Source organism: Pongo abelii, chromosome Y (assembly GCF_028885655.2).
Source record: "Pongo abelii isolate AG06213 chromosome Y, NHGRI_mPonAbe1-v2.0_pri, whole genome shotgun sequence".
Lineage (NCBI taxonomy): Eukaryota > Metazoa > Chordata > Mammalia > Primates > Hominidae > Pongo > Pongo abelii.
In genome coordinates, this window is record NC_072009.2 from 56757779 (window position 1) to 56818726 (window position 60948).

The 60948-nt window shown below is 36.6% G+C and overlaps 1 pseudogene; it reads right to left on the reverse strand.

Moving 5' to 3' along the window:
* Nucleotides 1-607: 607 nt before the first annotated feature.
* LOC129053337 (deleted in azoospermia protein 1-like) lies at nt 608-53094 on the reverse strand (annotated as a pseudogene).
* Between the last annotated feature and the right edge of the window lie 7854 nt (nt 53095-60948).

Genomic DNA, 60948 nt, shown 5'->3' on the forward strand with positions numbered 1-60948 from the left:
TCTCTAGTAAACCCTTTCAATTACAAATTTCTGCTGCAGGGTTCTTCCCTAAATTCGACTACATATATATATCAAGGTTTGGCAGCAGAAAATATACTGCCAAGTAAAACCCACACTGGTTTACTGGGTTACAGTCAAATGCCAACAGTTCAATTAAATGCTCTAGGCCGAGCGCGGTGGCTCACGCCTGTAATCCCAGCACTTTGGGAGGCTGAGGCGGGCAGATCACGAGGTCAGGAGATAGAGAACATCCTGGCTAACACGGTGAAACCCCGTCTCTACTAAAAATAGAAAAAAATTAGCTGGGCGTGGTGGTGGGCGCCTGTAGCCCCAGCTACTTGGAAGGCTGAGGCAGGAGAATGGCATTAAGTAAACCCACGAGGTTGAGCTTGCAGCTTGCAGTGAGCCTAGATGGTGCCACCGCACTCCAGCCTGGGTGACAGAACGAGACTCCGTCTCAAAAAAAAAAAAATTCCTCTAAGAAATCTCAAAATACATGTACCACAAGGAAAACAGCTAACTTGAGAGGGAACAAGTGGGCTTTTTAATTATGCATACCATTCCTTTCATACCTTGAAGTAGTCATCTTGAGTAACAACAGAATTTATCAGTCTGCTCTCTGGATTAAACAGACAAGATACCACCATCTGTATGCTTCGGTCCACAGATTTCTGAAACACACAAGTTTTCAGTAATGTAAAGACAACTCGTTCTTTCACTCGCTCTTAATAAGGGTGTGTGTTTCTTTTATTTTGATGGTTTACTGAACATATTAGTTTATTTCTAAAGAAACGCAAAAAATGCTAAAAGAGGCTGGCAACAGTGGCTCACACCTGTAATGCCAGCATTTTGGGAGGCCGAGGCAGACAGATCACCTGAGATCAGGAGTTCAAGACCATCCTGGCCAACACGGCGAAACCCCTTCTCCACTAAAAAATACAAAAATTAGCTGGGTGGCGGGCGCCTGTAATTCCACCTATTCAGGAGGCTGAGGTAGGGAGAATTACTGGAACCTAGGAGACGGAAGTTGCAGTGAGCCGAGATCACACCACTGCACTCCCAGCCTGGGTGACACCGGAAGACCCTGTCTCAAAAAAAAAAAAAAAAAAAAAAATTTTCATAAAAATGTGATTTGTAATTCCTACCACATATCCTCAGTATGTAAGTTTTCTGACAAATCAAAGAATTATTTTAGAACCTTAGTGATACAATACTGGTTTAAAAAGCTCAGTTTGTTAAATCCCTAAGTGAACTCCAATGTTTCAAGAAAAAAAAAAAAAAAAAAACTCAGGACAAAACCTGCCAATTACACTGTAAGAGTATGTTTTAATATTTATTCACTATTTAAAATCCAATATCAAATCAAGGAATTTACACTCCAATGGGATTTCTTGGGTATTATACCTATTACCAGTACATCAACTACTTCCACACTCCCACCTATTTAACAGAACATATGTGATGCAAGAGTGACAGTATTGTTATTACAGAAATTTGCAGCAATGATAAAAAACAGAAACAACGCTGTCTATTTCAGTATTTGAATAATTACTCCTGACTTCACCACTGTTGGAAACTTCTGCCACATATAATGTTATGGAGAGAATGCTTACTTAAATAATATTTTTCACTGCTTAAGATCAAAACTGTGGTAAAAGAAAAGGGACATATAATTCATAGGAATTCTTCTTTTGAGTAGAATTCTAGAGGAAACCCTCCCATAGCATTCTTCCAAATCATATTAATACAGTATTTATTAAAGAATGGCTTTTTAAAATTAGTGGAACTGAAATACAGGAAACGACTGCTGAATCAGAAACTTTATGTATATACTGAATATTTGGGGTATCTGAAATTTCAACAACCTTCACATTAACTTCTGAGTATCGGTCCATTATTTAAGCTCCATGATTTATGGCTAACATCTTAAAATTTGGGCAAAAATGTTTGCTTCTCAAAAAAAGTTATTAAAACTAGAAAAAAACACAAAATACATATTTAAAAAAAATTCAAAGTTAGATGTTTGCCTTCTGTGGGCCATTTCCAGAGGGTGTGGTAGCTTCATGAATTGAGCATTCATTTGGCACAACATCACCTCCTGTATCAACTTCTCCACAGTGATAGTTAAGCGCTGAATAAGGCCTATATTTAAAATAATGAAAGTGTAATTAAACAGATACACAGATACGTTTAAAAGCTACTTATTTATTCCTCAAAAAGGTGAGCTGGTATCAAAAGTTTCAACGTAGGTTGTGTTGAAATTCAATTGGGCTACTTCAGAAACCTTGTTTTAAACGAAAAGTCGAAATACATTAAGGCAGCCTTTGGTTTTAAAATCTCTTCCAGGCATCAACATAATCAGAGGTAGAAGGATTCTAAGAAACAAAGGTAGTACGGGAGTGTTTGAGAATTTTAACACTTATTATATCCTTCAAATATCCGGTCGTGATGTAAGACAGCAGCTCTGGTGTATTCGAGGTAATACTCTAATTCCTCTTTAAGAGGAATTAATAGCAAAACATTTTATTCCGATTCCTCTTTAAGAGAAATTAATAGCAAAACATTTCGGTTTCTCTTCAACAAATTTTTTATGGCTAGTAAAGCCAGAGGCATATTCTAGGCAGATACATGCTAATTCTAAAGCCAAGTTAATACTACCATTCCTGGATTATATGGTCTATCAACAAGTAACAGAACACTTATCATTATGTGGACCAGCTACTGTTTCAGCACACAAAAACCTGAGAGACAAAAAGGCACTGTTGCTCCCATGGGAGTTTACAATTGGGTTAAAGTAACAAAACATAAAACATTAATATAAAGAACCATTTAAAAATATCTATAGGCATATATGGCATAGAAAAAAAAGTCAGGAAAGATGAGGAAGTGTATGTTTCATTAATTTCACTTTACTCCATAACCCCTTTTGCTCCCCAACAGGCCATTGTGGTGGCATCTTAAAAAAAAAAAAAAAAAAGAAGGAAACCAAAACTATTAAAATATTCTTACACATTTTAAAACACTCATGAGATACACAATATTGAAGCACTTATCATGCTGGCTCCTTTGTTACTAAAATGAAAGAAACAGAGTAGAAAAAAGAAGTACTTTATGTTTCTAACCCCTGACGTTCTTGTTACTTTTATATGTAAAACCTCGCCATTTTCCCAATTTTCTGGAGTTGGCATTGTGGAAATCTCAAGGATACGAGTTCTTTCAATTTATTACTTATCACCATAGATATGATTATGGGTCACAGATATAGTCACATCTATGAAAAGAGGCCCAGAGAACTACTATCATGAAGCAGCAAGCTAAAATAGAAATATAATTGGAATTCTGTGCTCTAAGAATGGGATGATAATTTTATTTCACTCTATCTCCCTAAACAATTGATGAAAGTCAGTCTGGATGTTTCAGCTATTTGACAGTGAAGATGAAAAACTACATGCTGAAATACAGAAGGGGACAATGAATCTCAGAAAACTGTTTCACAGAGAATCTCAGAAAACTGTTTTACAGAAAAGTTATCGCTAACTATATTCCTGTCACAATGTTAATCCATTACTTCTAAATAATACAGAGGGCTTCATTCTAGACCAATTGCAAGTGTTTTCCTAAATTTTAGGTACACTTCACTAGTTTAAAATGACACACTATTCAGGAAACTTGTATAAACAACTTAAAGGGCTCAACAGTATCTGAAAATAAATCATTTTACTCCCTCTTCAGTTACCTGATAATTATATACAGGCAACTGATACCCAGTGGTGACCTGACCTGGTGAATCTGGGTAAGATATGTCTGAAAGTAAGTTTACAGAAAGAATGAATACGGTAAAACATCTTTTTAAATTAGAAAGAAATATTATTCCCAAAATTTAAAAAAAAAATGAAAAACTTTAAAATATTTGTTACTTTTCTAAATACAACAATGCGGAATTCTAAATGAATGAATCACTTTAGGAAGAAAGAAATATTCTCTATCAAGTGCTAAGCCCCTTTGGGTGGGGCAGGGGAACACACAAATGACAAAAGTAGTGACTATTTCACCAGGCAAAGTTTACCTAACTTACACTGTGTACTTACGCCCACCCAGAAGTTATTTCTTACACTGCTGATAAGGCTCCATTAAGACAGATGTCAATGTAAGTTAAGTTAATACATTTGCTATTTCTTTGTCAATATACTTCCAGATAGTTTTGTTGTTTGACAATACTACACGGTAATATGTAGTTCTCCTACAGATGTTATGTTTTTTTCTGTACTTCATTTCGAAAAACTAAGGGCAGTATACAATCCAAAACTGGAGAAGGACAGTACAATGTCTTATATGTTTCAATAAATACTTATTGTATGAAAACATATAGGAAGCAGCATACATGAATACACCCAGATTCAGTAACGGCTCACTGTAAATGTTAGAAACAAGTAGGGCTTTTTCTCTAGCCATTGTTCAGAGAAGAAAAAAGAAGAAGAGGTATAATCCTACACATTTCAAGTACATGCAGAATGTCAATAAATGAGAGACACTGAAGAACTATTTCACTACTATTTTGTTACTTTATTTTCCATCAAAGAAAATGTCTTTTCAACTAACACATAAAGAGAATGGACTAAGAAGAAAATAAACGTTATTTATCACCAATAAGTGATAGAGTATGTCAAATCCTACTTTAAATATCAAAGTAATCAGGATCGGAGAAATTACATGCCAGAAATTCACAGGATTTATAGGTATAGTAAACGACATCAGAAATCTATACATTCCAGAACCAGAATATACCCAGAAGTCAGCAGTTTATATGAGGTGGCATCTGGAAATCATTGCAAGTAAAGAAGAGCTAGATTAATCGCTATCCTTAAAGAATAAACTAGGCAGAAACATCAGAACAGCTGCTTTCTAATATTTTCGGAACTAGGTATAAGGGGGGAAAGAAGCTCAGGTGTTTTAGAGGTAATACTCTTTTTTATTCCTACTCTTATTTAAGAGTAATTAACAGCAAAACATTTCTGTTTCTCTTCAACAAGTTTTTTGTGGCTGGTAAAGCCAGAGGCAGACCCTAGGCAGATACATGCTAATTCTAAAGTAACATTAATACTATCTTTCTTAGATTACACAGTCTATCAACAAGTAACTGAACACTTATTATGTGGACCAGCCACTGCTTAAGCACACAAAAACCTGAGAGAGAAAAAGGCACTGTTGTGCCCATGGGAGACTGCAACTGGGTTAAAAAGAAAGTAACAAAATGTAACACATTAATATAAAGAACCATTTAAAAATACTTATAGGCATATATGATATGGAAAATAATCCAGAAAGAACAGGAAGTGCATGGTAGGCTAATTCACTTTACCCGAGGTACAACCTACCTCCTTTGCTCCGCAACAGGCCACTGCAGTGGCATCTTAAAAAAAAACAAAACAAAAAAAACAAAACAAAAGAAAAAACAGGAAATCAAAATTACTCAAATATTCCTAAACATTTTCAAAAACACATGATATATATAATATTGAAGTACTTATACTGGCTCCTTTGTTATTATAATAAAAGAAACGGAATGGAAAAAAGAAGTGCTTTATGGTTCTAATCCCTGATATTCTTGTTACTTCCACATATAAATATAAAACCTCACCTTTTCCCCAATTTTTTGGATTTGGCATTGTGGAAATCTCAAAGATGTTACTACTTTCAATTTATTATGACAGATATGATTATTGGTCATAGATAGAGTCCTATCTACTATGAAAAGAGAACCAGACAACAACTGTGGTGAAGCAGCCTGCTAAAATGAAACTATAATTTGAATTACGTGCTCTAAGAATTGGGTAATAATTTTATTCACTCTATATCCCTAAAAAATTCATGAAAGTCATTCTGGATGTTTCATTCAGCTATTTGACAGCAAAGATGAAAACTATATCCTGAAATATAGAAGGGCCAAATCTCAGAAAACTCTTCTACAGAAAAGTTATTGCCAAGTATAGTCCTGTCAAAATATTATTCCATTACTTCTAAGTAATACATAGGTCTTCATTCTAGACTTATTCTAAGTGTTTTCTTAAATTTTACCTATACTTCACTAGTTTAAAATGACAAACTATTCAGGAAATTTGTATCAACAACTTTAAGGCCTCGATAATATCTGAAAGCAAATATTTTACTCCTTACATTACCTGATAATTATATACAGGCAACTGATATCCAGTGGTGACCTGAATTGGTGAATTTGGATAAGCAGGAAATGCCTGAAAATAAAGGTTACAGAAAAAAATGAATACGGTAAACCGTTTTTTAAAATTAGAAAGAAATACAATTCCCAATATAACAAAAATATGAAAAACTTTGAAACAGTAATTGTTTTTCTATGTACAGCAATGCAGATTTCTAAATGACTGACTTTATGAAGAAATAAAAATTCTCTTGTCAAGTGCTACCCTTTGGGTGGGGAGGGGGAAGAGACAAATGACAAAAGAAGTGACTATTTCACCAGCCAAAGTTTACCTTATATATACCGGGTACTTATGCCCACCCAGAAGTTATTTCTTACACTGGTGATAAGGCTCCACTTAGACAGATTGCAATGTAAGTTAAATTAACACATTTGCTATCTCCCTGTAAAAATATTGCTAGACTGTTTTGTATTAGACAATATTATAGGGTAACATGTAGTTCTATAGATGTTATGGCTTTTATTGTACTTCATTCCGAAAAACTAAGTGCAGTCTATAATCCAATAGTGCAGAAGAGACAGTATGTCTTGTATGTTTCAATAAATTCTTATTGTTTGAAAACATACAGGCAGCAGCATACATGAATACACCCAGATTCAGTAATGGCTCACAGTCAATGACACAAACAAGTAGGGCTTTTTTTCTAGCCACTGTTCAGAGAAGGAAAAAGAAGAGGTATACCATACATGTTTCAAGCACGTGGAAAATGTCAACAAATTAGAGACACTGCACAACTGGTTCACTATTATTTTGTTACTTTATTTTCCATCAAAGAATATGTCTTTTAAACTAACGCATAAATAAAATAGACTAAGAAGAATACAAACGCTATTTATCAACAGTAAGTGATAGAGTATGTCAAATCCTACTTTAAATATCAATGTAAGCAGGATCAGAGAAATCAGATGCCAGAAGCTCACGCGATTTATATATATATATCAAACCACATCGGAAATCTACCCATTCCAGAACCAGAATATATCCAGAAGTCAGCAATTTACATGAGGAGGCATCTGGAAATCATTTCAAATAAAGAGTAGCTAGATGAACTGCTAAACTTACGGAAGAATAAAGTGGGCAGACACGTAAGGAGAGCTGCTTTCATGCACTTTAGGAACTGGTTATAAGGGGGGAAAGCAGCTCAGGTGGTTTAGAGGTAATACTCTTGTTTATTCCTATTCTTATTTAAGAGTAATTAACAGCAAAGCATTTCTGTTTCTCTTCTACAAATGTTCTATTGCTGGTAAAGCCAGAGGCAGATTCTACGCAGATACATACTAATTCTAAAGCCACGTGAATACTACCTTTCTTTGATTATATAGTCTATCACTATGTGGACCTGCCATTGCTTAAGCACATAAAAACCTGAGAGCAAAAAAGGCACTGTTGCTCCCATTGGAGTTTATAATCGGGTTAACAAGAAAGTAAAAAAACAAATAAATAAAACATTAATATAAAGAATCATTTAAAAATATTTATAGGCACACATGACATGGAAAAAAATCAAGAATGAACAGGAAGTGTACGTTTGGCTAATTCACTTAATGTCAAGTACAACACAATCCCTTTGCTCTCCAACAGGCCACTATGGTGGCATCTTTAAAAACAAACAAACAAACAAACAAACAAAAAAAACGGACACCAAAACTATTAAAATATTCCTACACATTTTCAAAAACACATGAGAAACACAATATTGAAGTACTTATCCTGCTGTCTCCTTTTTCATTATAATAAAAGTAACACAATGGAAAACATAAGTACTTTATGTTTTTAGTCCATGACATTCTTGTTACTTTTATATATGAAACTTCACCTTTCTCCAAATTTTCTGGAGTTGGCAATGTGGAAACTTCTAAGATAGTAGCTCTTTCAGTTTATCACCATAGATATAATTATGGGTCATAGACATAGTCCTATCTATGAAAAGAGATCCAGAGAATTACCACCGTGAAACAGCCAGCTAAAATGAAAATATAATTGGAATTCTGTGCTCTAAAAAGTGGATCATAATTTTACTTCACTCTATCTCCCTAACAAAATTCAGCAAAGTCAACTTTGGATGTTTCATTCAGTTATTTGACAGCAAAGATGAAAACTACAATCCAGAAATGAAGAAGGGGACACCAAATCTCAGAAATCTGTTCTACAGAAAAGTTACTGCCAAGTATATTCCTGTCAAAATATTACTTCATTACTTCTAAATAAGACAGAGGTCTTCATTCTACACTAATTCTAAGTGTTGCCTTAAATTTTAGGTACACTTCACTAGTTTAAAATGACAAATTATTCAGGAAATTTGTATAAACAAGTTAAAGGCCTCTATAATATCGGAAAGCAAATCATTTTACTTCCTCTTACATTACCTGATAATTATATACAGGCGACTGATATCTAGTGATGACCTGAACTGGTGCATTTGGATAAGTACGATATGCCTGAAAATAAATTATACAGAAAGAATGAATTAATAAGGTAAAACTTTTTTTTTAATTAGAAAGAAATATTCCCAGCAGAACAAAACTATGAACAACATTGAAATACTAATTATTTTTCTATATACAACAATGCAGAATTGTAAATGACTGACTGATTTATGAAGAACGTATTATTCTCGGTCAAGTCCTACAGTTGGGCGTGGAGGGGGAACAGACAAATGACAAAAGAATTGGCTATTTCACCAGGCAAAGTTAACCTTACTTACATTGTGTACTTATGCCCACCCAGAAGTTATTTCTTACACTGGTGATAAGGCTGCATTAAGACAGAGTTCAATGTAAGTTAAATTCATACATTTGCTATTTCCCTGTAAAAATGCTTCCGGACTGATTTGTGTTTGACAATACTATAAGGTAATATGTAGTTCTACAGAATTTATGGCGTTTTCCGTACTTTACGTTGAAAAACTAAGTGCAGTATATAATCCAATACTGGAAAAGAGACAGTATAAAGTCTCATATGTTTCAATAAATACTAATTGTTTGAACACATATAGGTACGCAGCAGGCATGAATACACCCAGATTCGGTAATGGCTCACAGTAAATGTTAGAAGTAGGGCTTTTATTCTAGCCATTGATGAGGTATACCGTACATGTTTCAAGCACAGGGAAAACGTCAACAAATGAGAAACACTGAATAACTATTTCACTACTATTCTGTTACTTTATTTTCCATCAAAGAAAATGTCTTTTCAACTAAGATATAAATAAAATGAACTAAGAAGGAAATAAACATTATTTATCACCAATACGCGACAGAATATGTCAAATCTACTTTAAATAGCAAAGTAACAAGGATCAGAGACACTACCCGCTAGAAACTGATGGGATTTACAGATATCTAAAACTATCAGAAATCTACCCATTCCAGAATCAGAATATATCCAGAAGTCAGCAATTTATATGCAGAGACATCTGGAAATCATTTCAAATAAAGAATAGCTGGATTAATTGCTAAACTTAGAGAAGAATAAAGTAGGCAGACACATGAGAAGAACTGCTTTCAAATATTTTAGTTACATGGGGGAAAGCAGCTCAGGTGTTATAGAGGTAATGCTCTTTTTAATCCTATTCTTCTTTAAGGGTAATTAACAGAAAAACATTTCTGTTTCTCTTTATCAAATTTTTTATGCTTGGTAAATCCAGACGCAGATTCTAATCAGATACATGCTCTTCTAAAGCCAAATTAATACTACCGTTCTTAGGTAAAGCCACATTAGGACTACCTTTCTTACATTAAATAATCTACCAACAAGTAACTGAACACTTGTCATTACGTGGATAAGCCATTGCTTAAGCATACAAAATCTGAGAGAGAAAAAGGCACTGTTGCTGCCATGGCAGGTTAAAAAGAAAGTAACAAAACGTAACACATTAATATAAAGGATGATTTAAAATATTTATAGGCACATATGACACACAAAAATCAAGAAAGAAGAGGAAGTATATGTTTCACTAATTCGCTTTACCAGAGGAACAACATAACTCCTTTGCGCCCCAACAGGCCAGTGCAGTGGAATCTTTTTTTTAAAAAAAAAAAAAGTAACCAAAATTATGTAAATACTCCTACACATTTTCAAAAACCCGTGAGTTACATAATATTGAAGTATTTATCATGATGGCTCCTTTGTTATAACGAAAGAAACAGAATAGAAAAAAAGAAGTACTTTAGGTTTCTAATCCCTGAAGTTCTTGTTGTTACTTCTACATGGAAAACCTCAATCTTCCCAATTTTCTGGAAATAGAATTGTAGCATCCTCAAAGATATTAATTCTTTGAATTTGTTACCACACATATGATTACGGGTCATAGATAAGAGTTGTATCGTTGAAAACAGACCCAGACAACTACTACCATGAAACAGCAAGCTAAAATAAAAATACAATTGGAATTCTGTGCTCTAAGAATTGGGTAAAGCTTTTATTTCACTTTATATCTCTGCAAGATTCATGAAAGTCAGCCTGGATGTTTCAGCTCTTTGACAGCAAAGATAAAATACATGCTGAAACAAAGACGGAAACACAAATCTCAGAAATTGTTCTACAGAAAAGTTATTGCTGAGTACACTCCTGTCAAAATCTTATTTCATCACTTCTAAGTAACACAGAGGTCCTCATTACACGAATTCTAAGTGATTTCTTAAATTTTAGGTACATTTCACTACTTTAAAATGACAAATTATTCAAGCAAGTTGTATAAACAAGTTGGAAGGCCTCAGTAGTAGCTGAAAGTAAAACATTTTACTCCCTCTTCAATTACCTGATAATTATATACAGGCAACTGATATCCAGGGATGACAGAATTTATAGATGTAAATTGACCTGGTGAATCTGGATAAGTAGAATAAGCCTGAAAATAAAGTTGACAGAAAGAATGAATTAATACGGTAAAACGTTTTTTTAAATAGAAAGAAATACAATTCCTAATATAACAAAAATATGAAAAACCTTGAAACAGTAATTGTTTTTCTACGTACAGCAATGCAGATTTCTAAATGACTGACTTTATGAAGAAATAAAAATTCTCTTGTCAAGTGCTACCCTTTGGGTGGGGAGGGGGAAGAGACAAATGACAAAAGAAGTGACTATTTCACCAGCCAAAGTTTACCTTATATATACCGGGTACTTATGCCCACCCAGAAGTTATTTCTTACACTGGTGATAAGGCTCCACTTAGACAGATTGCAATGTAAGTTAAATTAACACATTTGCTATCTCCCTGTAAAAATATTGCTAGACTGTTTTGTATTAGACAATATTATAGGGTAACATGTAGTTCTATAGATGTTATGGCTTTTATTGTACTTCATTCCGAAAAACTAAGTGCAGTCTATAATCCAATAGTGCAGAAGAGAAAGTATGTCTTGTATGTTTCAATAAATTCTTATTGTTTGAAAACATACAGGCAGCAGCATACATGAATACACCCAGATTCAGTAATGGCTCACAGTCAATGACACAAACAAGTAGGGCTTTTTTTCTAGCCACTGTTCAGAGAAGGAAAAAGAAGAGGTATACAATACATGTTTCAAGCACGTGGAAAATGTCAACAAATTAGAGACACTGCACAACTGGTTCACTATTATTTTGTTACTTTATTTTCCATCAAAGAATATGTCTTTTAAACTAACACATAAATAAAATAGACTAAGAAGAATACAAACGCTATTTATCAACAGTAAGTGATAGAGTATGTCAAATCCTACTTTAAATATCAATGTAAGCAGGATCAGAGAAATCAGATGCCAGAAGCTCACGCGATTTATATATATATATCAAACCACATCGGAAATCTACCCATTCCAGAACCAGAATATATCCAGAAGTCAGCAATTTACATGAGGAGGCATCTGGAAATCATTTCAAATAAAGAGTAGCTAGATGAACTGCTAAACTTACAGAAGAATAAAGTGGGCAGACACATAAGGAGAGCTGCTTTCATGCACTTTAGGAACTGGTTATAAGGGGGGAAAGCAGCTCAGGTGGTTTAGAGGTAATACTCTTGTTTATTCCTATTCTTATTTAAGAGTAATTAACAGCAAAGCATTTCTGTTTCTCTTCTACAAATGTTCTATTGCTGGTAAAGCCAGAGGCAGATTCTACGCAGATACATACTAATTCTAAAGCCACGTGAATACTACCTTTCTTTGATTATATAGTCTATCACTATGTGGACCTGCCATTGCTTAAGCACATAAAAACCTGAGAGCAAAAAAGGCACTGTTGCTCCCATTGGAGTTTATAATCGGGTTAACAAGAAAGTAAAAAAACAAATAAATAAAACATTAATATAAAGAATCATTTAAACATATTTATAGGCACATATGACATGGCAAAAATCAAGAATGAACAGGAAGTGTACGTTTGGCTAATTCACTTAACGTCAAGTACAATATAATCCCTTTGCTCTCCAACAGGCCACTATGGTGGCATCTTTAAAAAAACAAAAAACAAAACAAAAAAAAAAACGGACACCAAAACTATTAAAATATTCCTACACATTTTCAAAAACACATGAGAAACACAATATTGAAGTACTTATCCTGCTGTCTCCTTTTTCATTATAATAAAAGTAACAGAATGGAAAACTTAAGTACTTTATGTTTTTAGTCCATGATATTCTTGTTACTTTTATATATGAAACTTCACCTTTCTCCAAATTTTCTGGAGTTGGCAATGTGGAAACTTCAAAGATAGTAGCTCTTTCAGTTTATCACCATAGATATAATTATGGGTCATAGACATAGTCCTATCTATGAAAAGAGATCCAGAGAATTACCACCGTGAAACAGCCAGCTAAAATGAAAATATAATTGGAATTCTGTGCTCTAAAAAGTGGATCATAATTTTACTTCACTCTATCTCCCTAACAAAATTCAGCAAAGTCAACTTTGGATGTTTCATTCAGTTATTTGACAGCAAAGATGAAAACTACAATCCAGAAATGAAGAAGGGGACACCAAATCTCAGAAATCTGTTCTACAGAAAAGTTACTGCCAAGTAAAATATTACTTCATTACTTCTAAATAAGACAGAGGTCTTCATTCTACTCTAATTCTAAGTGTCGCCTTAAATTTTAGGTACACTTCACTAGTTTAAAATGACAAATTATTCAGGAAATTTGTATAAACAAGTTAAAGGCCTCTATAATATCGGAAAGCAAATCATTTTACTTCCTCTTACATTACCTGATAATTATATACAGGCGACTGATATCTAGTGATGACCTGAACTGGTGCATTTGGATAAGTACGATATGCCTGAAAATAAATTATACAGAAAGAATGAATTAATAAGGTAAAACTTTTTTTTAATTAGAAAGAAATATTCCCAGTAGAACAAAAATATGAAAAACATTGAAATACTAATTATTTTTCTATATACAACAATGCAGAATTGCATATGACTGACTGAGTTATGAAGAATGTATGATTCTCGGTCAAGTCCTACGGTTGGGCGTGGAGGGGGAACAGCAAATGACAAAAGAACTGGCTATTTCACCAGGCAAAGTTAACCTTACTTATATTGTGTACTTATGCCCACCCAGAAGTTATTTCTACACTGGTGATAAGGCTACATTAAGACAGAGTTCAATGTAAGTTAAATTAATACATTTGCTATTTCCCTGTAAAAATGCTTCCGGACTGATTTGTGTTTGACAATATTATAAGGTAATATGTAGTTCTACAGAATTTATGGCGTTTTCTGTACTTTATGTTGAAAAACTAAGTGCAGTATATAATCCAATACTGGAAAAGAGACAGTATAAAGTCTCATATGTTTCAATAAATACTAATTGTTTGAACACATATAGGTACGCAGCAGGCATGAATACACCCAGATTCGGTAATGGCTCACAGTAAATGTTAAAAGTAGGGCTTTTATTCTAGCCATTGTTCAGAGAAGGAAAAACAAGATGAGGTATACCGTATGTGTTTCAAGCACAGGGAAAACGTCAACAAATGAGAAACACTGAATAACTATTTCACTACTATTCTGTTACTTTATTTTCCATCAAAGAAAATGTCTTTTCAACTAAGATATAAATAAAATGAACTAAGAAGGAAATAAGCGTTATTTATCACCAATAAGTGACAGAATATGTCAAATCTACTTTAAATAGCAAAGTAACAAGGATAAGAGACGCTACCCGCTAGAAACTGATGGGATTTACAGATATCTAAAACTATCAGAAATCTACCCATTCCAGAATCAGAATATATCCAGAAGTCAGCAATTTATATGCAGAGGCATCTGGAAATCATTTCAAATAAAGAATAGCTGGATTAATTGCTAAACTTAGAGAAGAATAAAGTAGGCAGACACATGAGAAGAACTGCTTTCAAATATTTTAGTTACATGGGGGAAAGCAGCTCAGGTGTTATAGAGGTAATGCTCTTTTTAATCCTACTCTTCTTTAAGAGTAATTAACAGAAAAACATTTCTGTTTCTCTTTATCAAATTTTTTATGCTTGGTAAATCCAGACGCAGATTCTAATCAGATACATGCTCTTCTAAAGCCAAATTAATACTACCGTTCTTAGGTAAAGCCACATTAGGACTACCTTTCTTACATTAAATAATCTACCAACAAGTAACTGAACACTTGTCATTACGTGGATAAGCCATTGCTTAAGCATACAAAACCTGAGAGAGAAAAAGGCACTGTTGCTGCCATGGCAGGTTAAAAAGAAAGTAACAAAACGTAACACATTAATATAAAGGATGATTTAAAATATTTATAGGCACATATGACACACAAAAAATCAAGAAAGAAGAGGAAGTATATGTTTCACTAATTCGCTTTACCAGAGGAACAACATAACTCCTTTGCGCCCCAACAGGCCAGTGCAGTGGAATCTTTTTTTTAAAAAAAAAAAAAGTAACCAAAATTATGTAAATACTCCTACACATTTTCAAAAACCCGTGAGTTACATAATATTGAAGTATTTATCATGATGGCTCCTTTGTTATAATGAAAGAAACAGAATAGAAAAAAAGAAGTACTTTAGGTTTCTAATCCCTGAAAGTTCTTGTTGTTACTTCTACATGGAAAACCTCAATCTTCCCAATTTTCTGGAAATAGAATTGTAGCATCCTCAAAGATATTAATTCTTTGAATTTGTTACCACACATATGATTACGGGTCATAGATAAGAGTTGTATCGTTGAAAACAGACCCAGAGAACTACTACCATGAAGCAGCAAGCTAAAATAAAAATACAATTGGAATTCTGTGCTCTAAGAATTGGGTAAAGCTTTTATTTCACTTTATATCTCTGCAAGATTCATGAAAGTCAGCCTGGATGTTTCAGCTCTTTGACAGCAAAGATAACAAAATACATGCTGAAACAAAGACGGAAACACAAATCTCAGAAATTGTTCTACACAAAAGTTATTGCTGAGTACACTCCTGTCAAAATCTTATTTCATCACTTCTAAGTAACACAGAGGTCCTCATTACACGAATTCTAAGTGATTTCTTAAATTTTAGGTACATTTCACTACTTTAAAATGACAAACTATTCAAGCAATTTGTATAAACAAGTTGAAGGCCTCAATAGTAGCTGAAGGTAAAACATTTTACTCCCTCTTCAATTACCTGATAATTATATACAGGCAACTGATATCCAGGGATGACGGAATTTATAGATATAAATTGATCTGGTGAATCTGGATAAGTAGAATAAGCCTGAAAATAAAGTTGACAGAAAGAATGGATTAATACGGTAAAACATTTTTTTTAATAGAAAGAAATATCATACCCAATATAACAAAAATATGAAAAACTTTGAAACAGTAATTGTTTTTCTACGTACAGCAATGCAGATTTCTAAATGACTGACTTTATGAAGAAATAAAAATTCTCTGTCAAGTGCTACCCTTTGGGTGGGGAGGGGGAAGAGACAAATGACAAAAGAAGTGACTATTTCAGCAGCCAAAGTTTACCTTATATATACCGGGTACTTATGCCCACCCAGAAGTTATTTCTTACACTGGTGATAAGGCTCCATTAGGATAGATTTCAACGTAAATTAAATTCATACATTTGCTATTTCTTTGGCAAAATACTTCTAGATTGTTTGGTATTTGACAACATTATAGGGTAATACTGTAGTTCTTCGACAGATGTTACGGCTTTCTCTATACTTCATTTCCACAAATTAAGGGCAGTATATAGCCATAACTGGAAAAGAGACAGTATAACGTCTTCTACGTTTCAATAAATTCTTACTGATTAAAAACATACAGGTAGCAGCATTCATGAATATACCCAGATTCAGTAATGGCTCACCGTAAATGCTAGAAACACGTAGGGCTTTTCTTCTAGTCATTGCTCAGAGAAGGAAAAAAGAAGAAGAGGTGTACCCTACACGTTTCAAGTACATGGAAAATGTCAACATATGAGAGACACTGAAGAACTATTTCACTACTATTTTGTTACTTTATTTTCCATCAAAGAAAAGGTGTTTTAAACACACACTGAAATAAGAGGAACGAAGAACAAAATAAATGTTATTTATCACCAGTAAGTGACAAACGATGTCAAATCTCACTTTAAACATCAAAGCAACCAGCATCAGAGAAATGACATGCCAGAAACTCACGGGATTTACAGATAGAGTAAAAGAGATCAGAAATCTACCCATCCCAGAACCAGAATATATCCAGAAGTCAGCAATTTATATGACGAGGCATCTGGAAAGCACTGCAAGTAAAGAATAGCTAGGTTAACCGCTAACCTTAGAGAACAATAAACTAGGCAGACACATAAGGAGAGCTGCTTCCAAATACTTTAGCAACTAGTTACATAGGGTGAAAAAGGAAGAGACAGGAAGAGATTTGTTCATGTGTCTAAAGAGGTCATTTCTGAGAGAAAGCCTTGCAAAGTATATAGAAGATTTTTAGCTCAAATAACCAACACTAAGAGTAAGAAATTTCTAACAAAAGTAACAAATTTCCCATTACTCACACTGTTTAAACAGGGATTCCATTGCCACTTACTATGGAAAGTGTAGATACAATTCCACAGACGCAAGGATGACTACAATAAACAAGAGAACAGGACCATAAGCACTTCTTACCTGAACATACTGAGTTATAGGATTCAGCGTGATTAGGGGCTGCAGGCAAGTTTCAGTGTTTGCATTCCTCCAGGTGTTCTGAAACTGTGGTGGAGGAGGAGGATTTAATACCAAAGGACGTGGCTGCACAAGACGAGCGCCTTTTTGAAAAGCAAGAAGAAAAAAGCCTATTTTTAGTTATTTGAAAAGCTACCCGGGTCAAAAAAGAACAATTTCTTTTCCTACTCACAGAACTTTTGTTTCCTGATTGCAGGGCCCAGCTTCAGCTTTTTACCCTGGAGATGTATCTGTGACTGAAAAGAGAACAGTAACAAAACTAGAATCCATTTTCAAGTCTTAGCTTCCAAGACTTGGGTAAACACCTAAAGCTTTCTAAGGTTCCTATCATCATAGACGATCAGTGACAACTACGCACCAAATTAAATGTTGTCATCATGAAGCCACCATATTTACCCTTGCCACTCTAATCAGTGTCAAGAGGCATCAAGTGAAAGTTGATCAAAAACTTTTCATCACCCTGTCTCCAACCTTTCCTGTCTGTAGTTCATGAACCTAGGTGTCCACTCAAAAATAAACATGATCTATCAAGTTATGGGAGGTTACTCTGAGTTTGGATTTTGCACAGGAAGTCTAACTTTCTCAAAATTTTACACAAGTCTGAGTATATCACTAACACTAAACGTCGTATCAGTAAGAGAAATAAGAGACTTTTCCATTGAATTACTTACCTCTACTATCTTCTGGACATCCACGTCATCAACAAATGAAACAAATCCATAGCTATAAAGGCAGATAAATGAAGCATAAAATCACCATCATACAGTACATGGTTCAGAACTTCTACTATTCTATATACAGACGTGATCATGACCAAAGATGAATAATATACCATGATAAGTATTTGCTAACATGCACATGACAGATCCTCTACAAATACTACTTTTTCTTAAGTAGAACTATGTCAAAATGTGCTAGGATTAGGGTACTGTGAAAACTTCACTGATTAACAAAGAATTCACATCTGTGAACCTGAATTTAACTTACTATCTAAGACAAGGTGGTTAAAATTAAAGATGCTGTGCAGTGTATGAAGAAAACAACTATTTGAGAAAACTGATTAACTCATCTGTATGAAATAAAAATTGCAGACATTTCAAAACAAACATTAGAAAAATGATTAAATAAAAGAACTGGTAATAACCTTTTATCCCCTACGTGAAAGAAATTAACACCGCAAACAGTTTCATTTATACAAGGGTCAGAATATCAGTTTTGAAGTCTTGTCTCATACCTATAGAACAGGGGACTAGAGTTCAGATATTTTTGATAAAATTACTCACCCTTTGGACACACCACTTCGATTTGTGATTATCTTCACTTCTTTCACTGAACCGTATCTACCAAAGCAGCTTCTGATCTCAGTTTCATCCGTCTATGGAACAGAATGGAACGTCAGAGTAAAAATTCAGCATTCAAAAATTTCAACTTTACTACAATTTTACTACCATGAGAGGGAAATTTCTTCCCCATTTATCCCCAAATGACCAGTAGCTCTTTGTTAAAGGTATTTTTAGTACCTATGGTTCAAACCTGAAAGCAATTCTAAACCTCCATGAAGTACAAAAACACATTAAGTTTGTAACAGGGCCCAAATCCCACTGTTCATGATGTACTTTAAGGTAACAATGAGGTATGAATACAATACCCTATCATCAATTCCACCAACAAAAACAGTGTTTGGCATGATTTTGCCTTCTGGTAAAACCCAGCCTTGGCTAGCCGCAGCTGATGAAGACTGGGTGCTGGCCTCTCTGCAGATGGTTGCGTTGGGAGTCTCAGGATTTGCAGCAGACTGTAATTTGGAAAGTAGACATCATAATTATGTATGCAGGCAAAACCCATACACAATGTGAAATATCATTTTTGTATTTTAAGTATAATATATTTTATATAAGTTATTTTCATTGGAAATTAGTCACCAGTGCAGCTCAGTTCAGGCTCAGGATTTAAACTAATCAGAGGACATCAGCATGGAATTTTAACCAAAGGATATACTACTTTCTTAAACCTAGTGTCGCTCATCACCGTGTCTTGTATAATGCTGTGGAAGAATACTCATTCAGTATTTGTGAAAATACTCTGTGAAGTAGTTAAAAAAGACACCCAAAACTAGAAAGTTTAGATTTGTAAAAATTAAAGTTTTAAAATCATCCTGTTCTACATTCATAAGCAACTTTTCACTTTACTGAGTAGACTAAAGATAAACCTTAAAAAAAAAAAAAGAAGCCGCACCAAAAACAAAATAAACCTCAATGTTTTAAACCAATTTCTTATAATCTTCTTCCCTAACGCTAGGGTGTTCAAAGCATCTTCTGAAATAACATTTTTCTTCCTGAGTAACACGAAATCAGTCCAAGTGATAATTCTAATTTTCACAGTGGCCTGATAGATATAAATGAGTGAATTCATTTTGTACGTATAAAGTGGTAAAAGTGGAAAAGTGGTATGCCAATGTAAGTTAGTGTCCTGTTATTTGAATTTATTTTCAGCAGATTTGTTTTCAAGTTTCTTTTTTGGCTCCACTATTTAGCTGACTTATTTTGAAAAAAAGTTTAATTAAGAACTAATCGAAACACCAGGAAACTATGACACATCATTAATTTAAAAATCACTGGTGAAGTGCTGTTGACTCTGAAAGCACAAAAAGCTGCCTAAGAGAAAGCTATTACACATACAGCTGTCTGAAAGAAAACAAAAGACGAAAGAAACTGTGTATCTTTTTGAACAACACAATAATGTTATAGTAGTAAGAAAGGAGTTCCTACTTTGTTAATTAGATGCTAGAAGTTACTGATTCTACACAGCTTTACTACACATGAAATCTAAATTGTGAAATCAACTGAAGCCGAGGTTACTGCACTTCTCTTTTCTTTCCTGCCTGTACTTGCTATTTTGGGTTTGTAACTAATGCCTAATGCTTTCCTTTAACAGCTTTATTTCATGACAGTGTTGTGGAAGAAAAATTTAAAACACTATTTTTAAGTTTTTCCTTTCTAAAAATGTCTTCCATTATTGTTTTTTCCAAATGACATTAAGCTGCATTATCTTGAACTATTAGGAACCTGATTAGATTTCCCTTCCCTATACACAATTCACCAATTCCTTCTCAGTTCATTCAGAAATCCCAAACAGAATAAAACAAAAGAAATTCTGAAATTCTTGTAGTTCTTCTCTTTTTCAATTCCCCCTTGATTTGTGGATGAACTTTGGCTATCTTTTTCTTTGATAAACAAGCTACATTACAGTATTGTCTCTGCACCATAGTGTTTGGATGTATTTTAATTTAGAAATCTAACATCTGGCAGAAACCTGTATCAGATTATGAGAGGTTATGGAAATGCACTGATTCTCAACTGGGCAAGATTTTTGAGCCCCAGGGGCATTCAGCGACGTTCAGAGATTGGCTGTCACAGCTAAGATGTATTCCTGCAATCTGATGGGCTGAAGCCCAGCCACGCTACTGCACATCCTACAATGCAAAGACAGCCTCCTACAATAAAGAATTATTTGGTGCCAAATTTGCAAAGGGTCTGGTTAAGAAACCTTGTGACAGTGACACAAGAATTGAAGAGGAAAATTCTTGTTTGGGAAGAACCTGATTTCCATTGCTCACGAAAGTGAATCTTTTCATGACCTCAGTTTCAGTTTCCTAGCTTCAAAACAAATGGCTGGAAAAGATCTCTGGTGCCTCTTCTGATTCTCATACTCATTTGGATACCCGAAACAACCGTAGTTTGGTAAAGAAGAAAAAAAAGGCATTTGGTTTTATAAGAAGTTTGACTTTAGCTTGGATCTTATAAACTGGCTGCCTGCTTAACCGGAATCGTACATATAAAATTCACCGAATCTCTTTAATAGAGTCATCATATTTTAAATTAAGGAAGTAATGATCATGTCCTAGTCCTCGGCCAGCAGGTGGCGATCAAAGCAAACAAAGTAAGCAATGTACTTCATTTTTTGCAATGTACTTCATTTTTGCCATGGCTTGATTAGCAGGGATTGTTCAATTCCCACTGTGTGTGTATTTATACATAATTATATAATGTATATATAAAAATCCACAATCAACAGACAACCTTTGGTTACTTCTAAACTATGGCCAAAAATATAAATCAATGCTTAGGATAAGAAAAGTTTAAGTTTAAAGAAAGTGCCAACGTAACCGTCAATGGCATCCTGAAAACAAACTGCATTAAAGAAGTAATTTTCTTAATCATATCTTCAAGCGAGTTGTTGAATTTTGAAATGAGAAATGTTGGAATAGTAAACAGGAGTGAGCTTCAAGACCATCATATACACAACTCTCATTGCCACATAGAGCAAATACATTCCTTGCTACATGTGGACAACCAAGTGACGACGACAGCTAAAAGCTGCAAAAAAATTATCGTTATTTAAACTCCTGGGAGGTCAGCTCCTTTGCCAGTATTATCTAATTCAATTACTGTGTCAACAGGTAAGCAAACTGGTATTTATATAAACTGACCAGGAAAAAGCCTATCATCTGTAGTCAGCAAAGTTACATTGGCAGCAAAAGAGGAGGAGCAAATAAAGAGAGTGATAAAATTTAGAAAATACGACGTGAAAATCAGAATGAAAACTTTAGTAAATCAAAGCGCAGATTCTCGGGGAGTGGTGCATGGGGAGGATGAAATTCAAGCAATAAACAATCCTGGCAAAACAAAGCAAGAAAACACAAGAAAGCAAAAGTATATATGAGACCTGAAAAATGGGTTGTGGCCACAGATAATAAAAGAATGCTATGCCGAAACTCTGTTTTCAAAGAGGAAGAAAGTATTTCTCAAAGCATTTTACAAAGCTAAAAGCATATAAGCAACAAAGCCTCACCCAGATGATCCATCCCTGCCCTCAACACAAATGGGAAATTCCAGCAGTATATAAAGAGTCTAAGTTTATATTGGGAATGCAAGAATACTCAATTTGCAGGACACATTACTTTAATTCATCACTGAAAATCATTTGACAAAATACAGCACTCATTTTTAAATTTTTTTAAAACCCAAGTAAAATAGAGATAAAGGAATCTTCTTTTCGATCAATCTCATTCTACCCTATCATCAAGCTTACAAGTGAACTAGTTGAGTCAACTGAACTGAAAACAGGAATAAGGTAAGGGCACCAGGGCACCTCCTTATTACTCCTATATATTTTTTCCACTATGTATGACAAAAGTGAATACCAATACAAAGTCTTCTATGAATCAGTAAGAAAAATGAAATTAAAAACCTAATTTAAAAAGCTAAAGATCAATGATCAACTTCAATGATGATTTTAAAAAGTGGGCATCAACACAATGTAATATTTTCCAGCTATTAGGCTGACAATTTAAAAAATACTAGTAACTTTCACTGGAATGGGTGTGGAAAAGAGAGCGCTCTACACACCGTCAATGAGAAAATACCAATACGTGATTTACCAAGAGTACTGTGGAAAAGGTGCATCATGATTTGATAAGCGGGGATACTCACCAGTATACTAAAAAGGAGAAGTAGTTATAAAATCGTTATAAAAGGGGCAAAGTGCTTTCACCTAGCTATTTCACTGATAGCAATTCATCTCAAGAAATTAATAGCAGAAGCGTGCCAAGATATTTACACAAAGATATTCATGGCATCGCTTTTTTTAAGACTGAGTCTCTCTTTGCTGCCTAGGTTGGAGTGCAGTGGCACAATCTCAGCTCACAGCAACCTGCGTCCCAGGATCAAGTGATTCTGCTGCCTCAGCCTCTCGAGTAGTTGGGATTACAAGTGTGCGCCACCACGCCTGGCTAATTTTTTTGTGTTTTTAGTAGAGACAGGAAACAAAAATCATTCAAATATTCCTTCACATTTTCAAAAATACATGAGATAACACAATAGTGAAGTACATACGCTGGCTCCTTTAATTTGTTATTATAATAAAAGAAATGGAACAGAAAAAAGAATTACTTTAGGTTTCTAATCTCTGACGTTCTTGTTGTTAACTCTATTATGTAAAACCTCAACTTTTTCCCAATTTTCTGGGGTTGGTATTGTGGAAATCTCAAGGATATTAGTTCTTGGAATTTATTACCACAGATATGATTATGGGTCATATACACAGTCATATCTATGAAAAGAGACGCAGAGGACTATTATTGTGAAGCAGCCAGCTAAAATACAAATATAATTCAAATTCTGTGCTCTAAAAGGTGGGTAGTAATTTTATTTCACTCTGTCTTTCTAAAAAATTGATAAAAGTCAGTCTGGATGTTTCAGCTATTTGACGGCAAAGATGAAAAAAAACCATGCTACAATATAGAAGGGGACACCAAGTCTCAAAAAACTGTTCTACAGTGAAGTTTTTGCGAAGTACATTCCTGTCAAAATATTATGCAATTACTTCTAAATAATACGGAGGCCTTCATTCTAGACTAATTCTAAGTGTTGTCTTAAATTTTAGGTACATTTCACTACTTTAAAATGGCAAACTATTCAAGCAATTTGTATAACAAAGGGCTCAATAATATCTGAAAGTAAATCATTTTACTCCCTCTTAAATTACCTGACAATTATATACAAGCAAATGACATCCAGTGATGACGTGAACTGCTGAATTTGGATAAGTAGGATATGCCTATAAATAAAGTTTACAGCAAGAATGTATGAATACGGTAAAACATTTTATTAATTAGAAATACTATTCCCAATATAAAAAACTATGAAAAAGTTTTAAAACATTACTTTTCTATATACAGCACCGCAGATTCTAAATGAGTGACTGATTTTATGAAGAAAGAAATATTCTGTCAAGTGAGGCCCTTTGGCTTGGGAGGAGGAACAGACTAATGAAAAAAGAAGTGACTATTTCACCAGACAAGTTGACCTTATTTATACTGTGTACTTATGCCCACCCAGAAGTTATTTCTTATTCTGGTGATAAGGCTCTATTAAGACAGACTTCAATGTAAGTTAAATTAATGCATTTGCTTTCTTTCTTTCTTAAAATACTTCCAAAGGGTTTTGTATTTGACAAGACCACAGGGTAATATGAAGTTCTCCTATAAATGTTACGGCTTTTTCTGTACTTCATTTCAAAAAACTAAGGGCGGTATATAATCCGCAACTGGAAAAGAGACAGTATAATGTCTTCTACGATTCAATAAATACTTAGTGATTGAAAACATATACATAGCATCACACATGAATACACCCAGATTACGTAATGGCTCACAGTAAATGTGAGAAACAGGGCTTTTTTTCTAGCCATCGTTCACAGGACGAAAAAGCAGCAGAGGTATACCCTACCCGTTTCAAGTACATGGAAAATGTCAACAAACGAGAGACACTGAAGAACTATTTCACCACTATTTTCTTACTTTATTTTCCATCAAAGAAAATGTCTTTTAAACTAAGACATAAATAAAACAAACTAAAAAGAAAATAAACGTTAGTTATCACCAGTAAGTGACAGAGTATGTCAAATCCTACTTTAAATATCAAGGTAACCAGGATCAGAGAAATTACATGCCAGACACTCACGGGATTTATAAATATAGTAAAACACATCAGAAATCTCCCCATTCCAGAACCAGAATATACCCAGAAGTCAGCAATCTATATGAGGAGGCATCTGGAAAACACTGCAAGTAAAGAATAGCTGGATGAATTGCTAACCTTAGAGAAGAATAAACTAGGCAGACACATGAAGACAGCTGCTTTCAAATATTTTTGGAACTAGTTATTTGGCGGGAAAGCAGTTCGGGTGTTTTAGAGGTAGTATTCTTTTTTCTTCCTATTCTTATTTAAGAGTAATTAATAGCAAAACATTTCTGTTTCTCTTGAACACATTTTTTTTTTTTTTTTTTTTTTTTATGGAGGGTAAGGCCAGAGGCAGATTCCAGGCAGATACACGCTCATTCTAAGGCCACATTAATATTACCTTTCATGGACTGTATAGTCAATCAAAAAGTAACTGAATTCTTATCATTATGTGGACCAGCCATTGCTTAAGCATGCAAAAACCTGGGAGAGAAAAAGGCACTGTTGCTCCCATAGGAGTTTAAAATTGGGTTAAAAAGAAAGTAACAAAATGTGCCACATTAATACAAAGAACGATTTAAAAAAACTACAGGCACGTATGAAATAGAAAAAAATCAAGAAAGAACAGGGAGTGTACGTTTGGTACATTCACTTTACCTGAGGTACAGCATAACTCCTTTGCTCCCCAACAGGCCGCTGTGGTGGCATCTTGGGGGGAAAAAAAAAAAAAAAAAGGAAACCAAAATTATTCAAATATTACTACACATTTTCAAAAACACGTGAGACAGACAACATCGAAGAACTTCTCATGCTGGCTCCTTGGTTAATAGAATAAAAGAAACAGAATAGAAAAAATAAGTACTTTAGGTTTCTAATCCCTCAACTTCTTGTTCTTCCTTCTACATAGAAAATCTCACCTTTTTCCCAATTTTCTGCAAATCGCATTGTGAAACTCTCAAAGATACTAATTCTTTGAATTTGGTACCACACATATGATTATCGGTCATAGATATAGTTGTATCATTGAAAAGACACCCAGAGAACTACTATCATGAAGCAGCAAGCTAAAATAAGAACACAATTGGAATTCTGTGCTCTAAGAATTGGGTAAAGCTTTTACTTCACTCTGTATCTCTAAATTCATGAAAGACAGTCTGCATGTTTCAGCTCTTTGACGGCAAACATAACAAAATACATGCTAAAACAAAGATGGGAACACCAAATCTCAGAAATTGTTCTACAGAAAAGTTATTGCCAAGTACCCTCCTGTCAAAATATTATTTCATCACTTCTAAATACTACAGAGGCCTTCATTACGCTAATTCTAAGTGTTTTCTAAAATTTCAGGTACAGTTCACTAGTTTAAAACGACAACCTATTCAGGCAATTTGTATAAACAAGTTGAAGGCCTCAATGGTAGCTGAAAGTAAATCATTTTACTCCCTGTTCAATTAACTGATTATTATATAAAGGCAACTGATATCGAGTGATGACCTGACCTGGTGAATTTGGGTAAGTAGAATAAGCCTGAAAATAAAGTTTACAGAAAGAATGGATTAATACGGTAAAACATTGTTATTTTAATTAGAAGGAAGTATCATTCCCAACGTGACAAAAATAGGAAGAACACTGAAATAGTAATTGTTTCTCTACCTACAGCAATGCAGATTTCTAAATGAATGACAGACATTATGAAGAAACAAATATTCTCTGTCAAGTGCTACCCTTTGGGTGGGGAAGGGGAAGAGACAAATGACAAAAGAAGTGCCTATTGCACCAGCCAAAGTTTACCTTATTTACACTGTCTACCTATGCCCACCCAGAAGTAATTTCTGACACTGGTGATAAGGCTCTATTAAGACAGATTTCAACGTAAGTTAAATTAATATATTTGCTATTTCTTTGGCAAAATACTTCCAGACTGTTTTGTATTTGACAATATTATAGGGTAATACTGTAGTTCTTCGACAGATGTTACGGCTTTCTCGGTACTTCATTTCCACAAATTAAGGGCAGTATATAAGCCACAAATGGAAAAGAGACAGTATAATGTCTTCGACGTTTCAATGAATACTTACTAATTAAAAACATACAGGTAGCAGCATTCATGAATACACCCATATTCAGTAATGGCTCACCGTAAATGCCAGAAACAAGCAGGGCTTTTATTCTAGCCATTGCTCAGAGAAGGAAAAAGAAGAGGAGGTGTACCCTACACGTTTCAAGGACATGGAAAATGTCAACAAATGAGAGACACTGAAGAACTATTTCACTACTATTTTGTTACTTTATATTCCATCAAACAAAAGGTCTTTTAAACACACACAGAAATGAAAGGAACGAAGAACAAAATAAACGTTATTTATCACCAGTAAGTGACAGAGGATGTCAAATCCTACTTTAAATATCAAAGCAACCAGCATCAGAGAAATGACATGCCAGAAACTCACGGGATTTATAGACAGAGTAAAAGAGATCAGAAATCTACCCATCTCAGAACCAAAATATATCCAGAAGTCAGCAATTTATATGAGGAGGCATCTGGAAAGCACTGCAAGTAAAGAAGAGCTACAGAAATCTACCCATCCAAGAACCAGAATATATCCAGAAGTCAGCAATTTATACGAGGAGGCATCTGGAAATCATTGCAAGCAAAGAATAGCTAGGTTAACTGCTAACATTAGAGAACAATAAGCTAGGCAGACACATAAGGAGAGCGGCTTCCAAATACTTTAGGAACTAGTTATATGGGGTGAAAAAGGAAGAGATAGGAAGAGATTTGTTCATATGTCTACAGAGATCATTTCTGAGAGAAAGTCTCACAAAGTATATAGAAGATTTTTAGCTCAAATAACCAACACTAAGAGTAAGAAATTTCTAACAAAAGTAACAAATTTCCCATTACTCACACTGTTCAAACAGGGATTCCATTGCCACTTACTATAGAAAGTGTAGATACAATTCCACAGACGCAAGGATGACTACAATAAACAAGAGAACAGGAACATAAGCAGTTCTTACCTGAACGTACTGAGTTACAGGATTCAGCGTGATTAGGGGCTGCAGGCAAGTTTCAGTGTTTGGATTCCTCCAGACGTTCTGAAACTGTGGTGGAGGAGGAGGACTAACTACCAAAGGACGCGGCTGCACATGATGAGCACCTTTTTGAAAAGCAAGAAGAAAAAAGCCTACTTTTAGTTATTTAAAAAGCTACCCGGGTCAAAAAAGAACAATTTCTTTTCCTACTCACAGAACTTTTGTTTCCTGATTGCAGGGCCCAGCTTCAGCTTTTTACCCTGGAGATGTATCTGTGACTGAAAAGAGAACAGTAACAAAACTAGAATCCATTTTCAAGTCTTAGCTTCCAAGACTTGGGTAAACACCTAAAGTCTTCTAAAGTGCCTATCATCATAGACGATCAGTGACAACTACGCACCAAATTAAAATTTGTCATCATGAAGCTACCTTACTTACCCTTGTCACTCTAATCAGTGTCAAGAGGCATCAAGTGAAAGTTGATCAAAAACTTTTCATCACCCTGTCTCCAACCTTTCCTGTCTGTAGTTCGTGAACCTAGGTGTCCACTCAGAAATAAACAGGATCTATCAAGTTATGGGAGGTGACTCTGAGTTTGGATTTTGAACAGGAAGTCTAACTTCCTCCAAATTTTACACAAGTCTGAGTATATCTCTAACACTAAACGTCGTAGCAGTAAGATAAGAAAGAGATTTTTCTATTACTTACATCTACTATCTTCTGGACATCCACATCATCAACAAATGAAACAAATCCATAGCTATAAAGCCAGACAAATGAAGCATAAAATCACCATCATACAGTACATGGTTCAGAACTTCTACTACTCTATATACAGACGTGATCATGACCAAAGATGAATAATATACCATGATAAGTATGTGCTAACATGCACATGACAGATCCTCTACAAATACTACTTTTTCTTAAGCAGAACTATGTCAAAATGTGCTAGGATTAGGGCAGTGTGAAAACTTCATTGATTAACAAAGAATTCACATCTGTGAACCTGAATTTAACTTACTATCTAAGACAAGGTGGTTAAAATTTAAGATGCGGTGCAGTCTATGAAGAAAACAATTATCTGAGAAAACTGATTAACTCATCTGTATGAAATAAAAATTGCAGACATTTCAAAACAAACATTAGAAAAATGATTAAATAAAAGAACTGGTAATAACCTTTTATCCCCTACGTGAAAGAAATTAACACCGCAAACAATTTCATTTATACAAGGGTCAGAATATCAGTTTTGAAGTCTTGTCTCATACCTATAGAACAGGGGACTAGAGTTCAGATATTTTTGATAAAATTACTCACCCTTTGGACACACCACTTCGATTCGTGATTATCTTCACTTCTTTCACTGAACCGTATCTACCAAAGCAGCTTCTGATCTCAGTTTCATCCGGCTATGGAACAGAATTGAACGTCAGAGTAAAAATTCAGCATTCAAAAATTTCAACTTTACTACAATTTTACTACCATGAGGGGGAAAATTTCTTCCCCATTTATCCCCAAAATGACCAGTAGCTCTTTGTCAAAGATATTTTTAGTACCTATGGGTCAAACCTAAAAGCAATTCTAAACCTCCATGAAGTACAAAAACACATTAAGTTTGTAAGAGGGCCCAAATCCCATTGTTCATAATGTATTTTAAGGTAAAAATGAGGTATGAATACAATACCCTATCATCAATTCCACCAACAAAAACAGTGTTTGGCATGATTTTGCCTTCTTGTAAGACCCAGCCTTGGCTAGCCGCAGCTGATGAAGACTGGGTGCTGGCCTCTCTGCAGATGGTTGAGTTGGGAGTCTCAGGATTTGCAGCAGACTGTAATTTGGGAAGTAGACATCATAATTACGTATGCAGGCAAAACCCATACACAATGTGAAATATCATTTTGTATTTTACGTATATTTTATATAAATTACTTTCACTGTAAATTAGTCACCAGTGCAGCTCAGTTCAGGCTCAGGATTTAAACTAATCAGAGGACATCAGCATGGAATTTTAACCACAGGATATAGTACTTTCTTAAACCTACTGCTGCTCATCACCGAGTCTTGTATAATGCTGTGGAAGAATACTCATTTAGTATTTGTGAAAATACTCTGTGAAGTAGTTAAAAAAGACACCCAAAACTAGAAAGTTTAGACTGGTAAAAATTAAAGTTATTAAAATTATCCTGAGTTGAAAATTTAGGGGAGGAGCCAAGATGGCCGAATAGGAACAGCTCCGGTCTACAGCTCCCAGCGTGAGCGATGCAGAAGATGGGTGATTTCTGCATTTCCACCTGAGGTACTGGGTTCATCTCACTAGGGAGTGCCAGACAGTGGGCGCAGGTCAGTGGGTGCGCGCGCTGTGCGCGAGCTGAAGAAGGGCGAGGCACTGCCTCACTCGGGAAGCGCAACGGGTCATGGAGTTCCCTTTCGTAGTCAAAGAAAGGGGTGACAGACGGCACCTGGAAAATTGGGTCACTCCCACCCGAATACTGCGCTTTTCCGGCGGGCTTAAAAAACGGCGCACCAGGAGATTATATCCCGCACCTGGCTCAGAGGGTCCTACGCCCATGGAGTCTCGCTGATTGCTAGCACTGCAGTCTGAGATCAAACTGCAAGGCGGCAGCGAGGCTGGGGGAGGGGCGCCCACCATTGCCCAGGCTTGCTTAGGTAAACACAGCAGCTGGGAAGCTCGAACTGGGTGGAGCCCACCACAGCTCAAGGAGGCCTGCCTGCCTCTGTAGGCTCCACCTCTGGGGGCAGGGCACAGACAAACAAAAAGACAGCAGTAACTTCTGCAGACCTAAATGTCCCTGTCTGACAGCTTTGAAGAGAGCAGTGGTTCTCCCAGCATGCAGCTGGAGATCTGAGAACGGGCAGACTGCCTCCTCAAGTGGGTCCCTGACCCCTGACCCCCGGTCAGCCTAACTGGGAGGCACCCCCCAGCAGGGGCAGACTGACACCTCACACGGCCGGGTACTCCAACAGACCTGCAGCTGAGGGTCCTGTCTGTTAGAAGGAAAACTAACAAACAGAAAGGACATCCACACCAAAAACCCATCTGTACATCACCATCATCAAAGACCAAAAGTAGACAAAACCATAAAGATGGGGAAAAAATAGAGCAGAAAAACTGGAAACTCTAAAAAGCAGAGGGCCTCTCCTCCTCCTCCAAAGGAACGCAGTTGCTCACCAGCAACGCAACAAAGCTGGACGGAGAATGACTTTGACGAGCTGAGAGAAGGCGGCTTCAGACGATCAAATTACTCTGAGCTACGGGAGGATATTCAAACCAAAGGCAAAGAAGTTGAAGCCTTTGAAAAAAATTTAGAAGAATGTATAACTAGAATAACCAATACAGAGAAGTGCTTAAAGGAGCTGATGGAGCTGAAAACCAAGGCTCGAGAACTACGTGAAGAATGCAGAAGCCTCAGGAGCCGATGCGATCAAATGGAAGAAAGGGTATCAGCGATGGAAGATGAAATGAATGAAATGAAGCGAGAAGGGAAGTTTAGAGAAAAAAGAATAAACAGAAACGAGCAAAGCCTCCAAGAAATATGGGACCATGTGAAAAGACCAAATCTACGTCTGATTGGTGTACCTGAAAGTGACGGGGAGAATGGAACCAAGTTGGAAAACACTCTGCAGGATATTATCCAGGAGAACTTCCCCAGTCTAGCAAGGCAGGCCAACATTCAGATTCAGGAAATACAGAGAACGCCACAAAGATACTCCTCGAGAAGAGCAACTAACTCCAAGACACATAATTGTCAGATTCAACAAAGTTGAAATGAAGGAAAAAATGTTAAGGGCAGCCAGAGAGAAAGGTCGGGTTACTCTCAAAGGGAGGCCCATGAGACTAACAGCGGATCTCTCGGCAGAAACTCTACAAGCCAGAAGAGAGTGAGGGCCAATATTCAACATTCTTAAAGAAAAGAATTTTCAGCCCCGAATTTCATATCCAGCCAAACTAAGCTTCCTAAGTGAAGGAGAAATAAAATACTTTACAGACAAGCAACTGCGGAGAGATTTTGTCACCACCAGGCCTGCCCTAAAAGAGCTCCTGAAGGAAGTGCGAAACGTGGAAAGGAACAACCGGTACCAGCCGCTGCAAAATCATGCCAAAATGTAAAGACCATCGAGACTAAGAAGAGACTGCATCAACTAACGAGCAAAATAACCCGCTAACATCATAATGACAGGATCAAATTCACACATAACAATATTAACTTTAAATGTAAATGGACGAAATGCTCCAATTAAAAGACACAAGACTGGCAAATTGGATAAAGGGTCAAGACCCATCAGTGTGCTGTATTCAGGAAACCCATCTCACGTGCAGAGACACACATAGGCTCAAAATAAAAGGATGGAGGAAGATCTACCAAGCAAATGGAAAACAAAAAAAGGCAGGGGTTGCAATCCTAGTCTCTGATAAAACAGACTTTAAACCGACAAAGATCAAAAGAGACAACGAAGGCTATTACATAATGGTAAAGGGATCAATTCAACAAGAAGAGCTAACTATCCTAAATATATATGCACCCAATACAGGAGCACCCAGATTCATAAAGCAAGTCCTGAGTGACCTACAAAGAGACTTAGACTCCCACACATTAATAATGGGAGACTTTAACACCCCACTGGCAACATTAGACAGATCAACGAGACAGAAAGTCAACAAGGATACCCAGGAATTGAACTCAGCTCTGCACCAAGCGGACCTAATAGACATCTACAGAACTCTCCACCCCAAATCAACAGAATATACCTTTTTTTCAGCACCACACCACACCTATTCCAAAATTGACCACATACTTGGAAGTAAAGCTCTCCTCAGTAAATGTAAAAGAACAGAAATTATAACAAACTATCTCTCAGATCACAGTGCAATCAAGCTAGAACTCAGGATTAAGAATCTCACTCAAAACCGCTCAACTACATGGAAACTGAACAACCTGCTCCTGAATGACTACTGGGTACATAACGAAATGAAGGAAGAAATAAAGATGTTCTTTGAAACCAACGAGAACCAAGACACAACATACCAGAATCTCTGGGATGCATTCAAAGCAGTGTGTAGAGGCAAATTTATAGCACTAAATGCCCCCAAAAGAAAGCAGGAAAGATCCAAAATTGACACCCTAACATCACAATTAAAAGAACTAGAAAAGCAAGAGCAAACACATTCAAAAGCTAGCAGAAGGCAAGAAATAACTAAAATTAGAGCAGAACTGAAGGAAATAGAGACACAAAAAAACCCTTCAAAAAATTAATGAATTCAGGAGCTGGTTTTTTGAAAGGATCAACAAAATTGACAGAGAAGAATCAGATAGATGCAATAAAAAAATGATAAAGGGGATATCACCACCGATCCCACAGAAATACAAAAGGAATTTGTATTTCAATTCCTAGAAATTTCAAAAGAAATTTGAAAGGATCAACAAAATCGACAGAGAAGAATCAAATAGATGCAATAAAAAATGATAAAGGGGGTATCACCACCGATCCCACAGAAATACAAACTACCATCAGAGAATACTACAAACAGCTCTACACAAATAAACTAGAAAATCTAGAAGAAATGGATAAATTCCTCGACACATACACTGTCCCAAGACTAAACCAGGAAGAAGTTGAATCTCTGAATAGACCAATAACAGGATCTGAAATTGTGGCAATAATCAATACCTTACCAACCAAAAAGAGTCCAGGACCAGATGGATTCACAGCCAAATTCTACCAGAGGTACAAGGAGGAACTGGTACCATTCCTTCTGAAACTATTCCAACCAATAGAAAAAGAGGGAATCCTCCCTAACTCATTTTATGAGGCCAGCATCATCCTGATACCAAAGCCGGGCAGAGACACAACCAAAAAAGAGAATTTTAGAACAATATCCTTGATGAACACTGATGCAAAAATCCTCAATAAAATACTGGCACACCGAATCCAGCAGCACATCAAAAAGCTTATCCACCATGATCAAGTGGGCTTCACCCCTGGGATGCAAGGCTGGTTCAATATACGCAAATCAATAAATGTAATCCAGCATATAAACAGAACCAAAGCCAAAAACCACATGATTATCTCAATAGATGCAGAAAAGGCCTTTGACAAAATTCAACAACCCTTCATGCTAAAAACTCTCAATAAATTAGGTATTGATGGGTCGTATCTCAAAATAATAAGAGCTATTTATGACAAACCCACAGCCAATATCATACTGAATGGGCAAAAACTGGAAGCATTCCCTTTGAAAACTGGCACAAGACAGGGATGCCCTCTCTCACCACTCCTATTCAACATAGTGTTGGAAGTTCTGGCCAGGGCAATTAGGCAGGAGAAGGAAATAAAGGATATTCAATTAGGAAAAGAGGAAGTCAAATTGTCCCTGTTTGCAGACGACATGATTGTATATCTAGAAAACCCCACTGTCTCAGCCCAAAATCTCCTTAAGCTGATAAGCAACTTCAGCAAAGTCTCAGGATACAAAATCAATGTACAAAAATCACAAGCATTCTTATACACCAACAGACAAACAAACAGAGAACCAAATCATGAGTGAACTCCCATTCACAATTGCTTCAAAGAGAATAAAATACCTAGGAATCCAACTTACAAGGGACGTGAAGGACCTCTTCAAGGAGAACTACAAACCACTGCTCAAGGAAATAAAAGAGGATACAAACAAATGGAAGAACATTCCATGCTCATGGGTAGGAAGAATCAATATCATGAAAATGGCCATACTGCCCAAGGTAATTTACAGATTCAATGCCATCCCCATCAAGCTACCAATGACTTTCCTCACAGAACTGGAAAAAACTACTTTAAAGTTCATATGGAACCAGAAAAGAGCCCGCATCACCAAGTCAAAAGAACAAAGCTGGAGGCATCACACTACCTGACTTCAAACTATACTACAAGGCTACAGTAACCAAAACAGCATGGTACTGGTACCAAAACAGAGCTATAGATCAATGGAATAGAACAGAGCCCTCAGAAATAACGCCGCATATCTACAACTATCTGATCTTTGACAAACCTGAGAAAAACAAGCAATGGGGAAAGGATTCCCTATTTAATAAATGGTGCTGGGAAAACTGGCTAGCCATATGTAGAAAGCTGAAACTGGATCCCTTCCTTACACCTTACACAAAAATCAATTCAAGATGGATTAAAGACTTAAACATTAGACCTAAAACCATCAAAACCCTAGAAGAAAACCTAGGCATTACCATTCAGGACATAGGCATGGGCAAGGACTTCATGTCTAAAACACCAAAAGCAATGGCAACAAAAGCCAAAATTGACAAACGGGATCTAATTAAACTAAACAGCTTCTGCACAGCAAGAGAAACTACCATCAGAGTGAACAGACAACCTACAAAATGGGAGAAAATTTTCGCAACCTACTCATCTGACAAAGGGCTAATATCCAGAATCTACAATGAACCCAAACAAATTTACAAGAAAAAAACAAACAACCCCATCAAAAAGCGGGCGAAGGACATGAACAGACACTTCTCAAAAGAAGACATTTATGCAGCCAAAAAACACATGAAACAATGCTCACCATCACTGGCCATCAGAGAAATGCAAATCAAAACCACAATGAGATACCATCTCACACCAGTTAGAATGGCAATCATTAAGAAGTCAGGAAACAACAGGAGCTGGAGAGGATGTGGAGAAATAGGAAAACTTTTCCACTGTTGGTGGGACTGTAAACTAGTTCAACCCTTGTGGAAGTCAGTGTGGCGTTTCCTCAGGGATCTAGAACTAGAAATTCCATTTGACCCAGCCATCCCATTACTGGGTATACACCCAAAGGACTATAAATCATGCTGCTATAAAGACACAAGCACGTGTCTGCTTATGGTGGCATTATTCACAATAGCAAAGACTTGGAACCAACCCAAATGTCCAACAATGATAGACTGGATTAAGAAAATGTGGCACATATACACCATGGAATACTATGCAGCCATAAAAAATGATGAGTTAATGTCCTTTGTAGGGACATGGATGAAATTGGAAATCATCATTCTCAGTAAACTATCGCCAAGAACAAAAAACCAAAATCCGCATATTCTCACTCATAGGTGGGAATTGAACAATGAGAACACATGGAAACAGGAAGGGGAACATCAGACTCTGGGGACTGTTGTGGGGTGGGGGGAGCGGGGAGGCATAGCATTGGGAGATATACCTAATGCTAGATGACGAGTTAGTGGGTGCAGCGCACCAGCATGGCACAAGTATACATATGTAACTAACCTGCACATTGCGCACATGTACCCTAAAACCTAAAGTATAATAATAATAAATAAATGAATAAATAAATTTTTTAAAAAATCATCCTGTTCTACATTCATAAACAACTTTTCACTTTACTGAGTATACTGAAGATAAACCTTAAAAAAAAAAAAAAAAAGGCGCACCAAAAAGAAAATAAGCCTCAATGTGTTAAATCAATTTCTTATAATCCTCTTCGCTAACGCTAGGGTGTTCAAAGCATCTTTTGAAATAACACTTTTCTTCCTGAGTAACACGGAATCAGTCCGACTGATAATTCTAGTTTTCAAAGTGGGCTGATAGATATAAATCATACCATCTTTATTTTCAGATCAAAAAAACACATACATATAACTCATTCATTTTCTAGATTCTGATCAGAACTGTCTTTATTCTTTCCACTGTTGACTCTAAGGTTAATGTAAAATTTTCTGAAGTAGTATTCATAACTAATATATATGTTGGACAAACAATATAGCACAGTGAAACAAAAATTAATTTAGTCAGGAGATCTAGGTTTATGTCCCTTACAGATAAGTGGTTATAAGCCACCTACTTACTTACCAGCTATGTATCTGTGGGCAAACTGCTTTGAGAATGAAATGAGATAACCTCTGTGAATTCATTTTGTATGTATAAAGTGGTAAAAGTGGTAATGCCAATGTAAGTTAGTGTCCTGTTATTTGAATTTATTTTCAGCCGATTTGTTTTCAAGTTTCTTTTTTGGCTTCACTATTTAGCTGACTTATTTTGAAAAAAATTTTAATTAAGAACTAATTGAAACAACATCAGGAAACTATGACACATCATTAACTTAAAAATCATTGATGAAGTGCTGTTGACTTTAAAAGGTAAGTACAAAAAGCTGCAAAAGACAAAACTATTACACATACACCAGTCTGAAAGAAAACAAAAGACGAAAGAAACTGTGTATCTTTTTGAACAACACAATAATGTTATCGAAGTTAATAAGAAAAGTGGGTTCCTGCTTTGCTAATTAGATGCTAGAAGTTACTGAGTCTAATTAGATGCTAGAAGTTACTGATTCTACGCAGCTTTACTACACACGAAATCTAAATTGTCACATCAACTAAAGCCGAGGTTACTGCATTTCTCTATTCTTTTGTGCTTGTACCTGCTATTTTGGGTTTGCAACTCATTCCTAATTCTTTCCTTTAACAGCGTTATTTCATGACAATGATGTGGAAGAAAAATTTACAACACTATTTTTAAAGTTTTTCCTTTCTAAAAATGTCTTCCATTATTGTTTTTTCCAAATGACATTAAGCTGCATTATCTTGAACTACTGGGAACCTGCTTAGATTGCCCTTCCCTATAGACAATTTACCGATTCCTTCTCACTTCATTCAGAAATCCCAAACAGAATAAAACAAAACAAAACAAAAGAAATTCTGAAACTCTTGTAGTTTCTCTCCTTTTCAACTCCCCCTTGATTTGTGGATGAACTTTGGATATGTTTTTCTTTGATAAGCAAGCTATATTACGGTATTGTCTCTGCACCACAGTGTTTGGATGTATTTTAATTTAGAAATGTAACATCTGGCAGAAACCTGCGTCAGATCATGACAGGTTATGGAAATGCACTGATTCTCAACTGGGCAAGATTTTTGAGCCCCAGGGGCATTCAGCGACGTTTAGAGATTGGCTGTCACAACTGAGATGTATTCCTGGAATCTGATGGGCTGAAGGCCAGGCATACTACTGCACATCCTACAATGCAAAGACAGCCTCCTACAATAAGGAATTATTTGGTGCCAAATTTGCAAAGGGTCTGGTTAAGAAACCTTGTGACAGTGACACAAGAATTGAAGAGGAAAATTCTTGTTTGGGAAGAACCTGATTTCCATTGCTCACGAAAGTGAATCTTTTCATGACCTCAGTTTCAGTTTCCTTGCTTGAAAATGAAATGGCCGGAAAAGGCCTCGGGTGTCTCTTCTGATTCTCATACTCTATACACAAATAGTAAAATGGATACTTAGTTTGGTAAAGAGGAAAAAAGGCATTTGATTTTATAAGAAGTTTGACGTTAGCTTGGATCTTACAAACTGGCTGCCTGCTTAACTGGAATCGTACATATAAAATTCACTGAATCTCTTTAACAGCGTGGTAACATTTTAAATTAAGCAAGTCACCGTCACGTCCTAGTCCTCAGCGAGCAGGTGGCGCTCAAAGCTAACAAAGTAAGCCACGTACTTCATTTTTTGCAATGTACCTCATTTTTACCATGGCTTGACTAGCAGGGATTGTTCAATTCTGACTCTGTGTGTATTTATACATAATTATGTAAGGTATATATATCTATATAAATATTATATATCTATACAAATATTATGTATATATAAATAATATATATATATAAATATATCTATAATTATATATATCATATAAATGTTATATATATAAATATTATATAAATGTTATATATATTTTATATAAATGTTATATATATAAATATTTTCTACATCTATTTTTATATATATTTATTTATATATAAATATTTTATATGTATATATATGTATATATATAAATCCACAATCAATAGATAGCCTTTGGTTATTTCTAAACTATGGCCAAAAATATAAAGGAATGCTTAGGATAAGCTAAAGTTTGATTTTAAAGAAAGTACCATCGTAACTGTCAATAGCATCCCGCAAACCAACTGCATTAAAGAAGTAATTTTCTTAATCATACCTTCAGTGAGTTGGTGAATTTTGAAGTGAGAAATGTTGGAATAGTAAACGGGTGAGCTTCAAAACCATCATATACACAACTCTCACTGCGATTTCTAGCAAGCGTATTCCTTGTTATATGCCGACAATCAAGTGACAAAGACAGCTAAAAGCTGGAGAAAATTATCATTAAACTCCAGCGATGTCAGCTCCTTTGCCAGTATTATCTAATGCAATTACTAAGTGAACATGTAAGCAAATTGATATTTACCTAAACTGGCCAGGAAAAAGGCTAGAATTTGTAGTCATCAAAGTTACATTCACAGCAACAGGAAGAGGAGCAAATAAAGACAATGCTAAAATTAAGAAAATATGACGGGAAAATCAGAAGTTAATGCAGCAGCAGATTCTTGGGGAGTGCTGCGTGGGAAGGATGAAATTCAAGCAATACGCAATCCTTGCAAAACTATGCAAGAAAAAGCAAAAATATATACGAGACCTGAAAAATGAGTCATGGCCAGTGGTTACAAAAGAATGCTACGTGCAATCTCTATAGGAATAAATTTATATTATATATATTATTTTTCTATAGGAATAAATATTTACATAAACTGATCAGGAAAAAGCCTATCATCTGTAGTCAGCAAAGTTACATTCACAGCAATAGGAAGAGGAGCAAATAAAGAGAGTGATAAAATTAAGAAAATATGACGTGAAAATCAGAATGAAAACCTTAAGTAAATCCAAGAGCAGATTCTCGGGGAGTGGTGCGTGGGGAGGATGAAATTCGAGCAACAAACAATCCTGGCAAAACAAAGCAAGAAAACACAAGAAAGCAAAAGTATATATGAGACCTGAAAAATGGGTTGTGGCCACAGATAATAAAAGAGTGCTATGCAGAAACTCTGTTTTCAAAGAGGAAGAAAGTATTTCTCAAAGCATTTTACAAAGCTAAAAGCATATAAGTAACAAAGCCTCATCCAGATGATCCATCCCTGCCCTCAACACAAATGGGAAATTCCAGCCGTATATAAAGAGTCTAAGTTTATATTGGGAATGCAAGAATACTCCATTTGCAGGATACATTACTTTAATTCACCACTGAAAATCAATTGATAAAATACAGCACTCATTTTTAAATTTTTTAAAACCCCAAGTCAAATTTCAGAGAAAGAGGAATCTTCTTTTCGATCAATCTCATTCTACCCTATCATCAAGCTTACAAGTGAACTAGTTGAGTCAACTCAATTGAAATTAGGGATAAGGTAAGGGCACCAGGTCACCTCCTTATCACTCCCATATGTTTTTTCCACTATGTATAACTAATAGTGAATACTATTAGTATTAGAATAGTGAATACTAACAAAAAGCTTTTTATGAATCAGTAAGAAAAATAAAATTAAGAAGGTAATTTAAAAAGCTAAACATCAATGATCAACTTCAACGATGATTTTAAAAAGTGCCCATCAACATAATGTAGTATTTTCCGGCTATTAGGCTGACAATTTAAAAAATACTAATAACTTTCACTGGAATGGGTGTGGAAAAGACAGCATTCTACACACCATCAGTGAGAAAACACTAATACGTGATTTACCAAGAGTATTTTGGAAAAGGTGTATCATAATTTGATAAGCGGGGATACTCACCAGTATACTAAAAAGGAGAATTAGTTATAAAATTGTTATAAAAGGGGCAAAGTGCTTTCACCTAGCAATTCCACTGATAGCAATTCATCTCAAGAAATTAATAGTACAAGCGTGCCAAGATATTTACACAAAGATATTCATAGCATCTTTTTTTTTTTTTTTTTTTTTTTTTTGAGACTGAGTCTCTCTTTGCAGCCTAGGCTGGAGTGCAGTGGCACAATCCCACCTCACAGCAATCTGCATCCCAGGATCAAGTGATTCTGCTGCCTCAGCCTCCAGAGTAGCTGGGATTACAAGTGTGCGCCACCACGCCTGGCTAATTTTTTTGTACTTTTAGTAGAGACAGGAAACAAAAATCATTCAAATATTCCTTCACATTTTCAAAAACACATAAGATACACAATATTGAAGAACATATGCTGGCTCCTTTAATTTGTTCTTCTAATAAAAGAAACAGAACGGAAAAAAGAATTACTTTAGGTTTCTAATCCCTGACGTTTTTGATGTTACCTCTGTATGTAAAACCTCAATTTTTTCCCAATTTTCTGGGGTTGGTATTGTGGAAATCTCAAGGATATTAGTTCTTGGAATTGATTACCATAGATATGATTATGGGTCATATATACAGTCACGGCTATGAAAAGAGACCCAGAGGACGACTAATGTGAAGCAGCCAGCTAAAATACAAATATAATTCAAATTCTGTGCTCTAAAAGGTGGGTAGTAATTTTATTTCACTCTGTCTGTCTAAAAAATTGATAAAAGTCAGTCTGGATGTTTCAGCTATTTGACAGCAAGATGAAAATAAACATGCTACAATATAGAAAGGGACACCACATCTCAAAAACCTGTTCTACAGTAAAGTTTTTGCTAAGTACATTCCTGTCAAAATGTAACGCAATTACTTCTAAATAATACAGAGGCCTTCATTCTAGACTAATTCTAAGTGTTGTCGTAAATTTTAGGTACATTTCACTACTTTAAAATGGCAAACTATTCAAGCAATTTGTACAAAAAAAGGGCTCAATAGTATCTGAAAGTAAATCATTTTACTCCCTCTTAAATTACCTGATAATTATACACAGGCAAATGATATCCAGTGATGACGTGAACTGCTGAATTTGGGTAAGTAGGATGTGCCTAAAAATAAAGTTTACAGTAAGAATGAACGAATATGATAAAACATTTTGTTAATTAGAAATACTATTCCCAATATAAAAAACTATGAAATAGTTTTAAAACATTATTTTTCTACATACAGCGTTGCAGAATTCTAAATGAGTGACTGATTTTATGAAGAAAGAAAGAGTCTGTCAAGTGCTGCCCTTTGGGTGGGGAGGGGGAACAGACAAATGACAAAACAAGTGACTATTTCGCCAGACAGGTTTACCTTATTTATACTGTGTACTTATGCCCACCCAGAAGTTATTTTTTACGCTGGTGATAAGGCTCTATTAAGACAGACTTCAATGTAAGTTAAATTAATGCATTTGCTGTTTCTTTGTTAAAATACTTCTAAAGGGTTTCGTATGTGACAATATTATAGGGAATTATGAAGTTCTCCTACAAACGTTATGGCTTTTTCTGTACTTCATTTCAAAAAACTAAGGGCAGTATATAATCCGCAACTGGAAAAGAGACAGTATAATGTCTTCTACGTTTCAATAAATACTTACTGACTGAAAACACATACGCAGCATGACACATGAATACACCCAGATTACAGAATGGCTCACAGTAAATGTGAGAAACAGGGCTTTTTTTCTAGCCATCGCTCAGAGGACGAAAAAGAGGCAGAGGTATACCCTACCTGTTTCAAGTACATGGAAAATGTCAACAAACGAGAGACACTGAAGAACTATTTCACCACTATTTTCTTACTTTATTTTCCATCAAAGAAAATGTCTTTTAAACTAAGACATGAATAAAACAAACTAAAAAGAAAATAAACGTTACTTATCACCAGTAAGTGACAGAGTATGTCAAATCCTACTTTACATATCAAGGTAACCAGGATCAGAGAAATTACATGCCAGACACTCACGGGATTTATAAATATAGTAAAACACATTAGAAATCTACCCATTCCAGAACCAGAATATATCCAGAAGTCAGCAATCTCCATGAGGAGGCATCTGGATATCACTGCAAGTAAAGAATAGCTGGATGAACTGCTAACCTTAGAGAAGAATAAACTAGGCAGACACATGAAGACAGCTGCTTTCAAATATTTTCGGAACTAGTTATATGGGGGGAAAGCAGTTCGGCTGTTTTAGAGGTAATACTCTTTTTTCTTCCTATTCTTATTTAAGAGTAATTAATAGCAAAACATTTCTGTTTCTCTTTAACAGATTTTTCTTACGGAGGGTAAAGCCAGAGGCAGATTCCAGGCAGATACATGCTCATTCTAAAGCCACATTAATACTACCTTTCATAGATTGTATAGTCTATCAAAAAGTAACTGAATTCTTATCCTTATGTGGACCAGCCACTGCTTAAGCATGCAAAAACCTGGGAGAGAAAAAGGCACTGTTGCTCCCATAGGAGTTTATAATTGGGTTAAAAGAAAGTAACAAAACGTGCCACTTTAATACAAAGAATGATTTAAAAAATTTACAGGCATATATGACATAGAAAAAAATCAAGGAAGAACAGGGAGTATACGTTTGGCGCATTCACTTCACCTGATGTACAGCATAACTCCTTTGCTCCCCAAAAGGCCACTGTGGTGGCATCTTGGGGAAAAAAAAAAAAAAAAAAAGAAAGCAAAAAAAAAGGAAACCAAAATTATTCAAATATTCCTGTACATTTTCAAAAACACAAGAGATACACAATATTGAAGTACTTCTCATGCTGGCTCCTTGGATAATAGAACAAAAGAAACAGAATACAAAAAAGAAGTACTTTAGGTTTCTAATCCCTGAAGTTTCTTGTGGTTACTTCTACATACAAAACCTCACCTTTTCCCCAATTTTCCGGAAATGGCATTGTGGAACTCTCAAAGATATTAATTCTTTGAATTTGTTACCACACATATGATTATGGGTCACAGATATAGTCGTATCGTTGAAACGACACCCAGAGAACTACTAACATGAAGCAGCAAGCTAAAATAAAAATACAACTGGAATTCTGTGCTCTAAGAATTGGGTAAAGCTTTTATTTCACTCTGTATCTCTATAAAATTCAGCAAAGTCAGTGTGTATGTTTCAGCTCTTAGACAGCAAACAGAACAAAATACATGCTGAAACAAAGACGGAAACACAAATCTCAGAAATTGTTCTACAGAAAAGTTATCGCTAGGTACCCTCAACAGCAAACATAACAAAATACATGCTGAAACAAAGACGGAAACACAAATCTCAGAAATTGTTCTACAGAAAAGTTATTGCTAAGTACCCTCCTGTCACAATACTCTTTCATCACTTCTAAACGATACAGAGGGCTTCATTACGCTAATTCTAAGTGTTTTCTTAAATTTTAGGTACATTTCACTAGTTTAAAATGACAAACTATTCAGGCAATTTGTATAAACAAGTGGAAGGCCTCAATAGTAGCTGAAAGTAAATCGTTTTACTCCCTCTTCAATTACCTGATAATTATATACAAGCAACTGATATCCAGTGATGACCTGACCTGCTGAATTTGGGTAAGCAGGATAAGCCTGCAAATAAAGTTTAAGAAAGAATGGATTAATACGGTAAAACATTTTTTTTTAATTAGAAAGAATTATCATTCCCAATATAACAAAAATACGAAAAACTTTGAAATAGTAATTACTTTTCTATACACAGCAATGTAGAATTCTAAAAGAATGACTGACTTCATGAAGAAACAAACATTCTCTGTCAAGCGCTACCCTTTGGGTGGGGAGGAGGAAGAGACAAATGACAAAAAAAGTGACTATTGCACCAGCCAAAGTTTACTTTATTTATACTGCGTACTTATGCCCACCCAGAAGTTATTTCTTACACTGGTGATAAGGCTCTATTAAGACAGATTTCAACCTAGGTTAAGTTAATACATTTGCTCCTTCTTTGGCAAAATACTTCCAGACTGTTTTGTATTTGACAATACTATAGGGTAATACTGTAGTTCTTCGACAGATGTTACGGCTTTCTCTGTACTTCATTTCCTAAAAGTAAGGGCAGTATATACACCACAAATGGAAAAGAGACAGTATAATGTCCTCGACGTTTCAATAAATACTTACTAATTAAAAACACACAGGTAGCAGCATTCAAGAATACACCCACATTCAGTAATGGCTCACCGTAAATGCTAGAAACAAGTAGGGCTTTTCTTCTAGCCACTGCTCCGAGAAGGAAAAAGAAGAAGACGTGTACCCTACACGTTTCAAGTACACGGAAAATATCAACAAATGAGAGACACTGAAGAACTATTTCACTACTATTTTGTTACTTTATTTTCCGTCAAAGAAACGGTCTTTTAAACACACACAGAAATGAAAGGAACGAAGAACAAAATAAACCTTATTTATCACCACTAAGTGACAGAGGATGTCAAATCCCACTTTAAATATCAAAGCAACCAGCATCAGAGAAATGACATGCCAGAAACTCATGGGATTTATAAATAGAGTAAAAGAGATCAGAAATCTACCCATCCCAGAACCAGAATATATACAGAAGTCAGCAATTTATATGACGAGGCATCTGGAAAGCATTGCAAGCAAAGAATAGCTGGGTTAACTCCTAACCTTAGAGAACAATAAATTAGGCAGACACATAAGGAGAGCGGCTTCCAAATACTTCAGGAACTAGTTATATGGGGTGAAAAAGGAAGAGATAGGAAGAGATTTGTTCATGTGTCTAAAGAGGTCATTTCTGAGAGAAAGCCTTGCCAATATATACTTGGCAAGATTTTTAGCTCAAATAACCAACACTAAGAATAAGAAATTTCTAACAAAAGTAACAAATTTCCCATTACTCACACTGTTCAAACAGGGATTCCATTGCCACTTACTATGGAAAGTGTAGATACAATTCCACAGATGCAAGGATGACTACAATAAACAAGAGAACAGGAACATAAGCAGTTCTTACCTGAACGTACTGAGTTACAGGCTTCAGCGTGATTAGGGGCTGCAGGCAAGTTTCAGTGTTTGGATTCCTCCAGACGTTCTGAAACTGTGGTGGAGGAGGAGGATTAAATACCAAAGGACATGGCTGCACATGACGAGCACCTTTTTGAAAAGCAAGAAGAAAAAAGCCTACTTTTAGTTATTTGAAAAGCTACACGGGTCAAAAAAGAACAATTTCTTTTCCTACTCACAGAACTTTTGTTTCCTGATTGCAGGGCCCAGCTTCAGCTTTTTACCCTGGAGATGTATCTGTGACTGAAAAGAGAACAGCAACAAAACTAGAATCCATTTTCAAGTCTTAGCTTCCAAGACTTGGGTAAACACCTAACGTCTTCTAAAGTGCCTATCATCATAGACGATCAGTGACAACTACGCACCAAATTAAATTTTGTCATCATGAAGCTACCTTACCTACCCTTGCCACTCTAATCAGTGTCAAGAGGCATCAAGTGAAAGTTGATCAAAAACTTTTCATCACCCTGACTCCAACCCTTCCTGTCTGTAGTTCGTGAACCTAGGTGTCCACTCAAAAATAAACAGCATCTATCAAGTTATGGGAGGTTACTCTGAGTTTGGATTTTGAACAGGAAGTCTAGCTTTCTCCAAATTTTACACAAGTCTGAGTATATCACTAACACTCAACGTCGTATCAGTAAGATAAATAAGAGATTTTTCTATTAGACTACTTACTTCTACTATCTTCTGGACATCCACGTCATCAACAAATGAAACAAATCCATAGCTATAAAGGCAGATAAATGAAGCATAAAATCACCATCATACAGTACATGGTTGAGAACTTCTACTATTCTATATACAGAAGTGATCATGACCAAAGTTGAATAATATACCATGATAAGTATTTGCTAACATGCACATGACAGATCCTCTACAAATACTACTTTTTCTTAAGCAGAACTATGTCAAAATGTGCTAGATTAGGGCAGTGTGAAAACTTCATTGATTAACAAAGAGTTCACATCTGTGAACCTGAATTTAACTTACTATCTAAGACAAGGTGGTTAAAATTTAAGATGCGGTGCAGCGTATGAAAAAAACACTTATGTGAGAAAACTGATTAACTCATCTGTATGAAATAAAAATTGCAGACATTTCAAAGCAAACATTAGAAAAATGATTAAATAAAAGAACTGGTAATAACCTTTTATCCCCTACGTGAAAGAAATTAACACCGCAACAATTTCATTTATACAAGGGTCAGAATATCAGTTTTGAAGTCTTGTCTCATACCTATAGAACAGGGGACTAGAGTTCAGATATTTTTGATAAAATTACTCACCCTTTGGACACACCACTTCGATTTGTGATCATCTTCACTTCTTTCACTGAACCGTATCTACCAAAGCAGCTTCTGATCTCAGCTTCATCCGTCTATGGAACAGAATGGAACGTCAGAGTAAAAATTCAGCATTCAAAAATTTCAACTTTACTACAATTTTACTACCATGAGGGGGAAATTTCTTCCCCATTTATCCCCAAATGACCAGTAGCTCTTTGTCAAAGATATTTTTAGTACCTATGGGTCAAACCTAAAAGCAATTCTAAACCTCCATGAAGTACAAAAACACATTAAGTTTGTAACAGGGCCCAAATCCCATTGTTCATAATGTATTTTAAGGTAAAAATGAGGTATGAATACAATACCCTATCATCAATTCCACCAACAAAAACAGTGTTTGGCATGATTTTGCCTTCTGGTAAGACCCAGCCTTGGCTAGCCGCAGCTGATGAAGACTGGGTGCTGGCCTCTCTGCAGATGGTTGAGTTGGGAGTCTCAGGATTTGCAGCAGACTGTAATTTGGAAAGTAGACATCATAATTACATATGCAGGCAAAACCCATACACAATGTGAAATATCATTTTTGTACTTTAAGTATATTTTATATAAATTACTTTCATTGTCAATTAGTCACCAGTGCAGCTCAGTGCAGGCTCAGGATTTAAACTAATCAGAGGACATCAGCATAGAATTTTAACCAAAGGATATAGTACTTTCTTAAACCTACTGCCGCTCATCACCGAGTCTTGTATAATGCTGTGGAAGAATACTCAGTCAGTATTTGTGAAAATACTCTGTGAAGTAGTTAAAAAAGACACCCCAAACTAGAAAGTTTAGATTTGTAAAAGTTAAAGTTATTAAAATCATCCTGTTCTATATTCATGAACAATTTTTCACTTTACTGAGTAGACTAAAGATAAACCTTACAAAAACAAAACAAATAAACAAACAAAAAAAGCCGCACCAGAAAGAAAATAAGCCTCAATGTTTTAAACCAATTTCTTATAATCCTCTTCCCTAACGCTAGGGTGTTCAAAGCGTCTTTTGAAATAACATTTTTCTTCCTGAGTAACACGAAATCAGTCCATCTGATAATTCTAATTTTCACAGTGGGCTGATAGATATAAATCATGCCATCTTTATTTTCAGATAAAAAAACACATACATATAACTCATTAATTTTCTAGATTCTGATCAGAACTGTCTTTATTCTTTCCACTGTTGACTCTAAGGTTAAGGTAAAATTTTCTGAAGTAGTATTCGTAACTAATATATATGTTGGACAAACAATATAGCACAGTGAAACAAAAATTAATTTAGTCAGGAGATCTAGGTTTATGTCCCTTACAGGTAAGTGGTTATAAGCCACCTATTTGCCAACTGCGTATCTGTGGGCAAACTGCTTTGAGAATGAAATGAGATAACATCTGTGAATTCCTTTTGTACGTATAAAGTGGTAAAAGTGGTAATGCCAATGTAAGTTAGTGTCCTGTTATTTGAATTTCTTTTCAGCCGATTTGTTTTCAAGTTTCTTTTTTGGCTTCACTATTTAGCTGACTTATTTTGAAAAAAATTTTAATTAAGAACTAATTGAAACATCAGGAAACTATGACACATCAATAACTTAAAAATCATTGATGAAGTGCTGTTGACTTTAAAAGGTAAGTACAAAAAGCTGAAAAAGACAAAACTATTACACATACACCTGTCTGAAAGAAAACAAAAGACGAAAGAAACTGTACATCTTTTTGAACAACACAGTAATGTTACAGAAGTTAATAAGAAAGGTGGGTTCCTGCTTCGCTAATTAGATGCTAGAAGTTACTGAGTCTACACAGCTTTACTACACATGAAATCTAAATTGTCACATCAACTAAAGCCGAGGTTACTGCATTTCTCTATTCTTTCGTGCTTGTACCTGCTATTTTGGGTTTGCAACTCATTCCTAATTCTTTCCTTTAACAGCGTTATTTCATGACAATGATGTGGAAGAAAAATTTACAACACTATTTTTAAAGTTTTTCCTTTCTAAAAATGTCTTCCATTATTGTTTTTTCCAAATGACATTAAGCTGCATTATCTTGAACTACTGGGAACCTGCTTAGATTGCCCTTCCCTGTAGACAATTTACCGATTCCTTCTCACTTCATTCAGAAATCCCAAACAGAATAAAACAAAACAAAACAAAAGAAATTCTGAAATTCTTGTAGTTTCTTTCTCTCCTTTTCAACTCCCCCTTGATTTGTGGATGAACTTTGGATATGTTTTTCTTTGATAAGCAAGCTATATTACGGTATTGTCTCTGCACCACAGTGTTTGGATGTATTTTGATTTAGAAATGTAACATCTGGCAGAAACCTGCGTCAGATCATGACAGGTTATGGAAATGCACTGATTCTCAACTGGGCAAGATTTTTGAGCCCCAGGGGCATTCAGCGATGTTTAGAGATTGGCTGTCACAACTGAGATGTATTCCTGGAATCTGATGGGCTGAAGGCCAGGCATACTACTGCACATCCTACAATGCAAAGACAGCCTCCTACAATAAAGAATTATTTGGTGCCAAATTTGCAAAGGGTCTGGTTAAGAAACCTTGTGACAGTGACACAAGAATTGAAGAGGAAAATTCTTGTTTGGGAAGAACCTGATTTCCATTGCTCACGAAAGTGAATCTTTTCATGACCTCAGTTTCAGTTTCCTTGCTTGAAAATGAAATGGCCGGAAAAGGCCTCGAGTGTCTCTTCTGATTCTCATACTCTATACATAATTAGTAAAATGGATACTCAGTTTGGGAAAGAGGAAAAAAGGCATTTGACTTTGTAAGAAGTTAGACTTTAGCTTGGATCTTACAAACTGGCTGCCTGCTTAACTGGACTCGTACATACAAAATTCACTGAATCTCTTTAACAGCGTGGCAACATTTTAAATTAAGCAAGTCACCATCACGTCCTAGTCCTCAGCGAGCAGGTGGCGCTCAAAGCTAACAAAGTAAGCCATGTACTTCATTTTTGGCAATGTACCTCATTTTTACCATGGCTTGACTAGCAGGGATTGTTCAATTCCGACTCTGTGTGTATTTATACATAATTATATAATGTACATATATATATATATAAAAAAACACACAATCAATAGATAGCCTTTGGTTATTTCTAAACTATGGTCAAAAATATAAAGGAATGCTTAGGATAAGCTGAAGTTTAATTTTAAAGAAAGTACCATCATAACCGTCAATAGCATCCTGCCAACAAACTGCTTTAAAGAAGTAATTTTCTTAATCATATCTTCAAGTGAGTTGGTGAATTTTGAAATGAGAAATGTTGGAATAGTAAACAGGGGTAAGCTTCAAGACCATCATATACACAACTCTCATTGCAAATTTCTAGCAAGCACATTTCTTGTTATATGCGGACGGACAATCAAGTGACAAAGACAGCTAAAAGCTGGAAAAAATTATCATTAAACTCCTGCGACGTCAGCTCCTTTGCCAGTATTATCTAATGCAATTACTATGTGAACATGTAAGCAAACTGATATTTACATAAACCGGCCAGGAAAAAGCCCATCATTTGCAGTCATCAAAGTTACATTCACAACAATAGGAAGAGGAACAAATAAAGAGAATGCTAAAATTAAGAAAATACGACGTGAAAATCAGAAGTTAATCCAAGAGCAGATTCTCAGGGAGTGCTGGGTGGGAAGGATGAAATTCAAGCAATAAACAATCCTTGCAAAACTAAGCAAGAAAAAGCAAAAATATATATTGAGACCTGAAAAATGGGTTGTGGCCCGTGGTCATTAAAGAATGTTATGCACAAACTCTATAGGGATAAATTTTGAAATCAACGACATGGTCAACTTCTACAGAAATTTTAATTTTTCCCAAACAATCTTGAAAAAGAACACCCAATGGTATTTGGCTTAGTTTCCCTGGGAGTTTTTTCAACTTGTGAAGAAACAGGCAACTTGGGTGTATGTGGTGTTTCAGAGAGAGGTGCACACAGATACCAGAAACCTGAAGTAAAGACAGAAGACACAGAAGAAGAGATTAAGAAATTTAAACTCTTTTCTTCAATTTTCAAAGAGGAAAAAAGTACTTCTCAATGCATTTTACAAAGGTCAACAGCATATAAGCAACAAAGCCTCATCAAGATGGTCCAACCCTCTCCTCAACACAAATGCAAAACTCCAGTAGTAAAGAATACAGTTTATATTGGCAATGCAAGAATACTCCATTCGCAGGATACGCTACTTTAATTCATCATTGAAAAAGTATTTAATAAAATACAGCATTCATTTTTCAATTTTTTAAAAACCTAAGTAAAATAGAAATAGAGGATTCTTATTTTCTATCAATCTAATTCTACCCTATCGTTAAGCTTACAGTGAAATACTACAGCCATCTCCACTGAAAATAGGAATAAGGTAAGGGCACCACGGCTCCTCATCGTTACTACTATATGTATTTTCCCACTATGTATGACAACTGCGAATATTAATACAGAGTTTTTATGAGTCAATAAGGGAAATAAAATTAAAAAGGAAATTTAAAAAGCTAATGATCAATGATCAACTTCATTGATGATTTAAAAAAGTGCACATCAACATAGTGTAATATTATCCAGCTATTAGGTTGACAATGTAAAAAATCCTAATACCGTTCATTAGAAAGGGTGTGGAACAGAGATCACTCTACCCACCATCAGTGGGAAAATACTGACACATGCTTTACCAGGAGTACCTTGGAAAAGGTGTATCATAATTTGATAGGGGGATACTCACCACTATACTAATGAGGAGCATAATTTAAAATTGTTATGAAATGGCAAAGCACTTCCACCCAGCAATGCCACTTACAGCAATTCATCTCAAGGAATTAATAGTACAAGTGTGCCAAGATTAATTTACACAACGACATGCACAGCATTTTTTTTTTCTTTTTTTTTTTTTGAGACTGAGTCTCCCTTTCTTGCCTAGGCTGGAATGCAGTGGCACCATCTCAGCTCACTGCAACCTGCTTCCCAGGTTCAAATGATTCTCCTGCCTCAGCCTCCCGAGTAGCTGGGATTACAAGTGCACGCCACCATGCCTGGCTAATTTTTCGTATTTTTAGTACAGATGGGGTTTCACCATGTTAGTCAGGCTGTTTTCGAAATCCTGACCTCCAGTGATCTGCCCACCTCAGTCTCCCAAAGTGTTGGGAATACAGGCGTGAGCCACGGCGCCCAGCCCATGATAGTTTCAATACTGAAAAAGTATTCATCATAAGGGAATTCAGTAAAACAACAGCATAATTTTTAACATGATATACTGAAAGTTATCTTCAGAATAATACCCACATTAACTGAAAGCTGCAAGTTGTAAAATAGTATTAAGCAGTACTATGTGACTTTTGTAAAAGTTGGCCTATCTATATGCAATCGCAATACACGCACAAAAATAAGCTGGAAGGGCATTCATGCATCAAAATTTAACTGTGGTTTTATGTGTTGGTATTAAGATGGACTGCTATTTTCTTACTGTGATTGTTTTCAAATGAGTAAATATACTACTTTTATAATCAGGAAAAAAACCTAATGAAACTGTAAGCATTTCTTCCCTTTACCTCTAAAAATGAAAAGTATTATTGTAAATAATTGTAACTTATAAATCAAGGTGACTTTTTATTAGCATGGATAACATGTTGCACACTTATGACACATAATAGTTGCTTATATATACTTAATGTTTATACATGGTAATATAAACCGTGTGTAAAACTCCTTTTATCTCTAAAAATGAAAAGACAGAATTATCAATGCAGACACACACACACAGAGCATGTAACACGTGTGTTTGACTCAGTGTTTGGTCAGCGTATTCAGAGCCACATCTGTGACGGCGCTCAACGAACGCTGGGCATTTACCAAACTCGCAGGAATGCACACCCAACATTATCTACCAATTGGACATTTTGTCAAAGATTCCTGGTTTATCTAGAAGGGAAAAATTGTGCCTGGAGTTTAAAAATTCTAAAATTCTCAACGGTAACTACTGAAGCCAACCTCTTGCCACAAAGATAGCGTCGAGTGAGCTTTTGTGCCTGTCGCCGCCGCAGGAGGGAGCCGCCATCAGCAAGTCCCCAGCAGCCGCTAGCCGCGAAAGGACCAGAGGCACTTCCCACCCAGCCCCCTCAGCTAGTGGGCCATGCCTTCAGGCCGCCCCACCCGCCACACTCAGGCCCCCACAAACCCCACCAACCCACCCCACCCAGTACAAGCACCAGGAGGGAACCACTTCCTGAAGAAGTTCCGGCCCTCCCAATTGAAGGGAGCCAAGTCCCTCAGCAGGCCCGCGGCCATCTTGCAGAGCCACCGGGAGAGCGTCAGAAATGAAGTTGGCGGGGTGGGGGCGCATGGGAGTGGGGGAGGGGGAAAGGGCGCCTAGGAGTGGAGGTGGGGACGCGTGGGGGTGGGGAACCCACACCCCAAATCGCTACCAGGAGAGAACCTGGGGCAGGAAATGGGTTCTGCACGAAGGCTGTGGCCCTTGCAAGCGAACTGTGAGGCAGCGCGTCCTGGGGACCCACGCCATGCTCGCTGTCCCGCCACTTCTGTGCCTGCCTCTCTCTGTGTGTGTGGGCCGCACTGCTGCCAGGCCGCCTCGCCCCACCCTGCGGGTCACGGCTCCTAATGCGTCCAGGCGGGTGGCCCCGAAACAGGAAAACCGAGGATAAGGCGCAGCCTGGTTTCACCCACCGGTGAAAACCCCACAGGCCTCGCCCCTCAGGTCTTTCCTTCAACTCACCATGATGGCGGCAGGCAGCAGCTCCCCACAGGCTCAAGGAGGAACAGAGGCTGTGTTTCACCCACCACTTCTGGGTCCGCTGGTGAAGTCCGCTGGAACCCGCTGTGGGGCTTCGAGTGGTCAAAGGAGCCAAAGGCGAAGGTGTAAGGAAAACCAAGGGCGGGTGAACCCTCGGAGGTAGAACCGCCAGGCTGAGGCGCGCAGGCCGACTGAGGCGTGGACCGGGGGCCTCTGGGAGGTGGCTCCTGTGCCGGGTATCGGGGCGCGTGGCATCGGCCTCAACCAATGGGTGGCAGGGCTCACGCCCCCTGGAGGGTGGAGGCCTGCGGGGGATGACGGCGTCCCCCACGCTGTGGGTGGGTAGAGGACGCAGGGTACGCAGTGCGTGTGTGCTGGTCCCAGGCAGGCACCGCCCTCACGTAGACCGACAGGCACACGCATCGCCTCCAAAACACCCTTGAAATAAGTATGCATACTGAAATATATGGTGTAGTTTTAAAAAACGAGAATGTGTCTGGGCTGTAGTTTCAAAATGGCTTCTGGAATGCACAGGTTTAGCACAATCACTGTTAGCGTCACACCCACCCCAAAATCTTTTAAAGTACCTACAGAAATAAATAGTAGCAAGTCTGTGGAAAAGGGAGGGAGACATCAACAGGCCAGAAACTTGGACTCCTTTCTGTCAAGTTTGAGATACAAGGGATTGGATGGGAGGAAATGCCAGTTTTGACATTCAGGGTGTTCGTTCTTTCAAGAAGTAGTTACTGAGTGCTTGTGATTACCAGCTACTGCAGATGCAGGAGTGAACAGAATAAAATAGTGTCTCTTTGCTCAGGGATTTTACATTTTGATGGGAGAATTCACCTTCTAGGACTTACAGGAAGACGCTAGGCCTGCCTAGAGACTTATAGAACATTCTCAAGATCAGAGCAAGGGCCTAGAGCGGGAGCAAGCTGTGGGGCAGGTGGTGGAGCCAATCACATAACTTTGGGGACCACTCCAGCACCCTGTTATACACACAGGGCTAAGTGGCTATGACCTTTATCCTCAAACTTCACTTCTGTACTGACGGAAAGAATTAAAACGTGACGTTTTGAACTGGCAAAATGCTGGACTTCTATAACGTGGGAAGTGTCTCACTACTGACATCTAGTAATGCGGGATAAAAAAAAATAATAACGTTTTGTTTCCCATAGGCAGATAAACCCATAAAAAAAAGGAGGGAAATTCCAAGTACCAAAAATAAACTGAAAACTAGAGCAATGAATTGTTCAACTGATTCTTCTCCTGCCCTGGATATGGGGGCTGGGTTGTAGGGCAGCCGGTCATACTGGTTTGCCCAGGACTTACTGGTTTTAGCACTGAGAAATTCCTGCGTCCCTAAGGAAACCAGAAGGATTGGTCCTCCTAGGTGTGGGCAAAATGTTACTCTCTCTAACTTGAGTTCTGGATGTTTAGGGGCAGGAGGTTAAGGGCTCAAGGTGGGAGCTGGAGCTGAGTACTCTGCGAAAAGCCGTTGTCCCTAAAATCCTTAGGAAAAGGATAGAGTGGGGAAAATGTAAATCATCACCCATGAACGAGCAGATGAGGAAGCCTGCCCCATCTCTGGATGAAGAAAATACGTATTTAACTCTCATTAAATTTTGAAACCCTAGACCTGCATTTCATCAAAGTTTGGGGTTTAAATCTATAACGTGTTATTGGAATCTGCAAGCCAAGAAATGGGTCCTCCTACACCATCACCCTCTCTCCTGCCTAAAGAGGTCCTAGACATGGGGCATCTAGAATGCCTGGCAGAAGCAAACGTAAAGCCGACTTGGATGAATCCTTCTACAACCTAGGCTGAAAGAAAGTGATCCTTTAAGGACACGCTCACAGTAAAAATTTGTAGAACACTACTTACCTTGAATAAGAATGGCATACAAACAAGAAAGTTAAAACTTACAGAAGAAGCTTCTCAGTAGCAATAGAAACTAGAAGATAACAGTAATATGCTCACGTGTGTACGCGTTTTTTTGGTGTGTTTTTTTTGTTTTCTTTTTCTCACGTTGTTTTTTTCCTCAACTTATTTGGAGTAATGCAGTCTATATTTTTAAGTGACTGTTGTACTATTTTAAAATGTAAACTTAAAATATAAAGCTAATACATAGCTTTACTCTCCTCTTGAATAATACAAAGGCTTTCAGGATGTTTTAGCTCTAGACACCCTCCCCTCTCTCAGTTTATATGTTATTCACTATTTTAGCTCTATCCTGGTTTCGTCATATAAATTAGACATCGTTTTTTAGACGCATCCACATATGTAATAACATTTTGCTTACCATTCCTTTGCATATGTCAGATCTGCCTTCTGAATCATTTTCCTTATGCCTGTAGCAAATTCCTTATAATTTCCTTGTGTGACAGTGTGATGTGGTAAACCCTTGGGTTTTTTTCTACCTAAAATATTTTGATTTTTCCCTGTTGTTTCATAATTCTACTGAATACATAATTCTAGGTCTAAAAGTATTTTCCCTCTCAGAATATTGAGCATATTACTCTGTTATCTTCTAGTTTCTATTGCAGCTGAGAAATCTGCTGCCAGTCTTTTTGCTGTGTAAGATCAGTTTTTCTTTGGTGTTCTGAACTTTCACAATGATGTAAGTAGGTGTGGAGTTTTAAAAAATGTCTCCTGCTTAGGAGTTTTAACGTTTTCTGGATTTGTGTGTTAGTTCTTAACAGTTCTGAACAGTTTCACCCATTTTCTTGTTAAAGGTTAGCTGGTCAAGGGATCAAACATTATTTCTATTTTATATTTCATAAGTGATTCTTAGAATTTACTTTTCTTTAGATCATGAATTTTTCAAAGGCTGGTGCTGTTTTCTTGAAATCTTATGAAATCTCTTAAAAAATTTTTGGGATCAAAACTGATTGTATCCATTTCAATGTGTTAAGTAAGATTAGTGGCATAATTTGTATCAGCTCAGAAATAAATCTCTATATTTCTTTCTTATACGTTGGGGGAGAAGATGTATACATGCTGGTGTCTTTGAACACCTCTGCCAGTTCTTCTGTGCTCCTAAAGCACAGTTGGGAAACACTGGATTGGCAGAACTCTATAGAGCTTTAGGTATGCAAAGTTAGGCCCAAGGGACTAAAGAGTAGAGTTTCAAATTGTTCTGCCTAATAAATGAGAATAATCAAATTACAAGGGGAGAAACCAAGCAAGGGGGTGGGGGGAGAAGTGGAAGTCCTGGAAGCTGGAGAAAAGAAGTAACCTTGCAGGTGGGCTTATTTGCTCACACCTGTAATTCTCACACTTTGGGAGGCTGAGCCCGATGGATTGCCTAAGTTCAGGAGTTTGAGACCAGTCTGGGGAACATGGGAAAACCCTGTCTCTACCAAAAATACCCAAAATTAGCTGGGTGTGGCAGTGTGCACCTGTGGTCCCTGCTCCTCAGGAGGCTGAGGTGGGAGGATCATTTGAGTCTGGGAGGTGGCGGTTGCAGTGAGCCAAGATTGCCCCCACTGCATTCCAGCCTGGGTGACACAGTGAGACTCCTTCTCAGAAAAATGAAATTAAAATAACCTTGCAAAGAGACAAGAAGTTGGATCCTGCAGTGAAAGCTATCTGAGTATATTAGAAACTTAAAAAATTTGTGTGTCCATGCCTCACCCCAGACCAATTAAATCAGCTGAGGGCAGGGCTCAGAAGTCAATATTTTTTTTTTAAGGAAATGTTTCTCTTGTTACTCCAATATGGAGCCAAATTTGAAAATTGGTGCTATTGGTGCTATGGAGGCTTGCTACTCAGTGTATGATCCTCAGATCAGCAACTTCACATCACGTGGGTGCTGTAGAATCTCAGGTCCCATGCCAAACCTACCGAATCAGAATCTGCGTTTTAACAAGATCTCCAAATGGCCCATGTGCACACTGACGGTCGAGAAACATTGCCATAGAGAGCGCTTGTCATAAACAAGTTGCACCCCTCTGGATTTGAGAATGCTTCACCTTATGAATAAATAGTCTTATTTTCTCAGCCTGTCTTGCAGCTACATCTTGGGCAGGTAACCTACAAACATCAGTGAGATGCACCCATCCCAAATTTTTAACAGGGGACTATTGATGCTGTAAAGAAGGGAATGCAGAGAATACTTTCTGGAGAAGAGTATCAACAGCAGCAGCAGCAGCAGCCGTGGTATCGGTTAGAGCGGCAATGGCCACTACTGTCAGTTGTGCAAGCCATGATGTAACTCAGTGCCCAGTGGTGACAGCTGAGGTGTCTTCACTGGACAAGTTCTGCGGCATGGTTTTGTGTGTCATTCCTGGAGACAGCCTGGCTCTTTGGTTCATTTTGAGATTCTGTGAGCTAGTTATCCAATACATTTTAATAAGTTGTTTTCCTGTTTAAACCAGCCAAAACTTCTGTGACTATTGCTTGCAACAAGGCATCTTGACTACATTAGGTGATGAGTGAGGTTAGCCAAACTGCTTTTAAAAAGAAGGTTAACAGCTTTGAGATTTATGACTCTTTACCGTGATTATGTAGCATTCTGTCCTGCCATTGTGTCCAACCTTTACCAAGCTTCCAGTACACACACAAATGCCTTATGTCAGTGGTATTTTGTGAGGAGTGTCGAGGACACTGTCCATTGCAACATGGGTCAGGGACGGCATGCTGATTCACAGCAAGATGATACGTAGATGAAATAATTCGGCAGAAACAGTAGCTTACAGCCAAAAGTGACCTGGAAAAGCAAAAATCGTAAGCTCAGTATGCCCAGCAAGATAGAAAGAACTATGTGCTATTCCCATTGCATGTTAGCAGATGTTTAAACCAATTCCATTTAAATCTCAGGGTATGGTGCCTCATCTTCTATTGGGCCTGTATTCATGGGGTCCAGCATGGCAACACACATCTCATGTACACTTGTGCATACTTACAGATATGTCTATCAACTGAGCAACATTGGCTTAAGCCCTGCTTATTCACCTTTAACCCTACTACATGCAATAATAGTTTATTCAGTCAAAACTTAAATCTCCTAAGCAGATTGTCTGCATTTTGGGATTGGTCTGAAGCAAACTTACATAATCTTCGTGATGGCCTCTTGATACTAAATATTAAATATTTAACTGAAAAATTATTGATTTGTTAAAAATAATAATATTGACACAAGGCACTGATACTGATATGGTACATACTATGTACCAGGCATTATTGTAATCATTTTACTTCTAGTTCATCTAATCCTCATAACAATACTAGGTGCTATTATTATCTCAATTTTACGGAGAAGGACGTAGAGGTACACAGAGGTTGGATAACTTGCCTGAGATCATAGTTGGTAGGCATCAGAGCTGTGATTTAAACCCAGTCAGACATTAAAATCTGAGTTCTCAACCATTATGCTATATTAGCAAACTGCATGGAGGAAGAAAGCGGTAATATAGTGGGACAAATTTATGTATTAAATCTCTTGTTCCCGTGAGAGTAGCTAAACAAAGAAGCAGAACCACAAATCTAAGCCCTAAACAACACTATGGTGTGAATGTTTGCCCCCACTCAACCCTTCACCTGTACATACGTTGAAACTCTAGTCCCTGAGGTGATGGTATTAGGAAGTGGAGCCTTTGGGAGATGAATTAGGTCATAAGGGCAGAGCTTTCGTGAATGAGTGATGGTATTAGGAAGTGAAGCCTTTGGGAGATGAATTAGGTCATGAGGGCAGAGCTTTGGTGAATGGGATTGATGCCCTTATAAAAGAGGACTCAGGGAGCTTAGTTACTCCTTCTACCATGAAAGAATACAGCAAGAAGTTGGCAGTCTGCACCCCAGAAAAGTGTCCTCACCAGAACCTCACCATGCTGACACCCTGGTCTTGGACTTGCCAGTCTCCGAAACTGTGAGATACAAATTTCTGTTGTTTATTAGCCACCCAGGTTCAGATATTTTTATTGTAACAGCCTGAATAGATTAAGAAAGGTAGTACTGGGAGAGGGGTGCTGCTATAATAAATGCCTAAAACTATGGAATCAGTTTTGGAAATGGGTAAAGGGTAGAGGCTGGAAGAGTTTTGACATGTATCCTGGAAAAATCCTACACTGCTGTGAACAGACCAGGCCATAAAGGGCGATTCTGATGAGGGCTCAGAAGGAGAAAAGGAGAGCTGTAGAGAAAGCTTGACTCTTCTTAGCGAGTACCTAAGTAGTTGTGAACAGACTTCGTAGAAATACAGACAGTAAAGACCATTCTGACATGAGGAACATGTTATTGGAAACTAGAGGAAAGACAATCCTTGTTACAAAGTAGCAACAAACTTGGATAAATCATGTTCACGTACTATTGTTTTGTGGAGTATTGCTTTTATTATAGCAGCCTGAACAGATAATACATCTATCTACACTAATGAATTGCTCCAAAACAATTGGCCCTTGAGGAGACTATCTGCTTAACAAAAGTGAAATTTCCACATTTCCTTCTGAATTTTGCCTGTTAACAAATCTTTCAGTACTTTTTTCAAATGTTGGAATCAATCTTACCTCTACAGGACTGACTCCCTACTCACACACATACTTCTCCCAGTTGCTTTGAAACTGCTTTTTCTGCATCAGGAGGCATCACCACTGAGCAAACTCTTGAAGATCACAAGTTGAACACTTGTGGAGGAAGCGGAGAGAAAAAGCTGGTATAACTCACTCTTCTTCCTTTCCTCGTCCCTAATCATGCTAACCTTCATTTCCATAGTTTTATTCTTTCTATGTTAATCTTTTGTTTCTTATCCATTTTTGACAATACGAGTAATAGACAATATATGTCCCTTTCTTTAAAATACTAAAAACATTAAGGTAGGCTTAAGTTACCTTTTGACCACCAGCTCTACATCCCAGATCCATTCCCAGAGATTGGTAGTTTGGTGTAAATCCTTTCAGATATTTTTCTATATGTTTCCTTTTATACACTTATACACAACATTTGATATTTGAACGTACAGAACATATTTACTAACATAAAATATGTGGTATTTTTATTATACTTGTAATAGAGAAATTATATTCATATAATAAGTAATATGTATATATATATACACATAGTGTAGAAAATATATGCTTACACTATATATTTATACTTAAAGGGTATATAGAGGGAATATATATTATTTTGGGGTATATGTTCTCGAACAAAAATGCTATTAA